Below are 72,089 nucleotides of genomic sequence, written 5' to 3'. Positions count from 1 at the left end.
ACAGCATGGGCTTTCACAGGTTAACAACTATATTGGCATAGCGTTAGCTCTGGATGTGTCCCAAATGGTAACCTATGGCCATGGTCAAACGTAGTGCACTATAAAGGGAATAGGGAGCCATTTGGGATGTAACCATGAGTCTTACTGAAACTCCAGGACCTAATAGCTTTGACATTTTTTCTTTCCTCCGCCCTCTATGTACGCAATGCGTAGGCTCTCTTCCTGGTGTGAGTGTGTGGGTTTGGTTGTTGTCGGTGTCTCATGGTTTGTTTCTCTTTACTTTTGAATGATAGATGTCATCAGAAGGAAGCGACTGAGTCAGATAGAGTTATGCAGCACCAGCCACGCAGTCACTACGGAGGCCCACGAGGAACAAGTGGAGAAGAAGAGGAACACTAAGGATCTAAACTCACCCACTGTAAGGAACTTCCCCAGCACTATTAGGCCTATGTCAAAGGGGTGGTGTTTTGGAGGCAAAATAGACTGCAATAGCATAGTAGCATATAATAGCATTGATTCCTTATGTTGCATGAAATACAGTAAATGTTGCTAGTAAATGTTGCTAGAGGGACGTAAATCAATTATCCTCTGACAGAATAATAGCAGCAATAAGAGAACTGCTAAACTGACAAATCTACAGTACTTCAAATGCCTAGTGGTTGTGTTTCTGTGTAGCACATGAGACGCATTATCATCTGTAATTGCGGCTTCCGTACAATCCCTATACAATTTCACATCTCCAAGAAGCATTATCATTATGAAAGAGTATCTCTGTAATCGGTTGAGGATACAGTGATATTAAAGGGATTTCATCTACTCAGATGAACTCGTGGATACCATTTTTATGTCTCTACTTCCAGTATCAATGAAGTTAGAGGTAGTTTCGCGAGCCAATGCTAACTAGCATTAGCGCAATGACTGGACGTCTATGGGTATCTGATGGCATGCTAGTAGATCTAGGGCCTCATTGCCAAAATCCCAAAGTATCCATTTAAGGCAGCAATTGCTAACTAGCGTTAGCACAATTACTAGACGTCTAACAGCTAGTGTGCCATAGAATGCCAGTCATTGTCCTAATGCTAATTAGCATTTGCTCGCGAAACTACTAACTTCCTTCATACTGGATGCAGGGATTGAGGGATTGATCTATCTTCTTATTTTCTCATTCTGTTCTGATGTCCCTCTCTTTCCTGAACAGGACAGAGCCCCAAGAGTGTGCACATACTCAGGCAGTAGCAGTGACACCGAGACAGAGTCTGAAGGGAACACGCTAGGCTCCACCCAAAGCACCCTTACCAACAGAGCAAAGTCGAGCAACCAAGGTCAGAATCTTGTCTGCATCCCACATCCACAGACACAATATTAATGTTATTTAGGCCTACATCATTTGATTTTAGCCAGTTTATCTTGATTTGGTTGATTGATTGATAGATATATTGATTGAAACATGCTCTCCACAGTCTTCTCCGAAGAGAAGACAATGAGGAGGAACAGTGTGGGAAAGTTCCCGTCAATCATGGACTACTATCAACATGATATGTTCTCTCACATAGAGAAGGACGACCACAGGGGGAGTTTCTCCCAATACCACTTGTTGCACAACCAGTCATCGCTAGAGGGCAAAGCAGGAGGCAGACTAAGCGTAAGTACTTCCTGTTGACCTATGACATACACTGAACAAAAATCTGAACATGCAACAATTTCAAAGGTTTTACTGGGTTACAGTTCATATAAGGAAATCAGTCAATTGAAATAAATTCATTAGCCCCTAATATATGGATTTCACATGACTGGGCAATGGCGCAGCCACGGGTTGGCCTGGGAGGGCATATGCCCACCCATTTGGGAGCCAGGTCCAGCCAATCAGAATGAGTTTTCACCCACAAAAGGGCTTTATTACAGACAGAAATACTCCTCAGCACCCCCTGCCAAATTCTCTAAAACAACGTTGGAGATGGCTTATGGTAGAGAAATAAACATTCAATTCCCTGGCAACAGCTATGGTGGACATTCCTGCAGAGCATTTTCCCTCAAAACTTGAGACATTTGTGGCATTGTGTTGTGTGACAAAACTGCACATTTTAGTGGCCTTTTATTGCCCCCAGCATAAGGTGCAACTGTGTAATTATCATGCTGTTTAATCATCTTATTGATATGCCACACCTGTCAGGTGGATGGATTATCTTGGCAAAGGAGAAATGTTCACTAACAGGGATGTAAACAAATTTGTCTGCAAAATTGGAGAGAAATATGCTTTTCGTGCTTATGGAAAATTTCGGAGATTTTCTATTTCAGCTCATGAAACATGGGACCAACAGTTTACATGTTGCATTTATATTTTTGTTCAGGATATTACCTTTGACATATCCTTTTGTAGCTCGTCAACTAGATGATCATGGTCTGTTGATGTTGCTTCAGGAGGATCATGCATTAGCTCAAAACAAACTGTTTCCATGGTAACCTGCGCTCCAACTCATGTGAAAACAAGTCGCTGTGAAGCAACATTTGTCCTTTTCCAGCTTCTCCAGCTTTCTCAAAGTGCGTCCCGAGTCCACAAAGCTTGATGTCTTTTACCCTCCTACACAGCGCTGTAGTTGGATTGTTCAGACATTTTCATAAAACAAAAAAACTGAAAGTCACCTAATTGCTTTCGATCGGCTTGCCCTCTCGTGTCACGGGGTATTTGCCTACCAGTATTTAACTTCACTGAATGACAAATTAGGAGCAGTGACCATGAAATGGCCCTCACCCCCCTTGGCCCCCACTTCCCCTCAGATCAGTGCAGTAGAATAACCTAACACACACACACACACACACACACACACACACACACACACACACACACACACACACACACACACACACACACACACACACACACATACACATACACATACACACACACACACACACACACACACATACACACACACACACACACACACACACACACACACACACACACACACACACACACACGACCTGACAGAAAAATCCATAATCTGCAAAAGGATCTGACTCAACACAAGTTCAGAGAGGGAAAGAGAGCGAGAGGAAAAATACATGAATATGTTTTATGTTCTTGAACTCTGGTTCTTACTGTTGGCCTATAGAGGCCTTGTACTATGAAAGAGGAGCAGTACTGAAAGTTGCAGCTACTCTGCTGAAGCAAAATACAACTTTGCAGGGCTCAGGGTCTATGCCTTTTTATTAAACTTACAACATCATCCTTGCCCGTCTCTTTTTGTGGTCAAACATTTCTAATAGATTCAATAAGTACAGATTTATTCCATTCTGCATTGACTGAACAATTGACTGCTCAAGATTGAATGTGGAGAAACGAATGTCCTTGGCGTATGCTTTGACCCTGACGAAGGCTCTGCATGCAGAAACACTGGTTCATCTAATCATTGGAATTTTTTTTTGCTTTTTCTCTTCTCAGCCATTAGTCTACAGTTAATAAAATAATTTTGGATATGAGGCTTTCGCTCCCACTCTACAAAGAGTATTAAAATGGCCTGGATTTGACCATTTTTAAAGTGTGGTTGCTGGTTGTGGACGTGGGGGTGTAAACTGAGGTTTTTCTGACAAGGTTTACGTGTGGTTGCTGCAGTGATGAGCTGGGAGTTTGAAAGCATGGCTCTGATTGTGATGAGATTCCCTACAGAAATGCAGCGTGTCGGACAGAGATCATGTGCATCCAACCTGCACAGAGATCACCCAAACAACGACAACAAATACACCCAAAGACAGAGCAACACTATGGATTTAATCCTACCATCTTTTGCTGTCCAATAATTGGTCTTGGAAAGACCTCCACAAGAAAACATCTTCATAAATAAAATAAAGAAACTTTGAAAAAACATCTAACACAATAAAGGCCTATGAGAATTGTTGACATTGTTTGGTTGAATAGCACTTGACTATTCTAAATGAATCCGTGAATAATTAAATGTTCAAGTTAAAGGTATATACTGTAGATATGTGTTGAATTAACAGAAGAGAAAACCTCATTTAATAGCCATGAACCAACCAAGATGATGGTCCCCCTTTCAACCCATTTACTCCTTTTCAACCCATTTACACCTTATTAACATGTATTTTACCTGAAAGGGACAATGTGTCTCTTAAAGAGACACAGTTGCCCTCCTGTCCACCCATGACAATACCCCCATACATACAGTGGGGTCTGAAATGATTGACACCCTTGATAAAAATGAGCAAAAATTACTGTATAAAATAAATAATACAAATACTGAGCTACAGCATATTGTATGCTCCCCCCAAAAATTGAAATTCTATTATTTTATACTAATACAATTGGTCAGAGAATTTGATTTAAAAAAAATAAGTAATATCAATTTTTTTCTCAAAAAGATAGGGGTCACAATACCTCCAATTGCGAGGATAATGGCATTGAGCCTTTTTCTAAATGTTCATCCATAGAGATTTATTTCAGATCCTTGTTATCCTTCGTCTGCGCTTATGGACTGCCCTCTTCAATTCAAACCACAGGTTTTCAATGGGTTTCATGTCCGCGTAGACTGAGATGGCCATTGCAAAATTTTGTTTTTGTGGCCAATGAACCATTTGATTGTGGATTTTGATGTGTACTTGGGGTTATTGTCTTGCTAGAAGTTCCACTTGCGGCCAAGTTTCAGCCTCCTGGCAGAGGCAACCAGGTGTGTGGCATAAGATGTCCCTGTACTGGACATTTTAGTTAATGATGCCATTGACCTTAACAATGGTTCCTGGACCAGTGTAAGCCAAATAGCCCCATAACATCAAAGATCCACCACCATATTTTACAGTAGGAATGGGGTTCTTTTCTGCTCATGCATTCTAATTTCGACTCTAAACCCACTACTGGTGTGCTTGGCTAAAGAGTTCTATTTTCATGTCATCCCAAAAATATAAAAGCCTGGAGTTTGCTTAATGGTATTATTATAAAAAATAAATAAAAATAGGGGGTAGATCAGCTCTAATATTGCAGGTAAATTTGGGCTTTAATCAATTTAATTGTTTGCTTAATTTCCAATCCCCCATATGTATATATATATATATATATATATATATATATATATATATATATATATATTTTTTTTTTTTATATATACAGTACCAGTCAAAAGTTAGGACACACCTACTCATTCAAGGATTTTTCTTTACAACTTTACATTGTAGAATAATAGTGAAGACATCAAAACTATGAAATCACACAAATGGAATCATGTAGTAACCAAAAAAATGTAAGACAAATCTAGACCTTTGCTTTGATGACAGCTTTGCACACTCTTGGCATTCTCCCAGCCAGCTTCACCTGGAATGCTTTTCCAACTGTCTTGAAGGAGTTCCCACATATGCTGAGCACTTGTTGGCTGCTTTTCCTTCACTCTGCGGTCCAACTCATCCCAAACCATCTCAATTAGATTGAGGTCGTGTTGATTGTGAAGGTCATCTGATGTAGCACTCCATCACTCTCCTTCACTCTCCTTTGGTCAAATAGCCCTTACACAGCCTGGAGGTGTGTTGAGTCATTGTCCTGTTGAAAAACAAATGATAGTCCTAATAAGCGCAAGTCCATGCTGGTTAAGTGTGCCTTGAATTCTAAATAAATCACAGACACAGCAAAGCACCCCACACCATCACACCTCCTCCTCCATGCTTCATGGTGGGAACCACACATGCGGAGATCATCCGTTCACCGACTCTGCGTCTCACAAAGACACAGTGGTTGGAACCAGAAATCTCAAATTTGGACTCATCAGACCAAAGGACAGATTTCCACCGGTCTAATGTCCATTGCTCATGTTTCATGGCCCAAGCAAGTCTCTTCTTCTTATTGGTGTCCTTTAGTAGTGGTTTCTTTGCAGCAATTTAACCCCGAAGGCCTGATTCACACAGTCTCCTTCGAACAGTTGATGTTGAGATTTGTCTTTTACTTGAACTCTGTGAAGCATTTATTTGGGCAGCAATTTGAGGTGCAGTTAACTCTAGTGATCTTATCCTCTACAGCAGAGGTAACTCTGGGTCTTCCTTTCCTGTGGCGGTCCTCATGAGAGCCAGTTTCCTCATAGTGCTTGATGGTTTTTGCGACTGCACTTTAAGAGACTTTCAAAGTTCTTGACATTTTCCAGATTGACTGACCTTCATGTCTTAAAGTAATGATGGACTGTCATTTCTCTTTGATTATTTGAGCTGTTCTTGCCATAATATGGACTTGGTCTTTTACAAAGTAGGGCTTTCTTCTGTATACCACCACTACCTTGTCACAACACAACTAACTATCTCAAATGCATTAAGAAGGAAATCAATTCCACAAAGGAACTTTTAACAAGGCACGCCTGTTAATTGAAATGCATTCCAGGTGACTACCTCATGAAGCTAGTAGAGAGAATGCAGAGTGTACAAAGCTGTCAAGGCAAAGGGGGGCTACTGTGAAGAATCTCAAATGAAATATATTTTAATCTGTTTAACACTTTCGGTTACGACATGAATCCATATCTGTTATTTCATAGTTTTGATGTCTTCACTGTTATTCTACGATGTAGAAAATATCTATAAAAGTATAGAAAAAAACATGGATGAGTAGGTGTGTCCAAACTTTTGACTGTTACTGTATGTATATATATCTTGTATATATTTTCCCCTAACCCTACATCCCCTCCCTAATTGGAGTAAACCAATGGACAACAACAACTTCTACTTCCAGCTTATACATACTATATACTGTACATTTTAAGGACACAGTATGTTTTACAATAGTTACCTTTTTGTTTGTTTTTTTGTCCCATCCTTGTTTCTGTTTTGTCCCAGCTACTCTTAACCCACCATGTATCGTTGAAGTCCATCCAGTTTTGATTTCTATTTCTAGATATATTATTTATGTTTCACAAAAGTTCTGAACCTTTCTATTCTCATAGTTTCTACAGATTGTAAAGTAAAGATACATTTTTTTTGCTAAGAGTGTTATTATATTATTGATCGCTTGACTAAGACTTTTCAAATCACCCAGCAGTGCTAAATGGCACTGGCACTTGGATTCGATAGGAACTGGTGCTTTGGTCAGATTACATGAAAATAGAGGTCTTTTGGCCACTCACATCAGTGGTGGGTGTGGCACCAAAATGAGAATGTATGAGCCGAAAAGAAACCCATACCTACTGTAAAATATGGTGGTGTGACCATTCAAATCAAATCAAATCAAATGTATTTATATAGCCCTAGGGCTCAGGTCCTCCGAGAGAGAGAAAGAAAGAGAGAATTAGAGAGAGCACACTTAAATTCCCACAGGACACCGAATAGGACAGGAGAAGTACTCCAGATATAACAAACTGACCCTAGCCCCCCGACACATAAACTACCGCAGCATAAATACTGGAGGTTGAGACAGGAGGGGTCAGGAGACACTGTGGCCCCATACGAGGACACCCCGGACAGGGCCAAACAGGAAGGATATAACCCCACCCACTTTGCCAAAGCACAGCCCCCACACCACTAGAGGGATATCTTCAACCACCAACTTACCATCCTGAGACAAGGCTGGGTATAGCCCACAAAGATCTCCGCCACGGCACAACCCAAGGGGGGGGGGGGGGGGCGCCAACCCAGACAGGATGACCACATCAGTGACTCAACCCACTCAGGTGACGCACCCCTGCCAAGGACGGTATGAGTGAGCCCCAATAAGCCAGTGACTCAGCCCCTGTAATAGGGTTAGAGGCAGAGAATCCCAGTGGAAAGAGGGGAACCGACCAGGCAGAGACAGCAAGGGCGGTTCGTTGCTCCAGAGCCTTTCCGTTCACCTTCCCACTCCTGGGCCAGACTACACTCAATCATATGACCCACTGAAGAGATGAGTCTTCAGTAAAGACTTAAAGGTTGAGACCGAGTTAACGTCTCTGACATGGGTAGGCAGACCGTTCCATAAAAATGGAGCTCTATAGGAGAAATCCCTGCCTCCAGCTGTTTGCTTAGAAATTCTAGGGACAATTAGGAGACCTGCGTCTTGTGACCGTAGCGTACGTGTAAGTATGTACGGCAGGACCAAATCAGAGAGATAGGTAGGAGCAAGCCCATGTAATGCTTTGTAGGTTAGCAGTAAAACCTTGAAATCAGCCCTTGCTTTGACAGGAAGCCAGTGTAGGGAGGCTAGCACTGGAGTAATATGATCAAATTGGTTGGTTCTAGTCAGGATTCTAGCATATATATATATATACTATTCCCTTTAAGTCAGTCAGGTAAGTTCATAATATCGTTAGGGAAGATTCTTTTGGGAAGTGTGCGGAAGGTGCGGACCGGGGGAGCGCGGGTGCGGTGTGAGATTGGGTGATTTAAGTGCCTTTAATAACCTTTCACAAACACTCAGGAGAGTGATGTAAAGCTCAGCAGCTCCCATCAGAGACCTCATGGCCCAGCCTGGCCCCCATTCATCATCCTGACACTGCCTGACAGCCACGCTGCCTGCCTGCCTCTCTGGCTGCCTGGCTACACCCCCTCTTCCCTCTGCCTCCTTCAATCTCCCCCCTTTTTATTTCTATATCTTTCTCAGTTGCTCCCATCCTCTCTTTCTTTCCCTCTCTATCTTTCCTTCTCTCCCTTTTTCTCTTTCTTTCCTTCTCTCCCAGGTTCTCTCTCTCTCGCTCCCTTCTTTCTCTCCCGATGGGTAATAGAGATTGCTGCAGGCCTCTCCGACAGGGGGAAAACAGCATTAGATGCTGTGCTGGGGCCGGGCATGGCATGGCCTAAGGAGCCAGACCAGAGAGGGCCAGGTTACACAGCAATATGCCTCATAACTATGTAATATCTGTGTTCACACTTTCTCCCCCAGCTGTTTGTAACAGCTTGTTACCTGGAGCACTAATGCAATGGGGAGAGAGAGGCATGTTTTTGGTCTTGGACATGCAATTGGAAGTAGAAGTACAGACATGTAAGATGTGCTTCAGATGACAGACTTTCGAATCAAATATTGGGCCGGAATGTTATGAGTAATTTGTCATTTTCTAAATGTCAGAGGTGTATTTTTTTTTAAACATCTGACACCAAGTGTAGAGAAAAAGTATTGTCTCTCAAGGCCCACATGCCTATATATATATATATATATATATTGATTGATTGATTTAAATTGTATACCAGCTGCTACTGCCTATAAGTACATACACAACAGTATACCATTAGTGGTATATGAACAATAAATATTTCAGACACACAACAATTGTCCTGAATCCCATTCAGGGAGAAGAACGGCCGTTCTCTATTTGACCTCCTTATTGACTGACTGACTCTTCTTTAGAAAGGAAGAATGTTTCCAACGTATATATTCTGTCAGAATCCCAGTTACCTAAGACATTCCCATTGAACTGAAATACCTCAGTGTTGCTAGATGATAACCAATTAGCCATTGACAAGCTCTTTTTCCACCTGATGTGCCCCTGAGGCGATGTTTTCCTGTGTGTTCCGTTGTAAAGGATACACTTCAACTGGCTCCTTAGGTGCCTTCGGATGGTCAAGGTCTGCACGGAGGTTGGTTTCGACCCACAGACAAGAGTGGTAATTGTGTTTCACCAAATCAAATTCAATCACAGATAAGAATCCCTCCTACCGAGATAGAGAGCTCAGGGCTGTTAGGAGAAGAACAGGACCATGATTGCTGTTCCTCACTGTCAAAGGCACTGAACGAAAGGCCACCCCAATTCCAATCACTGATCACAATCAAGTCAAACACCCTCTGCTCGGCTCTCATGGTCTCCCACATCCATGCACCTGTAGACTACACTACACCGGCACATACTATATGGTTGGTTTCCTTGACCCAGATTGAGCCTAGTCTTTGACTAAAAAGCATTTTCGATGTAGCACTTTTGACTCTCCAGCAACTTTGCTACAATGGAGATGTGTCCTTTTGCAGATTTGAGTCACATTAGTTTTTATCACCAACCCTTGAATTACCATTATTAGTCACTGTACCTCAAAAGTGATATTTTTCAGAAGTCTAGGGTATTTCCGATTTTCTCTGTGCTGATTTAGTACATGAAGAATATCTAACCCGCGGTGCCTGTGTTTAGAATGCATTACTGTAAACCGCCAGATTGTTAGCAGAGTGGTTCTGGGCTGGAGTTCCTGGGAGGAAAGCCATTTCTAAGAGGCACCTGGCAGAGAACACTTAATGATGAGGAGTTAGTGCAACCCCGAGGGCGGTCTATACCCCTGGTAATACGGTAATACCTCTGTGTACTCTCCACCCAGGAAGTGTGTGGATGAATTGGCCCTTTCGGTAGATTAGCTGGAGGAAAATCCAGTTATCAGGAGAATTGTGTTTACCTTGACCACCGATACAATGTAGCCAGAGAGCACAGGCTCCTTATAACGATCCCTCAAATTATTTCAAGATTCCTTAGTGCATTTCTGCATAAATATTTCCGTTAAGATATTCTAATAGTTATTGACCAAGGTTGAATTACACAACATCTCTTTTTTTCTACTGAAGATGTGTTTTGTATTCACTGTGGTTAGATTTATGACTGTATGTGGAAAAATGCATTATGCATGATTTCTGTGATTATGCTAGATTGGAGATGCAGAGCTTTTTAAAAAAAATATGGAATATATATATATATATATATATATATATATATATATATATATATATGTATGTATGTATGTATCTCAATGGAGACTTCTCCTATTGTTGTGTTGCCAATTTACTCAAGGGTGGTGGAATGGCTTGGAGGCGTTTTCCATGAAAGAAGGCAATGAGTTCAGCCACCACACACGATAAAAGTGTACATGCCAAAAATATTTCTCAAAAGTACATAAACAACAGGACCTAGAGGGATCTAGGGATTCATCCTGAAACTGCAACATTAATGCTGCAATCTGGGATTTATTTCTCTAGACAAATGGCAGCTCCACTCTTGTGGTATAATCTTCAAGAATCTTCATGGAAATCTCCATTGAACAGATACCCAGATACCACATTATACCTTTAAGTTAGAATCTCCGTGCATACCAAAACACCTGTCAATATGCAAAATGATATACAGTAGCTGTTTTCTCTCCAGTATATTTGAGGTTAAGCCATTTGCGTTCATTTATAGCGAGAAGAAGCTGACCGCCGTTTCACTCGTTTCTTTTTTAACAACATGGGCTCCTGACAAAAATATAATACGCTGTGTTAAAACAGCTACGAAGGAGAATCTCTCTCTCTCTCCCTCCCTCCCTCCCTCCCTCCCTCCCTCCCTCCCTCCCTCCCTGTAGAGAGGTTGATATCTCACGGCAGATTCCCCCAGACAGACTCATTGGGCCTTAAGCATGGGAGGAGAATGAACAAAGCTCTCAATAAATCAATGCGATACTCAGGAATGGCAGTAGTCAAATTGCTTTGTAGTGTTGCATTACGCTGAAGTAGATGTACACTGAGTGTACAAAACAGTTCCATGACATAGACTGACCTCGCGAGTCAACATGGACCAGCATCCCTGTGGAACACTTTCGACACTCTGTAGAGTCCATGCCCTGACGAATTGAGGCTGTTCTGAGGGCAAAGGGGGGTGCAACTCAACATTAGCAAGGTGTTCCTAATGTTTTGTACACTCAGTGTAAATTCAGCATGACAGCCTTGTTTTTGTTGTTTCTGGACATTCTTTGTCGAGAGACAGAGTGACAGATTGCTCCTTTCTCCAAATCATTTCATATAAGTAATCTGGGACAGCTTTGTTGTTTGAATACCAGATTGGCCCTTTAAAGTATGATGATAATAATGCGCTGCAGTGTGGGCAGATGACAAAAACACCTCTCGTCTCATTTTCTCCTCTCTTATTTGTCTTGTTGTTGCTGTAGAAAGGGAATCGAGTGGACATGACGACAGGCGGCTGCGGAGGGGGGGTCCAGGTCGGCTCCAGAGACGTGTCCTTGGATTCCCTGAACAAGCTGAACAGCAGTGGGTTGGGGCTGTACCCTGAGACAGAGCTAAGGCCCAGTAGCGGTGACTGCTCCTGTTCCGCAGGGGAGAGAGAAGAGGACTGCTGCAGCAGGGTTGACAACGAGCCCTCGTCGTCCAGCTACTACTCCAACAAGCCCGGGGCGGAGCGTGTGGGTTCTCTCAGCGATTCGCTTTACGACAGCTTCTCCTCATGCACCAGTCAAGGCTCCAACGATGTGTAGAGTAAGAAAGTGGAGGCCGGGGCCGATTCTGTTGGAGTCTTCTGTTGGAGTCCTCTGCTACTCCCACCAACCGAAGCACTTAGGTCATAAGGAAGGAGGGGATGTCATCGGTGATGTCATAAGATAAGGACGTGAACCCAGACTGTACGGTATGCATGACCTCTGAGATGGACAATTAAACTATAGGCTACAACAGTACCACCGTTCAAGGTGTGGAAAGCAATATTAGAAATTGTCTTGCATTATATATTTTTCCCCGAAGGGGGAATGTTTTTTTTTATCATTGCACTGTAAAAATACTGTACAAAGTTAAGGAATTCAACTTGAAGACATAACTAGAGTAAATACCACCAAATCCAAATCAAACCAATCAGCAATATCATCAGGAGCAACTGATGATGCCTAGTAGTGTGAAGCAATACCTTAAGAATGATAATATGTGCAAAAAACTATTACGGTTGTTGGATGTGGATAGATGGTTTTCTCACGGATCATTATTTCTCAAAAGTTTTACTGCCACAGTGTTGTATGCCACAATGGCAGGCCTACACACCACAACTACCATCATGCAATACACTGCAACCCATACCATACAATCATAGCTCCTAAAGCCATTGTGTCAAATGTGTACGATTACTAGACTGCTGTGCTATTTTGAAAGTTGCATGGCGAACTAAAATGTGACACACATTAGACACATTATTTTTGAAGTGGCGGAATTTATACTTTATATTAAGTGACCTAAATACACGCATTTGCACATTTAATTGAACCACCAGTGCTGTGGAATCTTAAAGAATAGCATCCTGCATATTGAATGTACTGGAGTCAATATTGACTTTGAGTTGTAGTACAGATGAGAAATACATGATCAATACATGATCAATCATTTCTACCAGCAAGTCAAAACTGTCAAGCTGATCTTCAACTGCTATGTAGTGGCTTAAAGGGATACTTCGGGATATTTGGCAATGAAGCCCTTTATCTTCTTCCCTAGTCAGATGAACTCATGGATGCTATCATGTCTCTGCATCCAGTATGAAGGAAGTTAGAGTTAGTTGTGTGAGCTAATGCTAACAAGTGTTGGCGCAATGACTGGAAGTATATCTACTAGCATGCTAGCAGTTACCATAGACTTCCAGTCATTATGCTAACACTATTTAGCAATGTCCTTCAAACTGCCCATAAAAATGGTATCCACTAATTAATTTGACTCTGGGGAAGTAGAAAAAATCCTGAATTATCCCTTTAAGCAATCACCGTGCCATCACCATTGTACTTGGGTCACTCAGTATTTCATGTAAACATAGAACTGAACTAGTGTCAGAATGGTACTTATGAATCAGAAACTTCTGTTGGCTTCAATAACACATTTGCGGAGCAAAGTCTATGCTAGTAGCTCAGGGAAAATGCAACGCGTATACCTAGTTACCTTGAATATAAGGTTACAACTCATGGAAAATAAATGTTTCATTTTTTTAAACGGAAAACAGACATTTTTTGAAAAGTAAAACCTTCATGAACTGCAAGATAACATAACCGTTGAAACTGTGTCTCTTGTAGCATCATAAAACACTCATGTTTTGTATATTTTGTTTGTGTGTTAAAAACTGCGATTAAATTAATATCAGAATGGAGCATTGCTGACTGGTATATGCAATTTAAAACATTTAATAATTGTGTAATGTTTGCCAATCATTCAAACTATATGTCTATTGATTGAGAACAGTTAAACTTTTCTTGATCGTTTCCTCGTTTTGTGACTTCCTGTAGTGTTTTGTCGATACAAAATGTTTTATTTTGTCGAATAAAAGCTACTACTGCAACCTTTTATCACTTTATCCTATAACACATTTGACACGTAGTATGAATAAATCATCATGCCAAACGTGCGTAATTTGATTCTGGTGCTAATCAAAAACAGACTCTGTACGTTTCATTGTTCGAACAATTTTCCATGAAACTGTTAATAATATGTAAGGAGAGTCTTGCTAAGACCATAATGTGTATTTTTCTAGCTGACGAGTATTTATATCCCACTTTTTGTACATGGAACTGTATAGTGGTGTTTAATTGTCCTACTTCACATCTTCTCTGCTTGATTGTTCCTTTGTAAGAGAACCTGTTACCAGCAGTGTTAGTTTGGTAATTACGTGTGCAATTTTGGCTGTTACATTAGACTTTTAATGCTATATTTTATGTAATCATTTCCCAGACAAATAATAATAAATGATTTCCTATTTTAAATTTGGTGCAGCTTTCGTAACTGTTGGAGGTTGACGTTTGTGTATGTATGTGTGTGTGCGTGCAGTCATACACGTGTGCGTTCATTATCATATACTGTAGTCAAATGTAAGGTACTATAGTCATAAGGAACAGTGAGATCTTCGCTGATCTTTGCCATTGCGCTCATAAATGTGTAACTGAAATATATGTAAGTAGGCTACAGAAGGGAATTGTTAATAATGGCAAGGGAAGGTTTGAGCCAAGTCCTGCCTTCAAATGCTTGCGGTAAAGCTCATGTCATAGTCTTCAACTACAAAACGTGTTAAACGTATAGCCTGTGTTCACTGAGCTTCACTCTCTTTAACAGTGCTTATAAAGTAGGGGCATTTATAACAATTGGAGTCTCTTGATGGGTAATTATGTGACTATAAATAAAAGTAATTAATTCAGCCACCCAAGAGTGACATCCAAACATTCTCTCTCGCTCTCTCTCCCATCTCTCTCTCTCTCTCTCTAACTGAAACATACAAGACTCATAACAGACACAGACGATCCATAAGATGATCTCAAAAAATGTTTTTAATGAATACTAGCCTTTCTAAATCTGGTTAAATGTGCATGGCTACCAACGGTGCACTCCATGCCCAAAAGCATATCCAAAGGTGACCATTTCATATTTGGACGCAATTAAACAGTCACTGATCTGCGTGTGTAGGATATGAGTGATTGAAGAATTGCTTCCGTACCACGATCTTTCATCACGTGGTACGTTTTACGATTTATCCTCATCCAATTTCACTGGAATTCCGCAGCCTAGTCTCTCGAACCCCAGAGCTCGCCCTCGTTCAGCGCTGCGCATCACATTCCTCGCAGCAGAATGTGCTCTCACACATTGATGCCACGGATCCATCTAAGGGTTTTGCTTTCGTTTTAAGTTCACCTGGTCTGATGTGTTCCTCTATAGTGTCATTCGGGAGAGGATGTTGCTTCTCATTTACGCAACTTTGCTTGGAATTTTCCTCAAAACAGGTATGCTAAACTTTGGAGACTGCGTAATCTTACATGTGTTGGCTTGCTGCGTTGTATTCTGATGCTGAGAGCATTTCCTCAAGTGATGTGTCAACGTTTCCAGGTATTCCAATCTAATTCAAGTTTGGATTATGTTTAAATGATTTTGGGGAGTTTTTTTTTGTCGGATGAAAACAATTAAATCGTTTTCAGAAGTCCAGTAGAGGTCTGGTAATGCCAACAGGGAGGCGCGCAGGAGGTCACCATTGCAGATCAAATCATCTCGTTAAATGCATTTATAACTGTCTTGGAATAAGAAATTGTGACATAGATTCTTGGATTTAACATTTTGCATGACACTTGCGCTCCAGCTAGAGAAAATATGTCACCTTAGGTCGTAATTGCGTCTGTAAAACTATTGCGCCATATGACTTGTGCAAAGGAACATTTTCAAAATGTTACTTAAGCTACTATTTTACATATCTTTGCTTAAATGTAATGATATTGTTTAAAAAGTAAATGTTACATAATACAGCGTGACATGCTGAAACATTGACCATTATTCCATATTTGGAGCGTCTTTCTGATCTTACAATTGCCCCGCGTGGCAGGCTAATTAGGCTATTGAATGTTCCGATTAATTGCTACTAAACATGACTAGACACCATTACAGGTGAAGAATGTATTCACACATTTTATAAAGCAGAGGGACATGTTTAGGCCGCTCATTATCAATAGCTAATTAATAACTCTCTAATTACACAGATGCAATTCAACACTTTTTTTTTTTTACAGGTGTAGGCATTCCATCAAGCTCAAATGATAAGGAACTTGATTGATCAACAGTTGTCAGCTCAGGTGAATGTAATAAACTCAAGCACCATTTTTTAAATGGGTTTTAAAGGAGCTGAACTACCACTCCACGAACACCTGTGTTGAATATTAATATCACTAAATATGCAGAGAATAGCAAAGCTGTCTCTCTTCAGATGACTGTGGAAGGAAAAAAAACACCATTTAATAAGATAGATGATGGCAAACAAACTGATTTCTCAATCCACATGGGTCACCTTATAGCAATGATTTGGGAATAAAGTATACAAACGGTGGTAATGTAGTTTAAAAAAGGTTCAGGTAAAATGACAATGATAATCTATGTCAATGGAATAGTCCGCATTGTCATTCCCACATACATCCAATGATCATATCATCAGAATGATGTAACAATCAGCCGCTCAAGAGTTTTTCCAGTCCATATTTCCAGTTCAACACATTGCACATGGCATATGAACAGTGGTGTGTAAGAACTTGATCTCGCCAAAAATGCCTCTGGTGTAAAATAACATACAAATGTTCTCTCCGTTCTGAGTTGGACGTGCTGCATTTGGTTAACATACTCACTCCTTAAACATAATCTTCGCTGTTAGCAGAAAATGCTTCTAAATAACTTGAGGATGTTTTTACCTCAGTGGAAACTGTATTGAAGAACAATATGAAAAGTATAGACGATATGTACATAACTTTATGCTTGCCTAAATGTTAATTATAGAGAGTATGAATAGCCAGTGGTTTGTAGAGGACAAATACATTACAGTCTAAGGATGTGTTTAGACACTTTAAGAGACTATTGCTCGGTTGATGGATGGGGTTTTGAGGCATTTATCTGGTTTTAACGTAATTACGCTCTGATTTTTGTTTTGGGTCCTTTTCAATTGAATTTGTACTTGATGGCGCTGTCAGACTGGGAGAAGAAGGACTGTCACCATTTCAGTAATTAGAACACAGTACTAACTGTCACGGAGAACAAATGACCTGAAACATTTTGAATTATTGTTTATCATTGCACAGTCATGCATGTTTCTGCGAAACCCTGAATCAGATTGTGCTATCCATCCGGTATCCTCGATTAAATTCTCTCGATTTCTCTTCCCTGCGAAACAACTTTGCATGAATAGCCAACCATCTGTCATTCTTAGTTAATCTCAATTTCCATTTAATTCCAATGAGTCAAGTTAGAATGAATTCATCTCATTTGAAGTCAGTGCTGGAGCAACAGCTTCATTGAGTGTGTGGATAAAGCACTTTGTCTGAAACACTCTGGCTTGGTTGTTTTGACCTGTCGTAGTCAGAATGGCAATTATTATTTTAGTGCGTAAAGTTGAGTCGCCTTTTTCCCTGCACAGATACAGTATGCCCAGCTTACACACACAATTATGTCTGACGGCTCTATATTAAGTTTAGTTGGCAAGTACATGAGAGTATGGATTTATATTGTTGAAACATGTTTGTTCATTATTTTCAGTCAAAATCCCTTTATCCTGACTACAGACCTGTTTGTGCATTAAACAACTCCTCTCTGCTGTGTTTCTTTGTTGTCATGACAAATGTGTATGCAGTCAGAGAAGTGTGTGTTTGTGTGACTCATCAGTGCTTTCTGTGGTGGGGTACAGAAATGTCATCATATTAGCTCAAAGTCCTATTGTCTGATATTTGCAACATGTCCGCATGTGTAAGGATAGCGTCAACATCGTCTCTCCCACATTAACTGCTCTTTGAGATAATCTTCACACTTGTGATTCATCAAGGAGATCGCGTCTTGCAAATAGGGACCAAGTTGACTTTCAAAATGCCAGCAAAGAGACTTTTTTGTTTCAAAGATGGATTTGTCTCTCCTCGAGGATACAGTTCCTGATCTGTGGTAATGGCAATAGATCACGAAAACACATTATTCTTGATTAGCTGGGAGGAAAACATGGGGGGCTGAAAGGCTCCAGATGAACAAGGGATAATGCTAATGGCTGAACTGCAGGCCTGGCATAACATTTTCAAATCTTTCAAACAAGATTTTAGGCCTAGTCTTTCAAATAGTTTCAGCGTTTCGATCGAGCCTGCCTGGAGTGCCAGCTTACACTTTTCTGACAACTCCATTGGTTCCACTGTGCCGGGAAAGCTCAATCAAGCACAGCCAAACGAACTTGAAAGAATTTGCCTGTAGTCTCTCTTGACCAACATTCATAGACTAATGAGATACTATATGCCAGATACTGGTGAACTGTGGACTTAAAAAAAAATTGTTTAACTCCTTGCGGTTCTTCCTGTCTCTCTCTCTTGTACAGGCTATGCTCTCCAGATCCAATGTTACCAGTGTGAGGAGGTGAAAAACAATGAATGCTCCACACCAGAGTTCATTGTCAACTGCACGGTCAACGTGCAGGACATGTGTCAGAAGGAGGTACTGGTGAAGAAGGATGGTAAGAAAACAGCGTCTCCTGAGCAGTCCCATTCCTTTCCTCGTTTGTTCTTCATTGGATAGAGCTAGTGGGAGAAGTAGTCCCTTCTCGCTGACGCTGTATCTCCACCACAGCAGAGCGTGAGCTTCAGTCTGACGAGAGAGACCTGTGAGAGAGAGACAGGAAGGTTGGGGGATCTGTTTTGTGTCAGAAGGGTGGGGCCGGATTCGAACCCACGCCAACACAATATAAATGTATTCTGCAGCTAGACCACCCCAGGCCATGCAAAACCAAGTCACACCGGACTGTGACACTTTTTAACATGTGACCTAAATAAGGTATATTTTCCTCTTTCATGTACTTCCTCTCTATCTCTGAATTCAGTGGAACGATCTATAAGGTCTCCTTGTAACATCAACAAATGAGATCATAAACTAGGCCTACAAGCCCACTACATCAATTGGGACCTATCAACGAATCTCCATAGATGAAGAGGCTATTACCATAGTTAATTCATGGTTTATGGCTCATATTATTTTAATGGGATTATTCCAAAGGGTGGTTAACCCCTTGGTTGCTGGTTGCTGTACTCAGTTGATCCATGCAATTTTTTAAATTATAAACTGGGTGGTTCGAGCCCTGAATGCTGATTGGCTGACAGCCGTGGTAAATCAGACATTTATTTGTACTGCTGTACCAGTTTATAATAGCAACAAGACACCTCAGGGGTTTGTGGTATATGGCCAATATAACACAATTAAAGGCTGTATCCAGGCACTATGAGTTGCGTCGTGCATAAGAACAGCCATTAGTAGTGGTATATTGCCCATACACCACACCCCTTCGTGCCTTATTGCTTAACCCTCCTGCCGTGTTCCGGTCAAATTGGACTGATTTACAAGTTTTCTCTCTGAAAAACGTAGTTAATTTAATCTGATTGTCATAAGGTTCCATGACTTTGTCCACACAGGGCATCTGAACACACAAATTACATTTGGAAGATTTTCATAACATTTTGGGGGTTTTATTGAACTTTTGTACACCTGTGGTGTTCCTGGTCAAAAATGACCAGTAATTAGAAATGAATGGGTGAGAATACAATTAGTGTATAAAATTGAGTTCAGGCACATGCCCATTCATCAGATGGACACACTTCCTCTCCCAGACCCCCACATGCATGTGTGTTTGAGCACACATACACACACATCACTCCCCTTCTTGGCTTCCATGGCAACCCCCACAGGAACCTTTCCCCAATAGAACATTTCCCCCACAGGAACCACACCTGTTAGCATTCTCACAAACAATCGCAACATTGTTTCAATAATATATAGAACTTTTCTCAGGCTTTGGTATATAAATCTTTTTTGAGGCCTTTCTCGCAATTCATTCTGTGGCAGCACAATGACCAAACAATATATTGTATGTGAGGCTCTTGATCATATCTTTGATCATAACCCTGGTGAGGAGGAGAGAGTCCTTGTTAAACTTTGACACAAAGTAGTCCGTGATGAATAGAACAATGTGTTTCATCTGAGTATTTGTTTTTGTCAAAATAATCCATACATGATGCTTTTTTTTCAGCTCAAATACGAGTTGTATGAGCTCAGGTCAATGAGGCCTACAGGCCATAAATAGCAAGTAAAAGTTCAAAACTTGTAATGTTCACAAGAACTATAAGTTGATAAAATTATCTAACACAACATTAGGTGATAATATATGTATTATTATGGATTTATAATCAGCTATAATGGGGGCGGTCATTTTGGACCCGGGAACACAGAATTAATTAACATGAAACGAACACAACAAGAGGGTTAATGGGAGAACGCCCTTCAAACACACTAGGCCTATTGATCTTACCACATCCAATGTTATGTACAGCATGTCACTTGTGTTCAAATGTATGCTTCCAATTACAAGAGCATAAAAAAAGTCATAGCAAGATTGTCTTTAGCGAGTGTTTTATGCCCAAACTGTCTCTGAACGTGATGGTTGACACGATTCATCACTCAAAGGCAATAATCTACGGCAATAATGTCATGAACAAATGTACACTGTGTAATGCTGTGTAATGGTTTGAATAACCTTGAGATAAGGATGCACTTTTGTGTGAAATGCACATGCTTACAGTATATTCACAAATCTTTTCCAGCCTCTGCACTCTTTAGAAAGGTCTTCTGAGTCATTTGATTCAAATGCGATGTTGGCAAAGGGATTCTTATGTGCTCCTGTAAGCAGATAAATAGAAAATTCATGCAAACTTTTATTCTAACATGAAACCTTCCAGCAATGTTGGTAATGAATAAGTTCCTTAATTTAATAATTTCCTATAATGTCAACCTGAGACCAGGAGCCTAACTAATTATCTTTATATGCAGCAACCGCAATTCATCACAAATAATACATTTGTGAATTACCACATCGTTATCGGCGGAAAGAAACACGTGCATAATGTGTGTATGATATGTGAAGACATCTGTAATGTAATCCTCAGGGAAAGTTGGCTTTTGCATGTGAATTGGTGCCAGCTTGGTCTCTACCCATTCTTCCCCCCCAACAAAGGTTTGGGGACTTGGTTTGTTTGACTGTCAGTTCTAAATGTGCAGAGTGATGAAGTATGGAACAAAGCAGAGGGTTGATTAAGTTGAAGTTGCATTGTTAGTTCTGTCAAACTTAATAGCAGTAATCAGGGGCTGATGCAGACCGAAACGCTCTACTTTTGTCTTGAAGGCTTGTCTGACGTCTTTGAGACAAAACAAGAATATTGTATTGCATTTACACATTTACACTTTGCCTGACAGCTCATCAGTTATTATTTCAAGAGAACGACGAGTAAATTCGAGCAGTGGAGTTTTGATGTAACTTTTAACATGACTAGCAGTTCTCTCTCCCCCCCCCCCTTCATCTACCTCTTTCATCTACCTCTTTCATCTACCTCTTTCATCTATCTCTTTCATCTACCCCTTTCATCTACCTCTTTCATCTACCTCTTTCATCTACCTCTTTCATCTACCTCTTTCATCTACCCCTTTCATCTACCCCTTTCATCTACCCCTTTCATCTACCTCTTTCATCTACCTCTTTCATCTACCTCTTTCATCTACTTCCTCTTTACTCTTTCATTTGAACTTTTCTCAACACTTCCCTTAACGTCGACGCGTGTAACGCATTATGCCACAGTTACAATGCAATGTAAGACTTGTCGTACTTATGAACCCCTTCTCATAATAACAGCTCTTTGCAGTCTGCTGACACATTTCAGCAGAGAACACACATGATAGACCTTGCATTAAGACATTATGAGCGCCCATATATGCTTATAACATGTACGGATGCTTATAGATTCAGTTGGAGCTTGAGTCAAATCTCCAGGGTCACCTTGGATTTCTTTGTGTCCAAAAGCGCAGTGTCTATTTCCTAGGAAGGAGTAGGGAGAAATGGGAGTTGAGTCCCTGCAAGGTGTTCATTTATCAGGCAGGGAGACGCAGGCTTTCTTACCACCTCCTATGGTAAGACTTAATGGCACAACAACGTTTCCATGAAATCAAAACACTCTTATTCATGTGCATTCTCTCGCCACCATATAAATCAAAGCATTGTTTTGTGGCAATTGTTCCATCGTTTGAGAGCATTATATTCTGTCGAGGTGACATTCCCAATGTATTATTTCTTATAACGGCTTGACAAAGGTTCTAGGCACTTAGAGGATCACCTCCCAGTAATATGAACCATTCCAGTATTGATCAGGATAAAGTTCTGTTAAATTGCAAATAGCACTGAATTACAATATAGTCTCAAGAATTTCTCACTTGGCTAAGATCCTAAGGCAAATATGTTCAAATCACCACATTTTTTTGATGTGTAATTGTTATTCCTGTTTATTTGTGAAAAAAGGTAGATTAGATATTGCTTTGTCTGATTTTCACAGATATTTGCTTTACATACAAGAACATGCACTGTAAAAGGGTGCGAGACATGGCATAGGCCAGGCATAACGTAAAACAGACACATTCATGAACAAAAAAGACAGTTGACGGACTTTTACCCCTCCCTTCCCCAGTGCTTGTGCTACCTCAGTTTGCTATGAGACTTGGCTCAGTTTCACCAACGGTGTCACTACCACATCTACCTTGACCTGGACATCCTGTATAGCTTTACACTACTCCTGACCACTTCTCTCTCTCCTTCTTCAGGCATATTTTACCGCAAGTCCTGCGCCTCGTCCGGGGCATGCCTCATATCCTCGTCAGGCTACCAGCAGTTCTGCACTGGAAGGATCAACTCTGTGTGCATCTCCTGTTGTAACACACCGCTCTGCAATGGGCCCCGGAAGAAGAACCGCCCGGTCCCGTCGGCCGCCAACTCTTCATTTTCCTCCCTTCTTTTTCTTCTGGTCTCCCTCACGCTGGTCTCCCTCTCTCTGACATAGACCGAGAGGTGTCCATTTGTCCCCTCCTCTACCCAAAGATAACACTAGAGTATTATGAGAGTACATATAGGGTACAGTACATAACCGTACGTAGTGTATTGGCCACATCAGACTCTAGTGTCGTCTTTGGAGAGGAATCCTATACATAAGAGACTATCCCAGGAGGTTGGTGGCAACTTAATTGGGGAGAACGAGCTTGTGGTAATGGCTGGATCAGAATGAGTGGAATGGTATCAAAGACATCAAGCACATGGTTTCCAGGTGTTTGATGGCATTCCATTTGCTCCGTTCCGGCCATTATTATGAGCCGTCCTCCCATCAGCAGCCTCCTGTGGACTCTACAGCGTCATCTTTGGATCGGATACTCAAGAGCTTAAGACTCTTTGGAAGGATCCCCTTTTATAATCCTGGTGTTTTGAGTTTTTGAGAACTGAATGCTTGCCATTGCCTCCTTCTTCTTCGTCCCTCCCTTGCCCTCCAATCCCCCCTTGCTTACTCTGTAGGTTCCCTATTGGGGCCAATGGGCACTGACCTCATCAACGTCGGTGTTCTCCTGTTTATAGGAAGATCGAACACTTCAGATCAATACTCCTGATGATTAGGAGTCAGACGTGATCATAGTCAGTGAGTACTCAGCAGCCGTTTAGCTGTGAGAATTGTGTTAACTCATCATGGATCTGAGTGTAGAGATGGCACTGACAGTTGAGGACATTGAGCAGTGAGTTGTAGGGATTTTGGAGATATACTTAGGTGTCTGCATCATTTACTACTGGTACAAGTTCTTGTTACAGTAAGTACTAACTGCAGGATCTCATGTCTTATATCATTTGTAAGTACAGATGTGTGATCTTAATTTGACCAGTTTCTCACAGCAGGAACATATTCCTACAGCAACAAATCCTACTGAAATGTGAATTATTGTGTGGGTTATAATTAATGGACATTTTCATAGGGGTTGATACATTTTTTGTTTGGGCAAACCAACATTTTAAAGTGGAAAATACCACTTTAGAAGCCTTTAAAAACCTTGAATACACTGCAAGTTTGCTTTTCCTGCTGTACAGAAAATTCCCTGCAAAAACAGGGTGATCAAATTAAGATCCTACATCTGTATATACCCAATTACTTTCTTGGACTTCAAATATTGCTGAAAGACACAAGGGATTTGTTCTTAAACGTTATATAAATTGACATACACTACTGTTCAAAAGTTTGGTTCACTTAGAAATGCCCTTGTTTTTTAAAGAAAAGCACATTTTTTGTCCATTAAAATAACATCAAATTGATCCGAAATACAGTGTAGACATTGTTAATGTTGTAAATGACTATTGTAGCTGGAAATAACAGATTTTTTACGGAATATCTACATAGGCGTGCAGAGGCCCATTATCAGCAACCATCACTCCTGTGTTCCAATGGCACATTGTGTTTGCTAATCCGAGTTTATCATTTTAAAAGGCTAATTGGTCATTAGAAAACCCTTTTGCAGTTATGTTAGCACAGCTGGAAACTGTTGTGCTGATTAAAGAAGCAATTAAACTGGCCTTCTTTAGACTAGTTGAGTATCTGGAGCATCAGCATTTGTGGGTTCGATTACAGGCTTAAAATGGCCAGAAACAAATAACTTTATTCTTAAACTCGTCAGTCTATTTTTGTTCTGAGAAATGAAGGCTATTCCATGCGAGAAATTGCCAAGAAACTGAAGATCACGTACAACGCTGTGTTCTACTCACTTCACAGAACAGAGCAAACTGGCCCTAACCAGAATAGAAAGAGGAGTGGGAGGCCCCTGTGTAAAACTGAGCAAGAGGACAAGTACATTAGAGTGTCTAGTTTGAAAACACAAGTCCTCAACTGGCAGCTTTATTAAATAGTACCCGCAAAACACCAGTCTCAACGTCAACAGTGAAGAGGTGACTCCGGGATGCTGGCCTTCTAGGCAGAGTTGCAAAGAAAAAGCCATATCTCAGACTGGCCAATAAAAAGAAAAGATTAAGACGGGCAAAAGAACACAGACACTGGACAGAGGAACTCTGCCTAGAAGGCCAGCATCCCAGAGTAGCCTTAATTTCTCAGAACAAGAATAGACTGATGAGTTTCAGAAGAAAGTTATTTGTTTCTGGCCATTTTAAGCCTGTAATCAAACCCACAAATGCTGATGCTCCAGACATTCAACTAGTCTAAAGAAGGCCAGTTTAATTGCTTCTTTAATCAGCACAGCCGTTTTCAGCTGTGCAAACATAATTGCAAAAGGGTTTTCTAATGATCAATTAGCCTTTTAAAATGATAAACTTGGATTATCTAACACATTGTGCCATTGGAACACAGGAGTGAAGGTTGCTGATAATGGGCCTCTGTACGCCTATGTAGATAATCCGTAAAAAAAAATCTGCTGTTTCCAGCCACAATAGTCATTTACAACATTAACAATGTCTACACTGTATTTCTGATCAATTTGATGTATATTAATGGTTCAAAAATGTGATTTTCTTTCAAAAAACAAGGACATTTCTACGCGACCCCAAACTTTTGAACGGTAGCGTATTCAATAACCTGTTATTAGCGTAGTCATTGACAGGATGATAATAATAATCTGTATCAACATCCAGTTTCAACTTTCAAAACTTTTTGGGGTGTCGTTCTTCAAATATATTTGAAGTCATTCAACAGTCCTTATAGTATATTTCAGCTTTTTAGTTGTAGAGCTTATGCAGTTCCGTTATTCATAAGTGATTCACAAGTTCACATGAAGGACATTTCAATGCAGGGATGCATATTATACCCTTTTCTGTACAGACATGAGATATGTGGCTGTCATTGCGGGAAGGTCAGATATAAGTATTGGTTATTGTAGCTACCTGCTAAAACTGCTTAGAGGAGCTTTTTAAGTGTAGTTGCTCATCTGGAACTATTGACGATGTTAGTATAATGCTCATTCAGCGCAACACATTGACTCACGGAACGCTCACCACGCGCGGTGTGTTGTGGAATGGATCACTTAGCTATAAGTGGAGAGGCATAGTTGATGGATACATTTACTCAACAATGCATCATGTACAAATATTGCTCATACTTTTATGTCTTACTGAAATCCTATTCTCTCTCTTTCTATTGATGTTTCCTATCTGATGGATTGTCACTTGAAAGTACCAGAGAGCGCACAAACGCAACTACAATATTTTGGATTGTATAAAATGATCCACATGAACCTTTGGAGTGAGTGACTGGTCGAAATGTTTCTATTGACCCCTAAAACTGACGTCACTCACATATATCAGAGTGTATATGACTACTGAATGTTGAAGTGACAATGTGGAGTTAATTTGACAAAAGAGTACAGACAACAGTGCAGTAGGAAATATATGACGGGGTGTTTATTTATGTTGGCTAGTGTTTCTTTCTTGGTTCTTGTGCCATGGGCTTTTGCCAGTCATAGTCAGTATTAGCTTAACAGTAGCTTTACAGTCATCTACTTTGACTTTCTTTTCAGCTGATTCTATTGTCAATTGATGAGTTATTTATTCTGCTGAAAAGGCAGCACAGAGACTGAAGGGAAGACCATTCTTTTTGAAATACAGCATATATGAAATGTAAATAGATTTCAGAAACATATCTAATAACTTACTCTCATTACTCCAAAACAATTGTATTTGATTTGATTTGATTTATTCATTGGCCATTATAATTATTGAAAGGCTTTGTAAAGAGATTAATGTAAGAAGTATGTCATAATTCATCCTTCAAATTAAAAGATAGTGGTTAAATTAAATGATAATGATACAGCTTTTTTTCCTTATTTGATGTTTATCTTGAATGTGTAAGGCATTGAACTAACAGGTAGACATGTTTAACAGAATGGGGGTATTATGGGTAATTTTTTTGATGGTCTCCCTTAATTGGTCTTCTGTGAAGAGTGATTGTATATTCTGCCCATGTGAAATGCAAATAAAGAGTTGTGACCAAAAACAGTGCTTCTGAAACAGCAGACTCGCCATTCTGTTTTCAATATGTAATAAACAAATAACATATTTATAATAACATTTTTGATTTGATTAGTTGCTTTTTTTCCAAAGGGCAGTTTAAGTTGAATGACCTCGGGCATCTTATAATGCCAACCTCCTTTGTTGGGGAGTTAAGGCTTGTCTGTAAATGAGACATGGGCCTAGTTAGGTCAGCCTCACACTGGGAGAGAGAGATGGAGGAAGAGAGCAAGGGAGAGAGGGATGCCCGACACAGCCGTGCACCACGTTTAAATGAGAGACACAGGGTGACGGAGGTTGTGAAATATCCTGTCTCGGAGCCTAGCTTGAAATTTCAGTGACCTCCAGCGGCTAGGGTTTTTCTTATTATTCACCACCAGACACAGTACGCACCATGTGGACCTTGCTCCATTTATTGCACCGTCTGGAAAATGGATATCACAGGGAGATGTCCCTGCATTTCATATTTCTGTAACTTCCACACAGCTAGATGTAGGCTAGGGCAGAATGGAAAACATTGAAGTGGTTTCATCGATTAACGTTGACATCTAAAGTTGAAGTCGGAAGTTTACATGCACCTTAGCCAAATACATTTCAACTCAGTTAATCACAATTCCTGACATTTAATCCTAGTAAAAATGCCCTGTTTTAGGTTAGGATCACCACTTTATTTTAAGAATGTGAAATGTCAGAATAATAGTAGAGAGAATTAATTATTTCAGCTTTTATTTCTTTCATCACATTCCCAGTGAGTCAGAAGTTTACATACACTCAATTAGTATTTGGTAGCATTGCCTTTAAATAGTTTAATTCGGGGCAAACCTTTCAGGTAGCCTTCCACAAGCTTCCCACAATAAGTTGGGTGAATTTTGGCCCATTTCTCCTGACAGAGCTGGTGTAACTGAGTCAGGTTTGTGGGCCTCCTTGCTCGCACACACTTTTTCAGTTCTGCCCACAAATGTTCTATAGGATTGAGGTCAGGGCTTTGTGATGGCCACTCCAATACCTTGACTTTGTTGTCCTTAAGCCATTTTTCCACAAATGTGGAAGTATGCTTGGGGTCATTGTCCATTTGGAAGACCCATTTGCAACCAAGTGTTAACTTCCTGACTGATATCTTGAGATGTTGCTATTATATCTACATAATTTCACCATGATGTCAAGCAAAGAGGCACTGAGATTGAAGGTAATCCTTCACACATCCACAGGTACAACTCCAATTGACTCAAATTATGTCAATTAGCCTATCAGAATTAGCCTATCAGAAGTCATGACATACTTTTCTGGAATTTTCCAAGCTGTTTAAAGGCACAGTCAACTTAGTGTATGTAAACTTCTGACCCACTGGAATTGTGATACAGTGAATTATAAGTGAAATCATCTCTCGGTTAACAATTGTTGGAAAAATTACTTGTGTCACACACAGAGTAGATGTCCTAACCGACTTGCCAAAACTATAGTTTGTTAACAAGAAATTTGTGGAGTGTTTGAAAAACGAGTTTTAATGACTCCAACCTAAGTTGTATGTAAACTTCCAACTTCAACTGTAAATGGACAAAGCATCCACCCACGCACCTGTGTCATTATAATCCTGCCACTCCCAATTTCCAATGACCACCAACTGTTGTAATTCCATTCCATTATACAGACAATAGGCAATAGACCTTCATTTGAGATTTTTTTTCTCAAAGATTACATTATAAGGTTTCTCTAATGACAACTATAATTGTGTTGGAATATGACGACCCATTCGTGACCACTTATTAACCAGGTCTTCAGAACATTGTCACTGTTTCGCTGTTTAGCCTTGAACAAACTAGTGTTACCATTATAATATCTGTCCATTTAACAACAATAATTCATTCAATTTGTAATGCACATTTCTCACACCCAAGATGCTACATTCTCCCCCACAGTAGGTGAGGGACTAAATGAACTGTATCATGCTACTTTCTGCCGTCCACTTTGCGTACCACACGATCATTCACTTTACATTGTCACCACCTTCAATTATCATGCTACGAAAAGCAATAAGGAGTTCGGTGCAGAGGCCAATTATAACCAAGCTGCTTCTTGCCATTCATTCATACACGTGGAAGTACACGTTTCACTGCAGTCAGGCATGAACAAGCAGGTGCTAACAAGCAAAACTATCATTTGCTTCAGGCAGGAAAGAAAGTAGAGGATGGTGCAGTATGTGGGTTTCTCTATGGTATAAGAAACTATCGATTAGACCTTTGACGGTGATACAGCTCAAATCCGTGTGTAAGAGAGATCAGCTGTGTCAGGGTCGTCCTCTGTCTTCCTGGTGTGTGCTGCGACAAACAGCCCAGTGGAGTCATAATGTAGGCAATGGGCAAGTCTTACGCAACACTCCTTCTTTTACATAGCACGGTTTTTCCATTTCGAGGCAACACAGACGGATGTGGCTCGAAGCAATAGAGTGATATTCTATCAGGTGTCTTCAAATATACCTTGATGGTGCATTTCAACACATTGCAAGTGCAACATTTGTTTACAAAATGGAGCCTTTAGCTTTCTCCCACTACGCATCTGTCTGCGGAGAGGGGGCCAGACTGGCTCCTCATACAAAAGAGGAGAATGAAGTATAGTTGACATAAATGTTATAACAAGGCTGGTGGAAAATGTCAGCGAAAAATAAGTATTTTTGGTCAACAGTCAGCAGAAAGTCTGATGTGTCCTCTGCGAGCATGATTGGGCTTCTCCTGGAGTTAGCAATATCTCTGTGTGCGGGTTTCTAATATCATAGACAAAAGCCCAGACTGCCCACTTTAGAGATAGTCACTGCTGGTTTTCATTCTGACTTGATAAAGGCAAAGAAAATAAGAGATCACAATTTAAAACTCATGAATAAAAACACCTAGAGAGCGGTATGAATACAAAGCGGCCATGATTGAAAACCTCCTCTCTAATGCTACTCTACACTGTTTCTCACAATGTCTTGCTGCTTTTTTCAAGTGTCTTGGAGGGGAATACAATTACACTAGAACACATTGAAGATGTGATTGTTATGGCTTCTCAACAAATAAACTTTTAGGAAAATAGTTTTAGGCGTTAAACAAGATAACGTGCATTTCAGAAGGGGCTGCTGCAGGCATAAGGGATTTAGAAACCGATTCTATGCGTCTCTCTAAGGCTGAGTTTAAAATGTTTTTTTTGTAATCAGCCTATTGTCCAATCAGTCAGCTCTGAAAAATATGTTAAATTAATGGGCTAATGTGACTGATCAAAACACCAATTAGTGGAAAAAAATATTAAAATTGGACTGCCTGTGTAAATGCAGCCAAAATGACATTGTCTGTCAGTCGCTCATTGAATGCTGATTCACCAGGCCTAAAAGCCCCTTCAGGGAGACATAAAGCCCCATGGTTCATTTACAAGCTCTGGCAAGGGCAATGGTGCCCCAACGTATAGTCATTCCCGCAGAGATATAAAATCAATGCATGGAAGGCTCCAGGTGTATCGGCAAACACCTGACACGTGTTCCCAACAAAACCTTAGCTTCCTGTGAGTTGTACTGGGCCTTGAGGTCTCTGTTTCTGCCCGGTACATTCGACTAGCATTAATGCCTTATTAAATTCATGAGCTTTTAGATGATGTGCTTGGGGGGGGGGGGGGGTGGGGGGTGGGGGGTGGATGAGGAGACGTCTTTCACCGCCACCATTTTTCTTGTTGTTATCTACTCTCCTTTAGGAATACGATGGTAACAACGAGCGTCCACTCTCATTCACATCAACTGTCATCCATGTCTGAAGTCAGGCTTACATGCTTCCCATTTGATTCCGCAATGATGGACCAACAGCACATTTACAGTGTTAATAAGTCCCGGGAGTAATATTTCGCGTAAACACACACAAACTCATAGGAGGAGGTACATCGGAAAGCAAGTATGTACTCTTCATGCAGTACATGAAGGTTAAGCCTCAGCCGGTGGGATAAAAGCATGCAGTTAGACGAACAAGATCACAGAGAAACCACAGTGCTGAACACAGGCAAAGCGGACGTTCCTGTACCCTCTCGAACAGGATCATTAAAGCAGCGGCAACTGCACCCTGCAGCAGAAAAAGTGTTGGCGACAGACAGCGCTATTAAGCAGAGAGGCTGTGTGGAAAAGGAGAGAGCCAAAGGATTGAGATAGTAGGAGAAGAGGGGGTACTAACTGCAGACTACAGACCTCCTGGGGTTAAGAAACAGCAAAAAGACAGATTATTAGAAATAATAGGGCTACCTCTGCTTCGGCCCTAATGATGTTTGTGCAAACATAGTCATATTAGGGGGTGCTGGTTGAAACACTCTAGTTGATGAGGGACTTAAACTCATGTTTGATTTGTTTACTTTGTAAGTATGTTAGCCAGGATGGCAAAAGTATTCATATTTTGGGAAGGATCGTGCACAAGGTAGTTATTATGTTTTTGGGATGGGGTAGAAGAGGTGGGTCCAAAACCCTAGGGGCATCGTAATCACCCGACTTGATAGGATTATTTTGGAGCCAGAGTTTCAATGTGATTGATCTGAGTTATTATTTCACATGTGGGGGGGGGGGGGGGTACCAGGCTTCAGCAGCAGAATTAAAAAATGAAATGGCATCACAAATACACTGCTCAAAAAAATAAAGGGAACACTTAAACAACACAATGTAACTCCAAGTCAATCACACTTCTGTGAAATCAAACTGTCCACTTAGGAAGCAACACTGATTGACAATACATTTCACATGCTGTTGTGCAAATGGAAAAGACAACAGGTGGAAATTATAGGCAATTAGCAAGACACCCCCAATAAAGTAGTGGTTCTGCAGGTGATAACCACAGACCACTTCTCATTTCCTATGCTTCCTGGCTGATGTTTTGGTCACTTTTGAATTCTGCCGGTGCTTTCACTCTAGTGGTAGCATGAGACAGAGTCTACAACCCACACAAGTGGCTCAGGTAGTGCAGCTCATCCAGGATGGCACATCAATGCGAGCTGTGGCAAGAAGGTTTGCTGTGTCTGTCAGCGTAGTGTCCAGAGCATGGAGGCGCTACCAGGAGACAGGCCAGTACATCAGGAGACGTGGAGGAGGCCGTGTGCATGTGTCTGCTCAAATGGTCAGAAACAGACTCCGTAAGGGTGGTATGAGGGCCCGACGTCCACAGGTGGGGGTTGTGCTTACAGCCCAACATCGTGCAGGACGTTTGGCATTTGCCAGAGAACACTAAGATTGGCAGATGCAGGTTCACACTGAGCACATGTGACAGACGTAACAGAGTCTGGAGATGCCGTGGAGAACGTTCTGCTGTCTGCAACATCCTCCAGCATGACCGGTTTGGCGGTGGGTCAGTCAGGGTGTGGTGTGGCATTTCTTTGGGGGGCCGCACAGCCCTCCATGTGCTCGCCAGAGGTAGCCTGACTGCCATTAGGTACCGAGATGAGATCCTCAGACCCCTTGTGAGACCTTATGCTGGTTGAGTTGGCCCTGGGTTCCTCCTAATGCGAGACAATGCTAGACCTCATGTGGCTGGAGTGTGTCAGCAGTTCCTGCAAGAGGAAGGCATTGATGCTATGGACTGGCCCGCCCATTCCCCAGACATGAATCCAATTGAGCACATCTGGGACATCATGTCTCGCTCCATCCACCAACGCCACGTTGCACCACAGATTGTCCAGGAGTTGGTGGATGCTTTAATCCAGGTCTGGGAGGAGATCCCTCAGGAGACCATCCGCCACCTCATCAGGAGCATGCCCAGGCGTTGTAGGGAGGTCATACAGGCACGCGGAGGCCACACACACTACTGAGCCTCATTTTGACTTGTTTTAAGGACATTACATCAAAGTTGGATCAGCTTGTAGTGTGGTTTTCCACTTTAATTTTGAGTGTGACTCCAAATCCAGACCTCCATGGGTTGATAAATTTGATTTCCATTGATAATTTTTGTGATTTTGTTGTCAGCACATTCAACTATGTAAAGAAAAAAGTATTTAAGAAGAATATTTCATTCATTCAGATCTAGGATGTGTTATTTTAGTGTTCCCTTTATTTTTTTGAGCAGTGTACATTCTGTTGCATACACAGAACTTCTGGGGGGCAGGTGCTCAAAAAAAAAGGACACCTAAAAAGAAAAATTTGTAACGACGGTCACCGACTCGTTGAGCAGTTATGTCTTTGATTACTTAGTTACATAAGAGCAAAGTATGACCACATCTGAATGGCTAATAAAATGCCACATATTTAATGAAAATTTAACGACGGCTTGCGGGCAGTGTGTTCAGAGCCACAACGACTAAGCTGTATATGTATATATATATTTTTTTAAACCCAAAACAAAAGGACACTTTAGAGACTGCAACGTCAATGAAAAGGAGCATGTGCTCTACGCAGGTAGAGACCTATAGGATATAGCATGTGCCTGCATGTGGTGTTCATTTACCACAGAAAAACGGGTGTGCATTATACACGATAGTGTCTTTGCCTCGATTGCTTTGTGCTCTCAGACATCCTGAGTTATGTCTAAACGTTCCAAGTTATGAGGATCAACTATACAGCCAGGCTGATCAAAACCAGCTAATTGACGAAAGTAAATGTTCGTTTTCTCTCCCACTCTAAAGTGAACTGATGGGGGGAAAAAAAAAAAGTGTCTCAACTTATCTTTTTCTCAAGGGAGCTAATAAAGAAAACGAAACTTAATAACAAATCTGTTTTGATTGATTCATCTGTGTTGTTAGGGATGGGAGCAAAAGAGGATCTATATCATTAGGCAATGGGAAAGCATTAACAAGCCTTGGGGCCTACACTAAATACATCAAGCCACCAGAAGAAAGCCAGAAGATAAAAGAGACTGTATTAATCACAATAATATCGGTCGAGAGAACCCTTGGTGCAATGTCCTGTCGTTTTACACTGATTAAAATAGAAGCCGGCACTTGGAATCCAATAGTAATGCTTTATAGATGGAGACATGCAGTGATGGAAATGGATGTCTTGTAAAGTTAATCTAGTGTTCGTCCCAAATGGCACTATATTACCAATCTAGTGCAAAACTTTACACAAGAGCCCATAGAGAATAGGGTGTAATTTGTGGCTCGCGTTAATCTAGTCCAGTCATTTATCTCCTAAAGGAAGATGTGATGTCTCAAAAGTTTTTACAAGTTTGGGATAATCATAAACAGATTCCCACTTTTTCAGAGTAAAACATTTAACTGTCCCAGGATTCAGAATTGATAGACCCCTGACTATAGACTGAAATAACAAATTTGATTAGATAACAATGAAAAAAAATATTTTTACTGATGTAATTTATTGTTTTTCATTAGTGTAACATGTACAGTACCAGTCAAAATATATTTGAGATTCTTCAAAGTAGCAACCCTTTGCCTTGATGACAGCTTTGCACACTCTTGGCATTATCTCAACCAGCTTCACCTGGAATGCTTTTCCAACAGTCTTGAAGGACTTCCCACATATGCGGAGCACTTGTTGGCTGCTTTTCCTTCACTCTGCGGTCCAACTCATCCCAAATCATCTTAATTGGGTTGAGGTTGTGTTGATTGTGATGCACCACTCCATCACTCTCCTACTTAGTCAAATAGCCCTTGCACAGCCTGGAGGTGTGTTGGGTCATTGTCCTGTTGAAAAACAAATGATAGTCCCACTAAGCCCCAACCAGATGAGATGGCATATCGCTGCAGCATGCTGTGGTAGCCATGCTCATTAAGTGTGCCTTGAATTCTAAACAAATCACAGTGTCACCAGCAAAGCACCCCCACACCTCCTCCTCCATGCTTCATGGTGGTTGGAACCACACATGCGGAGATCATCCATTCATCTACTCTGCGTCTCACAAAGACACGGTGGTTGGAACCAAAAATCTCAAATTTGGAGCTGCAGAGGTAACTTTGGGTCTTCCTTTCCTGTGGCAGTCATCATGAGAGCCAGCTTCATCATAGCGCTTGATGTTTTTTGCGACTGCACTTGAAGAAACTTTCAAAGTTCTTGACATCTTCCGTATTGATTGACCTACATGTCTTAAAGTAATGGTGGACTGGCGTTTCTCATTGCTTATTTGAGCTGTTCTTGCCATAACATGGACTTGGTATTTTACCAAATAGGGATATCTTCTGTATACCACCCCATACCTTGTAACAACACAAGTGATTGGCTCTAACACATTAAGAAGGAAAGAAGGCACACCTGTTAATTGAAATGTGTTCTATGTGACAAACCTCATGAAGTTGGTTGAGAGAATGCCAAGAGTGTGCAAAGCTGCCATCAAGGCAAAAGGTGGCTACTTTGAAGAATCTCAAATATAAATATATTTTGATTTGTTTAACACTTTTTTGGTTACTACATGATTCCATGTGTTATTTCATAGTTTTAATGTCCTCACTATTATTCTGCAATGTAGAAAATAGTACAAATATTTTTTTTTTTTGAATGAGTAGGTGTGTCCAAACGTTTGACTGGTACTATATGTATTGTATTTGTGATGCTGTGGATATGAGCACTTACAGTACATACAAAATATGCAATATCACACATATTCCCCCATGTGGTATGGTGAGTATACAGTATTCCCTCAATATTCCATTGTTTAGTTATAACAACCTGCAGTATAACCTCTCTTCCCACAAAATGTATTTTCAGGTTTATGACTTCCATCCGTGTGCCTCTGTTGACCCATTGGAAGGTGATTCATCTTGACCAGGAGTTTGCTCTACAGGTGCTTCGCTCTGTCACTAGTAAGCATTTTCATGAGCGCCTCCAGATTGACTGTCACAGGTTAGTTTGTCACCCACAAATAATGGATGCTGTTGCACTTGATGCAGACAAAACGAGTCACCTAGGTATATTGGTATTGCTATTGTCTTATGTGAATGTTGCTGTTAGGTTTACTTTAGGTATCTCATCCAACTTCCCACACCTGAAGTCCCCTTTGGGTAACGTAAGTTATGATATTTAAATGGAATAAATAACTTTGTTGCATCAGATTCACAACAGTCACTTCAGATTGCATTATGTTATCATCATGGAGTAGTTCATAGTCCCAAAACCTAAAATAAACATAAATATTATAAATCAGGAAACGATGCCTACAGCATTTTGATCTTGTTCCCCTCAAGGACCACATATTTTGACATTATTCATATTCATGCGTTTGTCCTTTGGCCTTGCTATCTTTAAAACAAAAGTGAAACCAACGTTTGACATGTGTTTTTCAAAAGTGTAACGTAGACGCAGGGAGTCAGAAAAGTGCAGTGTGAGTTTAATAACAACGAACAAAAACAAGAGCCGTGTCGAACAAGGAAACATAAACAATACTACCTGAAGACTGATGGAACAGAGTGCTAGATACATGGTAAGTCATCAAGGTAGTAATGAAGTCCGGGTGTGACAGATGATGGGGCGCATGTGTGCGTAATAATGGTTGCCAGGTGACCAAGGTAAAGTTGTTTTTATATACATTCGGACATTCAGACATTCGCCAAAAGCCATTTAAAAATGTAAAAATCAATAACTAATTCACCGTTTTTCATATAAACATCAAACCTGGTATGACTTGTACTATAAATGTCTAGTTTATTTTTATAATCTTTGTTGCGGGTAAAAATTCCAGTTTTGATTTTATAGAAATACATCATCTATAAGATGCCATTTAAAGTGGTACAAATCAATAACTTATTCACCGTTTGTCAAAGAAACATCAAACTAGGTATGATGTAGTCTATAAATGTATAGCATACTTTTACAACCTTTGTTTTGAGGAAATTGATTGATTTGATAGAGGGCAAGTAGTCCATCTAGAGGGCTTGTGGTCAAAGTTCTAATGAGTCTGTTAAACCCTATTAGAAGGGGCCTGGCAGAAAATTCTGCATCTTTAGTCATTTTAAAATAGATTACAGGAAAAAACTACGGGATGAAGGGGTCAGGCCTGACTAACAAAGAGGACATGAGGTGGATGGATCAAGAGGACCAAGATGATCAACATGGACATTCCACGGTGGAGACTGGCCCAAATCAGCTCTCCATAATAATTCAGCAGGGAGGTGTGCAACTACTACCCATTATTTTACTAGGCAAGTCAGTTAAGAACAAATTCTTATTTTCAATGCCTCGGAACAGTGGGTTATCGGCCTTGTTCAGGGGCGGAACGACAGTTTTTAACCTTGTCGGCTCAGGGATTCGATCTTGCAACCTTCCGGTTACTAGTCCAATGCTCTGACCACTAGTCTACCTGCCTAGTACTACCTACATCACCAACATAGGTATTACCATATCCCTTTTAAATTCCCATTACTTGAAGAAAGAACCATTTGAAAACATTTGAAAACATACAGAAAGACAGTGGTCTTAGAAGCGTATATCTACTTTTAAATACATTTTGTGTGAATGGATGTGGATGAAAGGATTCTGCCAGTGTTTTAATGTCCTGGTTTCATATTGTTTTCTTCACCTCCAACTCTATATATCCAAGTGAGCCTATGAGAACCTTGGGGATCAGATTTACCATTATACCCACTGATCAAACGTATAACAGACAGACACTGCTCAAACCGAGTTGTTTGTGATATCTACAATGTATTATTTTAATGCTATATGATTTATATTGCCTGAATACTCAACGATGATTAACACCTCAGTTATGTGTGCTTCTGTCAGGGTTGTGAGCAAATGCATGTCATTTAAAGTCAATTTAGAAATTGAGCAATCCAATTTAAAAAAAATACAGTTAAATTTGAAAATGTTCCTAATTGCAAAAGCATGTAACAGAATTTGGGTATTCCAGAACTGTAATTTACATGTAAATAAACATAACCCTGTTTTCTGTTTTTAATACTGCAGATAGAATGCTCTGTGTGCCAGAGATGGTACCATTCAGCTTGTCTGGGATGACAAAGAAGGACTTCAACAAAACCAAAATAGAAAATGATTGGAAGGGGCCTCTTTGCTGTTAGATTAGAGACGTATAAATAAATTACTGTTGTGCCATGTAACTACTTTAAAATGTGGAACTGTTGCACTAAAAATGCAAACATTGATTTGGCATTCCATTTAAGATTGTAAACATTGTACAAGTGTATGTAAACATGGTCTAACTTCATATAGAACAAATTGCACTTAAAATGAACATTTCTTTAAAGTTATTGCAAATAAATGCATATTTTCACTTTTTTTCTGCGACAGTCACTGAATTAGTTATTGATTTCTTCATCTTTAAATGCAATATTTGAGATTTTATGTATTTCTATCAAGTCAAAACTGGAATTTCTACTCAAAGCAAAGGTTGTAAAAGTATACTAGACATTTATAGAATAAATCATACCTAGTTTGATGATTATGACATAATCAGGGAAAACATAATAGATTTATATAGCTTTAAATGGCATTTTATAGATGGTATGTATATATATCAAATCAAAACTAGAATTTATACTAAAAAAAGGTTGTAAAAGTATGCTAGACATTTATAGAATATATCATACATAGTTTGATGTTTCTGTGACAAAAAGTGAATTAGTTATTGGTTTATACCGCTTCAAATGGCATTTTGTAGATTTTATGTATTTCTTTAAAATCAAAACAGACATCTTTCCTCAAAACAAAGTTGTAAAAGTATGCTAGACATTTATAGAATAAATCATACACAGTTTGATGTTTGTGACAAACAGTGAATTAGTTATTGATTTATACCGCATTAAATGGCATTTTTATAGATTTTATGTATTTCTATCAAGTCAAAACTGGAATTTCTACTCAAAACAAAGTTTGTAAATGTATGCTAGACATTTATAGAATAAATCATATCTATTTCCATGATTCTGTGACAAACAGTGAATTAGTTATAGATTTTTACATTTATAAATGGCTTTTGGCGAATGTCTGTTGGATGTCTGTTGAATGTCCGAATGTGTGAATATAAAACCAACTTTACCTCAGTTGCCAGGTGTGCATAATAATGTGTTGCCAGGACCGTAGGTTAGTAGACCGGTGACGTCGAGCGGGAGTAGACATGACAAAAAGAGCTTGAATCCATCACCTCAAGGGAGTAAAACTGAATAAATAGTTGCATTTATTTTCTCATGCACAGATTTTGACAACAGCAACTAAGTCAACAGCAACTAAACAAACGGGTTTAGTTGCATTGGGGCAGGTAGCATTCTCCTGGCTTCCGCCAAACCCAGATTCCCAAATGTAAACGCGTTCTCTGAAGTGAAGAATCACGCTTCGGACTGCCAGATTGTGAAGCGTGATTCATCACTCCAGAGAACGCGTTTCCACTGCTCCAGAGTCCAATGGCGGGTGAGCTTTACACCACTCCAGGCGACGCTTGGCATTGCGCACGGAGATCTTAAGCTTGGCACGGCTGCTCGGCCATGGAAAACCATTTCATGAAGCTCCCTCCAAACAGTTTTTTTGCTGACGTTACTTCCAGAGGCAGTTTGGAACTAGGTAGTGTGTGTTGCAATCTAAGACAGGTGATTTTTACGAGCTATGCGCTTCAGCACTTGGTGGTCCCGTTCTGTGAGTTTGTGTGGCCTACCACTTCGCGGCTGAGCTGGTGTTGCTCCTAGACATTTCCACTTCACAATAACAGTACTTACAGTTGACCGAGCAGCTCTAGCAGGGCAGACATTTGACGAACTGACTTGTTAGAGAGTTTGCATCCTTTGATGGTGCCACGTTGAAAGTCACTGAGCTCTTCAGCCATTCTACTGCCAATGTTTGTCTATGGAGATTGGATGGCTGTGTGCTAGATTTTATACAACTGCCAGCAACGGGTGTGGCTGAAATAGTCGAATCCACTAATTTGAATGGGGTGTCCACATACTTTTGTATATTTAGTGAATATTTCTGTCCAGGTCCTGTGCAATGATTGGATTGGCATTCATCCTCTCTTTCTATTACTGGGGTCTTCAACCTTTTTCTTGCCCAGGGAACCCCTCCCAAGCAAATCAGAGACCCAGGGACCCCTTTCATACATTAGCAAAAAACGCTCATTTTTTATCACATCTTGTCTTATCAACAGGTGAATGATAATGTCCAGGATAAGTATTTTAACTGTACCTCAATTGAGAATCGATTCACGTTTAGATGGAGTATATGGTAGATAGGAAGGTCCAAATAATGAACAACTATCATGACTCAGGATATGACCCGGATGCAGACACAGGAGGCGGATAGTTTGGTTCTCAGAATATGTATTATAACAATGGGCAGGCAAAGGGCAGGCCAAGGGCAGGCAGAGGTTTGTAATCCAAGGCAGAGTCAATCAGGGACAGAGTGGCAGGCAGGCTCAGGACAGGCAGAAAGGTCAGAACCGGGAAGACTAGAAGACAAGAACTGGAGAAACGGGAAACACACTGAAAAGACCTGACAAAACAAGACGAACTGGCAAGAGACAAACAGACAAACAGACAACGCAGGTATAAACACACAGGGGATAATGGGGAAGAATAGGAGACACTTGGTGGGGGGTGGAGACAAGCACAAGTAAGGTGAAACAGATTAGGGTGTGACAGGACCCCCCTCCCCCCACCCACCCCCTTAGGGGCGCCACCTGGCGTCCCACCCGGGCACATACCTGGTCAGTCAAGATAACATGATTTGTGATTTCTTAAGCCGAATTTACTTCTGAAATAATTTAGGCTTGCCTAAACAAATGGGGCAATGACTATATTTTAGTTATTTAATTGTTATTAATTTGTAAAAAATATATAGAAATATACATGTATATACATATACACATATATACATATACATACATATTTTCACTTTCACATAGAGTATTTTGTGTAGATCAACGCAAAAAAAAAAATAAGGTACAATTTCTATTTCAATCCCACAAAAACGTATGTGAAAACAGGGGGGGTACTTTCTATTGTCACTGACCGTGCATTGTACTGTCAAATGCATATTGCCACCTACTGGTGAAATAGCAATATACCCCAAGTATAATAACAATGTACTGTATGCATCCTCTTTCTTATAGCAGCCCTTCAAATACAGTAACTCTGGCACTATACATTTAATATTAAATGAGGACTGTAATCGAATGTACCTTTGAAAGATTTCTCAGCTAAACTGTATTTATTTGTCAGCTTTTCCTTATCCCATCCTAATGTCAACACAGTAAAGGAATGGTTTCTCCCACTGACTGGAGACTGGAGAGGACCGTTTGAACAAGAAGAGAAAGCTGAGGGCTTTGGGAAGGATACAGGGAGTGAGGGACCACCGACGTGAGCGATGGATGACTCTTCCTGGAGAGAAATAAGGCAATGTTCTATAAAGCTCAAGGATTGGTTCTAGTGGAGCCGCAAGATGGTCCTCCATGATGGATCCAGCTCTAAGCCCCAGAGCTCTCTCGGCTAATATATCTTCTTTATCAGTGGCCTTCCATTCCATGTGGTCATGGTGGAAGGGAATACAATCCTCATTGGCTGGTTGATGGGAGGTAAATCAATGATATCATCTTTAAACAGAGCAGATCGTTGGAGATGGTTTTTGTGGGGGCTGCAGTAGCCTATAGCTTCGAGGGACACATAGCTCTGAAAAACCGAAGTAAAGAAAGATTCAGGTTGGATAGTCGACGGCTATTCGCCTGTAGTTTTCCTTACGTCCACCAAGAGCAGTTAGTGACCGTAAGCATAGTGACAAATCAAACATTTTAAATTTCAATAACTTTTTAACTACTATTCCTAAAACTTTCAAACTGATTCTAGCTAACCTGATGGCATAGACACACATTTTTTTTGTCGATTTAAATTTCACACAATTATTTATTAACATTTTTGAATTTCAAAAGCTCCTTGGTCATGTGACCTACTGACTTCAAACAAAGTTCAGAATGTACAGTCATGGCCAAAAGTTTTGAGAATGACACAAATATTAATTTCCACAAAGTTTGCTGTTTCAGTGTCTTCAGATATTTTTTCAGATGTTACTATAGAATACTGAAGTATAATTACAAGCATTTCACAAGTGTCAAAGGCTTTTATTGACAATTACATGAAGTTGATGCAGAGTCAATATTTGTAGTGTTGACCCTTCTTTTTCAAGACCACTGCAATCCACCCTGGCATGCTGTCAATTAACTTCTGGGCCACATCCTGACTGATGGCAGCCCATGCTTGCATAATCAATGCTTGGAGTTTGTCAGAATTTGTGGGTTTTTGTTTGTCCACCCGCCTCTTGAGGATTGACCACAAGTTCTCAATGGGATTAAGGTCTGGGGAGTTTCCTGGCCATGGACCAAAAATATCGATGTTTTTCCCCCTAGCCACTTAGTTAGCACTTTTGCCTTATGGCAAGGTACTCCATCGTGCTGGAAAAGGCATTGTCTGTCACCAAACTGTTCCTGGATGGTTGGGAGAAGTTGCTCTCGGAGGATGTGTTGGTACCATTCTGTATTCATGGCTGTGTTCTTAGGCAAAATTGTGAGTGAGTCCACTCCCTTGGCTGAGAAGCAACCCCACACAAGATGCTTTACTGTTGGCATGACACAGGACTGATGGTGGCGCTCACCTTGTCTTCTCCGGACAAGCTTCTTTTCCAGATTCCCCAATCAATCGGAAAGGATTCATCAGAGAAAATGACTTTACCCTAGTCCTCAGCAGTCCAATCCCTGTACCTTTTTCAGAATATCAGTCTGTCCCTGATGTTTTTCCTGGAGAGAAGTGGCTTCTTTGCTGCCCTTCTTGACACCAGGCCATCCTCCAAAAGTCTTCGCCTCACTGTGCGTGCAGATGCACTCACACCTGCCTGCTGCCATTCCTGAGCAAGCTCTGTACTGGTGATGTCCCGATCCCGCAGCTGAATCAACTTTAGGAGACGTCCTGGAGCTTGCTGGACTTTCTTGGGCGTCCTGAAGCTTTCTTCACAACAATTGAACCGCTCTCCTTGAAGTTCTTGATGACCCGATAAATGGTTGATTTAGGTGAAATCTTACTGGCAGCAATATCCTTGTCTGTGAAGCCCTTTTTGTGCAAAGCAATGATGACGGCACGTGTTTCCTTGCAGGTAACCATGGCTGACAGATGAAGAACAATGATTCCAAGCACCACCCGCCTTTTGAAGCTTCCAGTCTGTTATTTGAACTCAATCAGCATGACAGAGTGATATCCAGCCTTGTCCCCGTCAACACTCACACCTGTGTTAACGAGAGAATCACTGACATGATGTCAGCTGGTCCTTTTATGGCAGGGCTGAAATGCAGTGGAAATGTTTTTTGGGGATTCAGTTCTTTTGCCTGGCAAAGAGGGACTTTGCAATTAATTGCAATTCATCTGATCACTCTTCATAACATTCTGGAGTATTTGCAAATTGCCATCATACAAACTGAGGCAGCAGACTTGTGAAAATGTATATTTGTGTCATTCTCAAAACTTTTGGCCACGACTGTGCACTCAGTGGCCCTACACATTGCACATCCTTGTTTGTCCATTTTCATCTCACAATTTTACATGAATATTTCAAAATATTAAATTTCAATAGCTCCTTGGTCATGTGACCTACTGAATTCAAACAAGGTTGAGAATGTCCAATGACTACCCTACTATATTGCACACCCTTCAGTTTGTCCATTTTCATCTCACACATTTTTACATAAAATGTTTAAAATTTCTCATTTCAATTGCTCCTTGGTCATGTGACCTACTGGACTCAAACAAGGTTCAGAATGTACAATTGTGGGCCTACATATTGCATACCCTTTTGTTTGTCCATTTTCATCTCACACGATTTTACATTAATTTTTCAAAATTTCAATAGCTCCTTGGTCATGTGACCTACTGACTTCAAACAAGGTTCAGAATGTCTACCCTTCTATATTACACACCCTTTAGTTTGTCAATTTTCATCTCACATGATTTTGCATACATTTTTCAAACATTTTTCAAACGTAATGTGACCTACTGACCTCAAACTACTTTCAGAATGTCCACGGACTGGCGGGGATGGGTGCCATGAGACATCCAGTGCAGTAACTCAACCGATTCCGGAGAAGCTGGCGGGAACCCCAGGGAGAGTTCTCTTTTCTTTGTAAAGGGCAGTGAGCCCTGGAATGGGTTCGCCCCAAGAGAGGGGCCCAAGCCCTGGAAAGCATTGCGGTTTCAGCGGCATCTGGTGAGCTCTCCCTGGCCCTTAAAAATCCGGGAGAGAGGGTGTAAATCTCACTCCAGGCGGTACCCATATCTGCAGCAGGTCTCCAAGGTGAACAGCCTCTGGCATGTTATAACGCTCGCCGGAAAGTTGGAAAAAAAGAAGGATTGGCTCTAAGGGCTGGGGTGCGAGCCGCGGTTGGGGGAGCAGTCGCTCCGCCGCCCTCCTCTCGCCACCATTGGAAGGTCATCGTGTGGCCCATCTCGTAGTCTCTCGTGCGTGGTCTCGCAAGAGGCTGCATGCGGGGTTCATCCGGGTGCTGTCTGTCAGCGGGCTGAAGGCGGAATGGTTGGGGGTTGGGTCCGGCAACTCTGGACACGCGCCGGGCCCTTCTCGTAGATCTCCCCAGCTACGGTGCTTGCCGACCCACACATTGTAGGTGCGGAGGTCTCCTCTACGCTCACTAGACACTAAACCCATTGGCATTGCATGGATCTGGCTCATTCCCTATGAGGTGGGAATAGGTATCTCCAGGTTGTCTGGGGAGGGAGGCCTATATCTGTTGTGGGTAGTACCATCCACGCCCATTGTTTTGCTGCGGAACCATAAAATGGACAGAAGAAGCCTAGGTTCCCACTGGGCACGGATCACTGAATGTCAACTTGATAAAATTCAAAGGAACATACCAACATGTAACAGTCACAATGTTTCCAACATCATGACACTTATTTGGAGTCTGTGGCTCAAGTGGTTTGAAAGCTATTGTCAAATATCCAACTTGAAACTGATTTTATCTCGGTCTCTGAAAATGATGGAAACTTTTGAGATGGTCTTGGGTGAAACTGATCACTAATGCAGTTTACTTCTAGGATAGAGAGAAGAGCGCTTGGTTTTCATGTTCACCCAAAAGGTCAATCTAACGCATTGATACAATGCATTTTAATGTCATTGATGTCTATAGCGTCATGCAATGTTCAAAGAAGATATTATATTCAGATAGTCTACTGCCCTCATATCAGTCGTCACAGAATCCTGTCCGTGAATTGACTGAACACAGTTATTCTGCTGCTACTATACAAACTATCGGTACATTATAGAGAATAATTGTTTAATATGTTTACATTCCAATTAGAACGTGTACATTCGCTTACCCTTCTGATAAGGTGCGATATGAGAAATGCTTTAACAAACGTTATGATCAGCGTCGCGTCAACCGCTTTCAACTTCCGCGTCAGGTGATTGCGGAGGTAACTTCACTCTGCGGGTTCAGGGTTCCGCCTCTAAACTAGCTAGCTAAATAAATGGTTATCCCTCTACCCAAAACAAACGAATTTCCTTTTTATAAGACCCATTGGAATAAAGCAGCAATTCACGATTGCACTCTGCAGTAGATATTTAAGAAAACATGGCTGGACGTCTACCGGCTTGTGTAGTTGACTGTGGCACAGGGTAAGTAGCATGTGTTAATGCTAATAGCTAACTAACTGATTCACTGGCTTTTGCTAGATGCACCCAGACAGGGCAGAAATGTAGGGCGTGCAAAGTAAACCAATCAAGATAGCTTGGTAGTCAGCAACAACCTTAATTTGCTTAATTTCGTTTAATTCAGCCAGCAAGATCGCTAGTTAACCATTTTAGGCATTACAAGATAGTTTGCTAGTAGCTAATTTCAACCAGGGTTCCCCACTCGTTAGACGTTACATTAGTAACTTTAGTATGCATTGACTTTAATCTTTTACCAGAGTCTACGTGACTGTTTCAATTTATGGAAGCGTATAACTGGCCTAGTCCACAGACAGTCATGCCACCTTTTAGATTAGTGGTTTCCAACCTTTTTCGGTTACTGTACCACCAACTGAAATTTCACTGCTCGGACTGAGTACCCCTATGTGCATTTTACCAGTAGGCCTATGGTCTCACGAACATATATATATACCACCCCATATAAACCCCCTGTGGATGGCTAAGTACCACCAGGTTGTGAACCACTGCTTTAGATCATGCATCATTAGGATCTATATAACCCACTGAACTTTCTCATGCAATGCTTTTGTTGTAGGTACACAAAGATTGGATATGCTGGAAACACAGAGCCACAGTTTATTGTTCCTTCATGTAAGTATTTCTGTATCATACAGCAGCGGTTCCCCAAACTCTGTGCACATTTTGTTTTTTTGCCCGAGCACTAAACAGCTGATTCAAATAATCAACTAATCATCAAGCTTTGATAATTTGAATCACCTGTGTAGGGTTAGGGCAAAAACCACCCCTCTTCTAAGGATAATGTACCATGTTTATTCATATGTAGCCCTTGATCATGAGAATCAGTTCCTTTCCATTACACGTGAGTCATTGGACTGTACTGAGGAGTTTTGTTAAGAGACACGACGCTCGGTCTGAACATTAACACGCATCGCTTGCAGTATGATTTTGGAAGCATAAGGACCTTTTATCTTTCATATCAGCGAGAAATAATAAAAATGGGGTTAGCGTTTCCACATGGCGATATGTCCGTGTTAAGGCGCTTGTTTATGGAAAACAGGCAGAATAAGTGCTAAATAGCTATCTGCGTCTCCAAACACCTGCATCCTTACGTTCAATATGACACTCTGGTATGGGAATCTGAGAGTGAGGAGAAAAAGCAAACTAACCAGAATAGTCAACACAGCCAGCAATTGGTCGACCACAGGCACATTTGAGCATTCTGTTCTATAAGGCAACCATAAAGAAGGCACTGGCTTTTGTTGGCGACCCCCTCCCACCCTCTACACGCTCAGTTCGAGAGGCTTCCCTCTGTCCGGCACTTCAGAATGCCCATGGCCAAGAAGAACGTGTTCAAACATTAATTCGTTCCTTGTGCTGTTGGACTACTAATTGCAAAGTAAATTGTATCGGTTTATGTACTTATCTATCTAGTGCAGTTGAGAAAGTGGTCGTTTGTGAATCTATTAATGTCCTCTGTTAGTGTATGCAACATGGACTGACTCGTTTAAATGTGTATGATGTGAGAATGTACAGTTTAAGTTGGAAGTTTACATTCACCTTAGCCAAATACATTTAAACTCAGTTTCACAATTCCTGACATTTAATCCTAGTAAAAAGTCACTGTCTTAGGTCAGTTAGGATCACCACTTTATTTTAAGAATATGAAATGTCAGAATAATAGTGAATTATTTCAGCTTTTATTTATTTCATTACATTACCAGTGGGTCAGAAGTTTACATACACTCAATTAGTATTTGGTAGCATTGCCTTTAAATTGTTTAACTTGGGGCAAACGTTTCATGTAGCCTTCCACAAGCTTCCCACAATAAGTTGGGTGAATTTTGGCCTATTCCTCCTGACAGAGCTGGTGTAGTCAGTTTTGTAGGCCTTGCTTTTTCAGTTCTGCCCACAAATGTTCTATAGGATTGAGGTCAGGGCTTTGTGATGGCCACTCCAATACCTTGACTTTGTTGTCCTTAAGCCATTTTGCCACAACTTGGAAGTATGCTTGGGGTCATCGTCCATTTGGAAGACCTATTTGCGACCAAGCTTTAACTTCCTGACTGATGTTGTGATATGTTTATTCAATATATCCTAAATCGTTTTCCTCTCTCATGATGCCATCTATTTTGTGAAGTACACCAGTCCCTCCTGCAGCAAAGCACCCCCACAACATGATGCTGCCACCCCTGTGCTTCATGGTTGGGATGGTCTTCTTCGGCTTGCAAGCCTCCCCCTTTTTCCTCCAAACATAACGATGGTCATTATGGCCAAACAGTTTGGTTATTGTTTCATCAGACGAGAAGACATTTCTCAAAAAAGTGTGATCTTTGTCCCCATGTGCAGTTGCAAACCGTAGTCTGGCTTTTTCTATGGCGGTTTTGGAGCAGTGGCTTCTTCCTTGCTAAGCGGCCTTTCAGGTTATGTTGATATAGGACTCGTTTTACTGTGCATATAGATACCTTTGTACCTGTTTCCTCCAGCATCTTCACAAGGTCCGTTGCTGTTCTGGGATTGATTTGCACTTTTCGCACCAAAGTACGTTCATCTCCAGGAGACAGAATGCGTCTCCTTCCTGGGCAGTATGATGGCTGCGTGGTCGCATGGTGGTTATACTTGCGTACTATTGTTTGTACATATGAACGTGGTACCTTCAGGCATTTGGAAATTGCTCTCAAGGATGAACCAGACTTGTGGAGGTCTACAATTTTATATCTGAGGTCTTGACTGATTTTCCCATGATGTCAAGCAAAGAGGCACTGAGTTTGAAGGTAGGCCTTGAAATACATCCACAGGTACACCTCCAATTGACTCAAATGATGTCAATTAGCCTATCAGATGCTTCTAAAGCCATGGCATAATTTTCTGGAATTTTCCAAGCTGTTTAACGGCACAGGCAACTTAGTGTATGTAAACTTCTAAACCGCTGGAACAGTGAAATAATCTGTCTGTAAACAATTGGTGGAAAAATGACTTGTGTCATGCACAAAGTAGATGTCCTAACCGACTTGCCAAGACTATAGTTTGTTAACAAGAAATTTGTGGAGTGGTCGAAAAACTAGTTTCAATGTCTCCAACCTACGTGTATGTAAACTTCCGACTTCGACTGTATGTGATTATTTTAATGGAAGGTGATGCCAAAGAAAAATGTCCATCCTGGATGGACAGTGTTATTCTGTTCTAAATGGAAGATGGATGCCGCAAATCTGTTTTCACTGGAAATGTCTGTCTGCTGCAACTGTGTTAATACAGGGAGTGTGCATCTTACATTTGTGAAATTATATGAGAGTAGGGTGATTTATGTTTTTAGAACCATACCGCAATTGAGATTCGATTCAAGTTTAGATGGAGTATTTGTCTGTTTTGGCTTTCAGAGCCAATTTACCCTTAAAATAGAAAATCCTTGGTCTATTAGGATTAACTTTAGGCTCCTTTAGTCCATTATTTGGCTAACTCATAAGGCGGACATACTGTGTGGACATTAGTTAAATGAATCTGCTGAAAGCATTTTGGTATAAGTCCTTCCTGTTTTTCTTATCTGATTGGAGTGCTCAAAGGAAGTAGGCGAGCACGCCTAATTCAACAAATGTAAAACCACAAAGTTTGAAGTTGGCCGCCTTCCTCTAGCATTGAGTCATCCAGTGGACGCTAAATGGCAATGCTAGCTTGTTAGAGGACCGTAAACTAGTTACTCGGCGACCAATCCAAACCATTTTTGGCTATTTTCAATAATCTTAGCCTATTCACTTGTTTTCAGTGCTTGAAAGCTGTCCAGACACAGCTTGAAAGGAAGCTAGTCCAGCCTATATTCAGTGATATGGCTCCATAGCAGAAGTCCCCTTGTGCCCCTGCTGACTAGAATAACGGACAAGCTTGCCAAGGCCACCTGACTGTGGACTTGAAGTAGCCGGTAGATTGATGATGTGCACTTTTAGAAGCATGGATGGATGACAAGTAGGCCTAAACATTTAGAGGCTACAAGGAAGTAGTTGAACGAGCAATGTTCATCGTCCGACATTATAATAATATATAATGTATGCCATTTTAGCACACTTATCAAAATTGACTTAGTCATGCGTGCATACATTTTAATGTACGTGTGGGCCCAGGAATCTCAACTTTGTCAATGAAGTTACATTATGCAGTTAGTTAAAGGCCCAATGCAGCTGTTTTTGTATATCAACATCAAATCATTTCTGGGTACAATTTAAGTACCTTACTGCAATAGCTTTCCATTAAAATGGTTAAAAAGAAACAAATGGCTTTTAAGCAAAATATTATAATTCTCAAGCAGTAATGTTGCTAGGACTGTTTGGGAGGAGTCTGAGTGGGGATGGAAAAACAATAGCAGTTATTGGCAAAGCGGTTTGGAACTCTCTTTTGTTATTGGTGTAACTTATTTACCGTCTTGTGATGTCACCAGGCAAGCCATAACTCCACCCATGTAAAAACCTGCTGATTAGAAGGTCCTGTATCGAATGTATTTTCAAATCAAAAGAGAGTGATGGCGCTCTCCCAGAAGCTTAGCTGGTGGGTAAAACACGTAAATTCAGACAAAACAAAGGGGTGTAATGGGTTGGCACTCAAAGTTGTTGGATAAAGCTTACCTCATTTATTCAATGTTGTGAAAATAATTAAAAACATAAAATAACGTATCTGGTTAAAAATGGCATATGTGACATTGATATTAGTCAAACATTTATTCCAGTGATAAAATTGTCTAAAAAGCACAAGTAGGTTAAATTTGGTCATAAAGTCAGTATCGTCCAAAACACTTACCCTCATGGGTTTGGTTTTGATTTCAACCATGCCCATTACCGCGGGATACATATCTAGTCGTATAGCAGAACACAGACAGCGAGACAGACTTGCCCAGCAGCACAGAAGATCGCACTTTGTTTACAAAAAACAACTCGTCACAAAAATGTTTTACTTGAGAAATACTGCACCAAACACCTTAGCTAGATGTAAAACCGTGTGACCTTAAAGCACCTCAGCAAAAACATTTTTAAAAAATTACAGAATTATTGAGTTACTATGAATTCCAAACCACTCCCATATTTGTTTATTTATTTTCCCTTCTGTACTTGAATTATTTGCACATCGATATAACACTGTACATAGCCATATTATGACATTTGAAATGTCTGTATTCCTTTCAAACTTTTGTGCGTGTAATGTTCACTGTTAATTTAATTGTTTATCCATTTCACTTGCTTTGGCAATGTAAACGTGTTTCCCATGCCAAGAAAGCCCTTTGAATTGATTTGAATTTAATTTAATTCATTCGGACTATTTTGAGAAAGTGATACTGACTTTGTTCCTACGGTGTCTCATGAGGGACAAACATCAGTAACCGCCACATCGAACCACACCCCCATGACTGAAATCTTGTTTTTCGTAATGAGCAACCGAAAAACCCATGCAAAGTCAGTGCGTTCAGTATCTCTTTAATAAAAATGTGGCTATTTGTTTACTGATTTTTACAAGACAAATCGAAGTAATAGGCCTGCTGCTCATTGAGTTTCCTCTCTTATGTTTAGCATAGGCAGTTTGCTTTCCCTATGCTTGATTTTAATCAGTTCACCTGTGTAACGTTGCCTATCAGCACCCTCAAGTCATCAACAATGTCCTAATCATATGTAGGCTGGTACTAAGGATTAATGGAGTTGAATCTTCCTAAACTTCAGGTATTGCCATCAAAGAGTCGGCCAAGGTTGGAGACCAAGCCCAGCGCAGGATGACGAAGGGGGTGGACGATCTGGACTTTTACATCGGTGACGAGGCAATAGACAAACCAAATTATGCAACAAAGGTAGATTGCATTTTCCAGTGATGGAGGTTTACTTAAAGGGGAAGTCTGCAGTTGCTACATACGTTTTTGGACTTTAATGATATTAGTTCTTGAAGAATATAACTTCAAAATGCCTCATGGGCTTAGTTCAACTGGCATATCCCATCAGAACTGAAAATATAATCTTGTTTTACTCCAATGTTTGTAAACAAAACATGGTGAAAACTACGATGTTGGATGGTCAGTCTTTGCAACCATATCTCTATCTATGGATTTTAGAGCGGTTAAATTTCTGCAGCCCAATTAGTCAGCTTTTTCCTCTAAACAACAGTGTCGGGGAGTTCGCTTTGTTATTGCCCCTTTTTAAAGTTGAAATGTAAAGTCATGCTGAAGGCCTGTTAGAACTGAGTAGCCTAATGGAGAAATGTTGGGTGTGGTTGTTCCCCTTGTTACAGTGGCCCATTCGTCATGGGATCGTGGATGACTGGGATCTCATGGAGAGGTTCATGGAACAGGTCATCTTCAAGTATCTGAGGGCAGAGCCCGAAGACCACTACTTCCTCTTGGTACGTTCATAACATGCACGTTAGTGTGGAAAGTACGCTATTTAGTAGCAGGAACCTATGGGATTTGTACTTTTCTTTTCCACAGACAGAGCCTCCTCTGAATACCCCTGAAAACCGAGAGTACACAGCAGAGATAATGTTTGAGTCCTTCAACGTTCCAGGTCTTTACATCGCTGTACAGGTAAATCCTCTCTGTTCTTGGTTGGTTCTATATAATCTCTCTCTCTCTGCACCTCGTCATGTTCAAGGGTCAAGTCAAACTTGATTTTGAGTGCATTATCACAACTCTCAACACATTTCACAGAGAAAATGAGGGTGTCCGTCAAACTCCTGGGTGGATCTCAATTCTGGGTCCCTTTTCAAAAAAGGAGTAGGAGTGCTGATCTAGGTTCAGAACTCCCCTGACTATATAATTGTATTGATTTGTTATCTAAAAGTCTAAACTGATCCTAGATTTAGCACTCCTTTCGAATACGGGTTGTCGTCATTAGTGGAAAGTGACACGGTCTGTGTTTTCCTCCTCAGGCGGTCCTGGCGCTGGCAGCCTCATGGACCTCCAGACAATTGGGCGAGAGGACCCTGACGGGGACGGTGATTGACAGCGGTGACGGGGTCACCCACGTCATCCCAGTGGTGGGTGCATTCGTTCGATCATCCTTCCATACAGTCTTTACTAGAACTGGGTCATGTTTAGTAGGTAGCAAACGTTTTGAAACAAAGTGGAACGTGGAGGTACTTCCTGAACTTGTCCAACAAGAGTACATTTTCTTAATCTGCTGTAAATGTTTGGAACAGTGTGCCCTACTGAACACTACTCGGATGTATTCTAACTATATACTATTGCTAACACATACATGGTAACGTTACATTACTGTACGAGTGATAATAGATTGTGTTGTTTTCTTCCAGGCAGAAGGCTACGTCATCGGTAGCTGTATAAAGCACATCCCCATCGCTGGTCGAGACATCACCTACTTCACCCAGCAGCTGCTGAGAGAGCGGGAGGTGGGCATCCCACCAGAGCAGTCATTGGAAACAGCCAAAGCCATCAAGGTACCAGCACATTTCTAACTTTTTTTGTTCCCTTCACAAACCAAAGGAATTATTACTTGTATTATTTTGAGCATTTCTCAGGTTAAACAGCAGAGGTCAGTAGTGCTGCACCATTGACCAGAGATGTACAGTCACAGATCATGACTCCTTGTTAACTCTTTGGCATCTACCCAGTGTCTTATGTACACTCGGTTAGGACTTACAATTGATAATGATTTCATATTGTGTTCCAGGAAAGGTTCAGTTATGTCTGCCCTGACCTGGTGAAAGAGTTCAACAAGTACGATACGGACGGCTCTAAGTGGATCAAGCAGTACACGGGCATCAACTCCATCAGCAAGAAGGAGTTCACCATCGACGTGGGCTACGAGCGCTTCCTTGGCCCTGAGATCTTCTTCCACCCAGAGGTATGATCACCTTGATTTTCAATAAATATTGTTGTGCTTGTGTTATGTATCTAGTTATTGTATCTAGTGCTGAGAGATTTAATGCTTTTTGATTCGATTATTAAAACATAATCACAGATTTCGGTTTCAATATTATTTTGAAAACATGAAATGCGTTGTTCATTATGTGGGCTGAATACTGTAACAACACAGAATAAAATAATTAATAAAAGTCTCGTGATGGTAGTGAGTGCCCATTACTGCTTATCACTTAATAACCATTTATTCAGTGACTTTAATAAAATATTTCAGTTGTGTATATTACATTTGTTTTATTTGATGACTTTATTTCATTCTAAGTCATCGTCTCATCTCTATAGAGCTGCTGCCTATGCTGTCTGACAAAATCACTATTTTGTAGTTTTTCAAAGTAAATAAGGCATACTTTTATGACTGGGGGCGGCAGGGTAGCCTAGTGGTTAGAGCGTTGGACCAGTAACCGGAAGGTTGCGAGTTCAAACCCCCGAGCTGACAAGGTACAAATCTGTCGTTCTGCCCCTGAACAGGCAGTTAACCCACTGTTCCCAGGCCGTCATTGAAAATAAGAATTTGTTCTTAACTGACTTGCCTGGTTAAATAAAGGTAAAATAAAAAATAAATAAAAATACTTTTATGACTGCTGAATACCAACTGTCAAAACACTTAGATCATGTATATTCAGGTAGATACCTTTGTATAGTGTATGTGGACACCCCTTCAAATTAGTGGATTTGGCTATTTCAGCCACACCCCTTGCTGACGTGTATAAAATTGAGCACACAGCCATGCAATCTCCATAGACAAACATTGGCAGTAGAATGTCCTCACTGCAGAGCTCAGGGACTTTCAACGTGGCACCCTCATAGGATGCCACCTTTCCAACTAGTCAGTTTGTCAAATTTCTGCCCTGCTAGAGCTGTGCCGGTCAACTGTAAGTGCTGTTATTTAGAAGTGGAAACATCTAAGAGCAACAATGGCACAGCCGTGAAGTGGTAGGCCACACAAGCTCACAGAACGGGACCGCCAAGTGCTGAAGCGCATAGCGTGTAAAATTAATCTGTTCTTGGTTGCAACACTCACTACCGAGTTCCAAACTGCCTCTGGAAGCAACGTCAGCACAATAACTGTGTCGGGAGCTTCATGAAATGGGTTTTGATGGCTGAGCAGCCGCACACAAGCCTAAGATCACCATGCGCAATGCCAAGCGTCGGCTGGAGTAGTGTCTAGCTCGCCGCCCTTGGACTCTGGAGCAGTGTAAATTTGTTCTCTGTAGTGATGAATCAGGCTTCACTATCTGGCAGTCCGACAGACAAATCTGTGTTTGGCGGATGCCAGGAGAGCGCTACGTGCCCAAAAGCAAAGGTCTGGGGCTGTTTTTCATGGTTCGGGCTAGGCCCCATAGGTCCAGTGAAGGGAAATCGTAACGCTACAGCATACAATGACATTCTAGACAATTCTGTGCTTCCAACTTTGTGGCAACAGTTTGGGGAAGGCCCTTTCCTGTTTCAGCACGACAATAGCCCTGTGCACAAAGCGATGTGCATACAGAAATGTTTTTTTGAGATCAGTGTGGAAGAACTTGACTGGCCTGCACAGAGCCCTGACCTCAACCCCATCGAACACCTTTGGGATGAATTGAAACGGTGACTACGAGCCAGGCCTAATCACCCAACATTAGTGCCCAACCTCACGAACGCTCGTGGCTGAATGGAAGCAAGACCCTGCAGCAATGTTCCAACATCTAGTGGAAAGCCTTGAAGAGTAGAGACTGTTATAGCAGCAAAGGGGGGACCAATTCCATATTAATGCCTATGATTTTGGAATGCGATGTTCGACGGGCAGGTGTCATATAATGTACCTCACAAAGTAACAGCTGCTCTCTGTCACCTCACGACCACTCTTTCTTCTCTGTTCAGTAGCAGGCTTAAATTATAGACTGGACTAGTAGATGCACAATTGATTATGGTCATTGTAGCTAATTACCACGTTTTAATGCGCTAAACTATATAGAATATTGGCCTGTTGGAAACTACAACTACATTGCACAGTTCAGGCTGGATCTGATTTATCTCTAGAGAAACTGTGAGACGTGCGGCATTGAGCTCACAGGGAAAAAACGGAACGAATTGGAATTCAAATAATTGAACTGACATTTCTGTTAATCACTCTGCTCCAATTGTATCATAATAACATTGGTTGTACTGCATGTGTTGTACTTTCCTCCACCCCCAGTTTGCCAACCCCGACTTCACCCAACCCATCTCCGAGGTTGTTGATGAAGTCATTCAGAACTGCCCTATCGACGTCAGACGTCCCCTCTATAAGGTACGCCTGGGGAGTTCAAGTTTTGCTTTATTTCTTTCACATGACAGGCAACAAGAACATTGCGTTTGACAATAGAAAAGCAGTCCTCGTGATTTACTGAAACGATATACTTATGCCAGATACTGAGACTTGTCTCCATCCAGAAGTTATGAGATTAAGTAGGAGGATGACATGTTTCATTTTCTAAGTGATCTATTCAGCAGTATGTTGAGGTTCCAAGTGTCTATTTACCTTGTCTGTTGCTATGCAGAACATCGTGCTCTCTGGAGGCTCCACTATGTTCAGAGACTTTGGCCGACGTCTGCAGAGGGACCTGAAAAGGACAGTGGATGGCAGACTGAAACTCAGTGAGGAACTGAGCGGTGGCAAGCTGAAGGTGAGAACCGATTTGACGTTTGACCTAGTCAGCTGATGTACTCTATACGGATGCTACAGCTTTATGGGTGTTGTGGCTCCTAAAATGTTCAAAATGATGTCATATTTTTGCATTTCCAGCATAATCATAGGTGTTATTGGCTCAATAATGACATGTTTCATGTTTTCTTGCCAGCCCAAACCCGTCGACGTGCAAGTCATCACTCACCACATGCAGAGATATGCTGTTTGGTTCGGCGGGTCTATGTTGGCATCAACTGTGAGTTCTAAAACTTAGTAACATGAGTTAACAAAGATCCCTCGTGAGTGAGAGTGAGAGTGAGAATAAAGGGAACACTTAAACAACACAATGTAACTCCAAGTCAATCACACGTCTGTGAAATCAAACTGTCCACTTAGGAAGCAACACTGATTGACAATAAATGTCACATGCTGTTGTGCAAATGGAATAGACAACAGGTGGAAATTATAGGCAATTAGCAAGACACCCCCAATAAAGGAGTGGTTCTGCAGGTGGTGACCACAGACCACTTCTCAGTTCCTATGCTTCCTGGCTGATGTTTTGGTCACTTTTGAATGCTGGCTGTGCTTTCACTCTAGTGGTAGCATGAGACGGAGTCTACAACCCACACATGTGGCTCAGGTAGTGCAGCTCATCCAGGATGGAACATTAATGCGAGCTGTGGCAAGAAGGTTTGCTGTGTCTGTCAGCGTAGTGTCCGGAGCATGGAGGCGCTACCAGGAGACAGGCCAGTACATCAGGAGATGTGGAGGAGGCCGTGTGCATGTGTCTGATCAAATGGTCAGAAACCGACTCCGTGAGGGTGGTATGAGGGAGGGCCCGACGTCCACAGGTGGGGGTTGTGCTTACAGTCCAACACCGTGCAGGACATTTGGCATTTGCCAGAGAACACCACGATTGGCAAATTCGCCACTGGCGCCCTGTGTTCTTCACAGATGAAAGCAGGTTCACATTGAGCACGTGACAGAGTCTGGAGATGCCGTGGAGAATGTTCTGCTGCCTGCAACATCCTCCAGCATGACCGGTTTGGCGGTGGGTCAGTCATGGTGTGGGGTGGCATTTCTTTGGGGGGCCGCACAGCCCTCCATGTGCTCGCCAGAGGTAGCCTGACTGCCATTAGGTACCGAGATGAGATCCTCAGACCCCTTGTGAAACCATATGCTGGTGCGGTTGGCCCTGGGTTCCTCCTAATGCGAGACAATGCTAGACCTCATGTGGCTGGAGTGTGTCAGCAGTTCCTGCAAGAGGAAGGCATTGATGCTATGGACTGGCCCGCCCGTTCCCCAGACCTGAATCCAATTGAGCACATCTGGGACATCATGTCTCGCTCCATCTACCAACGCCACGTTGCACCACAGACTTCCAGTCGTTGGCCGATGCTTTAGTCCAGGTCTGGGAGGAGATCCCTCAGGAGACCATCCGCCACCTCATCAGGAGCATGCCCAGGCGTTGTAGGGAGGTCATACAGGCATGTGGAGGCCACACACACTACTGAGCCTCATTTTGACTTGTTTTAAGGACATTAAATCAAAGTTGGATCAGTCTGTAGTGTGGTTTTCCACTTTAATTTTGAGTGTGACTCCAAATCCAGACCTCCATGAGTTAATACATTTGATTTCCATTGATCATTTTTGTGTGATTTTTGTTGTCAGCACATTCAACTATGTAAAGAAAAAAGTATTTAAGAAGAATATTTCATTCATTCAGATCTAGGATGTGTTATTTTAGTGTTTATTTTTTTTTGAGCAGTATATATATATATATATATATATATATATATATATATATATATATATATATATATATATATATATATATATATATATATATATATATATATATATATATATATATATATATTCTACTGATGTAAAAGCTAAAGACAGACACGTGGAGGCTTTGTTAGCCTTGGCTAGAATATAAAATAGGAAACTTGAAAGAAAGTGTACACCAACAAATAATAACGGTCATATCTACTCTTTCCTCAGCCGGAGTTTTACCAAGTGTGCCACACCAAAAAAGACTATGAGGAAATCGGACCGAGCATCTGCCGCCATAACCCTGTCTTCGGGGTCATGTCTTAAAAAAGACTTCCCTCAGTTATCACTGGAGCTTGCATTTTGGAGCAGAATGGAGTGGACGGACAGAGGCAGAGTGGCATTACTGCACTACGGTCGCTGCTTAATCCAGCCTATTTCCAGGGCTACGGTTAAAGACAAAATACAGGAAGAGAATGACAGAAATGGAATGACTAGATTCTATTCCTATGGAGAATGACTCATTTATCAACTGCAGACCAACTATCAGGCTGACAAACGGGGGGTGAATATCTATGTAAAAGAGAAGGAAATGGTGTCTTAGAAGCATTTTCAGAGCAATTGTGTGGACACAAAATAATGTGCAAGATAATAAAGGCAACTCATGTATGGTTAAGTATGTGACCGACGTATGTTATTATTATGGTATCCACACGTACAGCAATTAAGTACAGTTGGATTATATTTAGTCAATAGCTCTTTTTTTCAGATGCACTTCTGAGTGTTCAAGGGTAGATCTTGTTGATATTTCATATTATTGAGTCTTTTTTTTATATAATATACGCACACACAGTCATGGCCAAAAGTTTTGAGAATGACACAATATTCATTTTCACAAAGTTCACAATTTGCATATACTCCAGAATGTTATGAAGAGTGATCAGATGAATTGCAATTAATTGCAAAGTCCCTCTTTGCCATGCAAATGAACTGAATCCCCCCAAAACATTTCCACTGTACAGGGATTGGACTGCTGAGTACTGGGGTAAAGTCATTTTCTCTGATGAATCCCCTTTCCGATTGTTTGGGGTATCCGGAAAAAAGCTTGTCCTGAGAAGACAAGGTGAGCGCTACCATCAGTCCTGTTGTCATGCCAACAGTAAAGCATCCTGAGACCATTCATGTGTAGGGTTGCTTCTCAGCCAAGGAAGTGGGCTCACTCACAATATTGCCTAAGAACACAGCCATGAATAAAGAATGGTACGAACACATCCACCGAGAGCAACCATCCAGGAACAATTTGGTGATGAACCATGCCTTTTCCAGCATGATGGAGTACCTTGCCATAAGGCAAAAGTGCTAACTAAGTGTCTCGGGGAACAAATCATCGATATTTTGGGTCCATGGCCAGGAAACTCCCCAGACCTTAATCCCATTGAACTTGTGGTCAATCCTCAAGAGGCGGGTGCACAAACAAAAACCCACAAATTCTGACAAACTCCAAGCATTGATTATGCAAGAATGGGCTGCCATCAGTCAGGATGTGGCCCAGAAGCTAAATGACAGCATGCCAGGGCGGATTGCAGAGGTCTTGAAAAAGAAGGATCAACACTGCAAATATTGACTCTTTGCATCAACTTCATGTAATTGTCAATAAAAGCCTTTGACACTTATGAAATGCTTGTAATTATACTTCAGTACTCTATAGTAACATCTGACAAAAATATCTAAAGACACTGAAGCAGCAAACTTTGAAAATTAATATTTGTGTCATTCTCAAAACTTTTGTCCACAACTGTACACATGCATACACACACTACCGTTCAAAGGTTTGGGGTCACTTAGAAATGTTATTGTTTTGAAAGAAAAGCACGTTTTGTTTGTCCATTAAAATAACATCAAATTTATCATAAATACAGTGTAGACATTGTTAATGTTGTAAATGGCTATTGTAGCTGGAAACGGCAGATTTTGAATGGAATATCTACATAGGCATAGAGGCCCATTATCAGCATCCATCACACCTGTGTTTCAATGGCAAGTTGTGTTAGATAATCCAAGTTTATCATTTTAAAAGGCTAATTGATAATTTAGCAGCTACATAAAATAGTGCCCTCAAAACACCAGTCTCAACGTCAACAGTGAAGAGGCGACTCCGGGATGCTGGCCTTCTAGGCAGAGTTCCTCTGTCCAGTGTCTGCGTTGCCCATCTTAATCTTTTTATTGGCCAGTCTGAGATATGGCTTTTTTTTTGCAACCCCCATCTCGGTGTCGCCTCTTCACTGTTGACGTTGAGACTGGTGTTTGTTTCTCAAACTAGACACTAATGTACTTGTCCTCTTGCTCAGCTGTGCACCGGGGCCTCCCACTCCTCTCTGGTTAGGGCCAGTTTGCGCTGTTCTGTGAAAGATGGCCAGTTTTGTTGTTTCTTTAATCAGAACAACAGTTTTCAGCAGTGTTAACATAATTGCAAAAGGGTTTTCTAATGATCAATTATCCTTTTTAAAATTATAAACTTGGATTAGCTAACACAACTTGCCATTGGAACACAGGAGTGATGGTTGCTGATAATGGGCCTCTGTATGCCTATGTAGATATCCATTCAAAATCAACCGTTTCCAGCTACACTAGTCATTTACAACATTAACCATGTCTACACTGTATTTCTGATCAATTTGATGCTATTTTAATGGACAAAAAATGTGCTTTTCTTTAAAAAACAAGGACATTTCTACGTGTGTGTGTGTGTGTGTGTATAAATATTTTTTTGGGGGCCAGAACCCATAACTACCCATGTAATATTGACAGAGATTTATTCTCTCAAACTAATACAGTCTTACCATCCACAGTTTTTTTGTTTTGTTGTGTGGTTGCTTCGTGGATTGGGTTGGAATGATCCATGAATCCCTGAATCATACAATATCTTTACAAAGTATCTTTACATTTACAATATCTTTACATTTATCAGTTCAATTGAAATGACGGTTAGACCATCATTGCTGTCGAGGGTCTCGTGTATTTGACCATGTACCAAATCTGTGGATTTCAACGCCCACCCACATTCCAATAAAGGCAGACAGATATTTCTATAAATGTGTCTCGATGGTTATAACCTGAAAGGACTATTTTTAACGGTACAGTAAGTGTATTAAGTCTAGAAGCTGCTTTCGCTACAGTACTTTCAAACCAAGGTGAATGAACAATGCAGTGAATATGAAAAGTAAAGGATATTCAGCAATCTTAGTAGGACAATGGAATATTTCTTCAGAATCTCTCCCCCAACACATTTCAGGAAGTGTATAAGTTGGTGGAAGATGGTGGATAAATAGAGATGTTTAATATGGCTGTTAACCATTTAAAATAAAGGTTCCTGTCTGTAGGTGGGTGTTCCCTCTCATGCGGGAAAGCATGCTCACACGAGCTCACGGTTCCTCCATATAGGTTGTGTTCCCCTGCTCAGACATTGCATGCGTCAACCAATGGTTGTGGGCCGCTCATAGACTGTGTCATCGACAAACAGATTGCGATAACATATGTGTTTAGCTCTTAGTTGATATTTGAAATGAACTATCCAGTTGTTTTTAGATCTGGTATGTGTCAGCAACACCTGGGCAGAGGAATGCCCAATCTCTGGCATGCTCATGCAAGAGCATGCCGGTTACACAGGCAGGGCTTTTTTCAATGGAAAACTTCCCAATAACATTCAAATCACTGCAATATTACTGTCTGATCACCGCATTTCAAAAAGAGGGCTTGCGATTTTAAACAATCGCCGCACTTTTACAGCCCGAAAATGGTTCAATCAAGCCATACTTTTCCCTCACCAGTGCATTTTTGTGACACATTGGACAGGAATCACTGCAAAATGTTGAGTTGCCAGAGCAAATCAATTATTTTTGCCTGCAACCATCACAAAAAGCACCAATAATGCTGCATTCATAACCAACTGGAGATGGTAATTAGCCGTAAATACCAGTTGGATGCATTCACATGCTTGAACTAGTTGAGAAACGTTGATTGGCTAATGGCCAACAAGGTGCGTTCACCATAAACTAAAAGTACAGCTACAGTGTCGTGCTTGTAAAGAAATTGTAGTGTTCAAAAACCATATTAATAGGTTGCTTTTTATAAATAATGTTTTGTTACATTTAACTGCCGAAAATGCTGTTATCGAGGTCATTTTCTCAGTAGTAGATGTCTGAGGTCAGCATGTGGGTGAAGTTGGTGCTCAGGAATGATGGTGGTTTCAAGACAACTGGAAACTCCCCCCCCCCCCAAAATGATGGTCAAATCATGACATCAGTGATCTTCCGGTTGTAAAGTCAGAGCTCTAGCAAGATACCCGAGTTTCCGACTTGGAATTTCCCGAGTTGACCACTCGATAAAGGAGCTTGAATTCCGTTGATGACCGCTCAAAACTATTTTTCCCAAGTTCCCAGTTGTCTTGAACGTACTGAAGTCGGAAGTCAGAGGTGTCCGAGTTCCTAGATGCGAGTAGCCAGTTGTTTTGAACGTGGCATCATAGATGTGTTTCATACTTGTAATTACGAAATGGAGAGGTGTTCAAGTGGATTCTTCCCAGTCGTATGTGGTAATACCATCTTCACACTTGGTTAAGACCGCAGCATACAGTGGGGCAAAAAAGTATTTAGTCAGCCACCAATTGTGCAAGTTCTCCCACTTAAAAAGATGAGAGGCCTGTAATTTTCATCATAGGTACACTTCAACTATGACAGACAAAATGAGAAAAAAAATCCAGAAAATCACATTGTAGGATTTTTAATGAATGTATTTGTCAAATGTTTTCTGTAAGTCTTCACAAGGTTTTCACACACTGTTGCTGGTATTTTGGCCCATTCCTCCATGCAGATCTCCTCTAGAGCAGTGATGTTTTGGAGCTGTTGCTGGGCAATACAGACTTTCAACTCCCTCCAAAGATTTTCTATGGGGTTGAGATCTGGAGACTGGTTAGGCCACTCCAGGACCTTGAAATACTTCTTACGAAGCCACTCCTTCGTTGCCCGGGCGATGTGTTTGGGATCATTGTCATGCTGAAAGACCCAGCCACATTTCATCTTCAATGCCCTTACTGATGGAAGAAGGTTTTCACTCAAAATCTCACGATACATGGCCCCATTCATTCTTTCATTTACACGGATCAGTCGTCCTGGTCCCTTTGCAGAAAAACAGCCCCAAAGCATGATGTTTCCACCCCCATGCTTCACAGTAGGTATGGTGTTCTTTGGATGCAACTCAGCATTCTTTGTCCTCCAAACACGACGAGTTGAGTTTTTACCAAAAAGTTATATTTTGGTTTCATCTGACCATATGACATCCTCCCAATCTTCTTCTGGATCATCCAAATGCTCTCTAGCAAACTTCAGACGGGCCTGGACATGTACTGGCTTAAGCAGAGGGACACGTCTGGCACTGCAGGATTTGAGTCCCTGGCGGCGTAGTGTGTTACTGATGGTAGACTTTGTTACTTTGGTCCCAGCTCTCTGCAGGTCATTCACTAGGTCCCCCGTGTGGTTCTGGGATTTTTGTGATCATTTTGACCCCACGGGGTGAGATCTTGCGTGGAGCCCCAGATCGAGGGAGATTATCAGTGGTCTTGTATGTATTCCATTTCCTAATAATTGCTCCCACAGTTGATTTCTTCAAACCAAGCTGCTTACCTATTGCAGATGCGGTCTTCCCAGCCTGGTGCAGGTCTACAATTTTGTTTCTGGTGTCCTTTGACAGCTCTTTGGTCTTGGTCATAGTGGAGTTTGGAGTGTGACTGTTTGAGGTTGTGGACAGGTGTCTTTTATACTGATAACAAGTTCAAACAGGTGCCATTAACACAGGTAACGAGTGGAGGACAGAGGAGCCTCTTAAAGAAGAAGTTACAGGTCTGTGAGAGCCAGAAATCTTGCTTGTTTGTAGGTGACCAAATACTTATTTTCCACCATAATTTGCAAATAAATTCATTAAAAATCCTACAATGTGATTTTCTGGATTTTTGTTTCTAATTTTGTCTGTCATAGTTGAAGTCTACCTAGGATGAATATTACAGGCCTCTCTCATATTTTTAAGTTGGAGAACTTGCACAATTGGTGGCTGACTAAATACTTTTTTGCCCCACTGTAAGTCTAAAAAAAACTTGACCATTGAGTCAATTTTAAGCTTGTCTTAGAATGATTGTTGATTAGCCTAGGTGGGAGTCATAGGTAAATGCAATTCAACATGGCTCCCGGAACATGAGTATGCCAACATAAATGGACGGGCTGGACAGGTCTCTTCTTTTCTGAAACACGGTTCTCAGACAAGATACCCCCCATGGCTATCCAACTCGATGGATTCTCCATTCATCAGACGGACTGGACAGTGGAGTCAGGGACATCTAGGGGGGAGACATCAACACCAACTGGTATGCTAACTCGAACGCGGTAGAAGTGTTGACCCACTGTTCACCTGTCTTGGAATACCTGATGGTCAAATGCCGACCCTTTTACCTCCCGAGGGAGATTTCAGCTTTCATCGTGACTGTTGTATACATTCCACCTCAGTACAAGAAAAATAACAACCTGGCACTTAACGAGCTGTACAAGGCTATAAACAAGCAAGAAACGCTACATCCAGAGGTTGCTTTTCTGGTTGCCGGCGCGTTTAATTCTGCGTCACTAATACACGGGATGCCCAACTTCCATCAATACGTCTCCAATGCCACTAGGGGCGATAAAGTCATCCCACTGTTATTCTACCCACAAGTCAGCATACAAGGCCTTCACTCGTCCGCCATTCGGCAAATTAGATCATGACTCCACATGTCTGCTTCCTGTTTACAAGCAGAACTCAAACAGGAAGTACTGTGACTCGCTCTGTTGAAAATGGTCACCAGAATCAGAGATTATGCTACAGGACTGCTTTGCTAGCACTGATTTGAATATGTTTTGAGACTCTGTCGCCGGCATTATTAGAAAATATATCGCCGCTGTTGTCCCCATGGTGAGGGTTCGCTTCTTCCCCAATTAAAAGCTCTGGAGTAACACAGAGGTTGGCGCTAAACTAAAGGACAGTGCTACAACACACAGAGCTATTGTAGACAACTCTGAGGCCATGGCAGAGGACAGGAATAAGTACAAGAAGTCCCGCTATGACCTCCGCGTAGTCATCATGAGAAAAAGGACAGTATAGGAATAAGGTGTAATCATACTACCCAGGCTCCGACGCCCACCACGTATGGCAGACTACAGTCCATTACGGATGACAAAGACCCAACCGTGATCTGCCCAACGATGCCTCTTTACCAGACGAACTCCATGTTTTTTATGCATGTTTTGACACCAACAACATCGTGCCAGGTGTGAGGGCCCTCACCGACCGTGTGGATTGGGTGATCTCGCTACCTGAGGCCGACGTGCGAAAGGTCTTTAATCAGGTCAACACCCGCAAGGCCGCGGGGCCGACGGTATTCCAGGGTGCATTCTCGGAGCATGCGCAAAATAGCTGGCAGGCATATTCACGGTCAGTTTCAACCTCTTCTTGTCCCAGTCTGTAATCCCCACCTGTTTTAAGATGAACACCATTATTCCTGTCCCCAAGAACTCTAAGGCTTCATGCCACAAGGACTACCGCCCTGTAGCACTCACTTCTGTAATCATGAAGTGCTTTGAGAAAGTGGTTATGGCACAGATTAACGCCACCATCCCAGACACCCTAGACCCACTCCAATTTGCATACCGCCCCCAACAGATCCATAAATGATGCAATCTCAATTGCACTCCACACTGCCCTCACCCACCTAGATAAGAGCGATGCCTACAGTGCATTCCAGACCCCTTGACTTTTTCAATATTTTGTTATCTTACAGCCGTATTCTAAAATGGATTAAATTGTTTCTTTTTTCAAACTACACACACTTTTTTGGGATTGTCTTATTTACAAGAATATTGACCACAATAATGAAAATGTTTCGATTCACTATAATGGGAGATCCTTTTTTGTGTTAAAAATGCCTGCAGTAGCTCGGTTGGCCTTGAACTTCTGTGGATTCAATGAGAACCGGCTGTCGTTCTCCCCTGTATTCACCTGATGATAAGACCCCGGTACAAGACTGAGCAGGAGGACAAGTACATTAGTGTCTAGTTTTAAGAACAGACGCCTCACAAGTCCTCAACTGGCAGCTACATTAAATAGTACCCGCAAAACACCAGTCTCAATGTCAACAGTGAAGAGGCGACTCCGGGATGCTGGCCTTCTAGGCAGAGTTCCTCTGTCCAGTGTCTGCGTAGCCCATCTTAATCTTTTTATTGGCCAGTCTGAGATATGGCTTTTTTTTTGCAACCACCATCTCGGTGTCGCCTCTTCACTGTTGACGTTGAGACTGGTGTTTGTTTCTCAAACTAGACACTCTAATGTACTTGTCCTCTTGCTCAGCTGTGCACCTGGGCCTCCCACTCCTCTTTCTATTCTGGTTAGGGCCAGTTTGCGCTGTTCTGTGAAAGATGGCCAGTTTTGTTGTTTCTTTAATCAGAACAACAGTTTTCAGCAGTGTTAACATAATTGCAAAAGGGTTTTCTAATGATCAATTATCCTTTTTAAAATGATAAACTTGGATTTGCTGACACAACATGCCATTGGAACACAGGAGTGATGGTTGCTGATAATGGGCCTCTGTAGATATACCATTCAAAATCAGCCGTTTCCAGCTACGATAGTCATTTACAACATTAACTATGTCTACACTGTATTTCTGATCAATTTGATGCTATTTTAATGGACAAAAAATGTGCTTGTCTTTCAAAAACAAGGACATTTCTACATGTGTGTGTGTGTGTGTGTATAAATCATTTTTTGGGGGCCAGAACCCATAACTACCCATGTAATATTGACAGTAGATTTATTCTCTCAAACTAATACAGTCTTACCATCCACAGTTTTTTTGTTTTGTTGTGTGGTCGCTTCGTGGATTGGTTTGGAATGATCCATGAATCCCTGAATCATACAATATCTTTACAAAGTAAGTTACATTTATCAGTTCAATTGAAATGACGGTTAGACCATCATTGCTGTCGAGGGTCTCGTGTATTTGACCATGTACCAAATCTGTGGATTTCAACGTCCACCCACATTCCAATAAAGGCAGACAGATATTTCTATAAATGTGTCTCGATGGTTATAACCTGAAAGGACTATTTTTAACGGTACAGTAAGTGTATTAAGTCTAGAAGCTGCTTTCGCTACAGTACTTTCAAACCAAGGTGAATGAACAATGCAGTGAATATGAAAAGTAAAGGATATTCAGAGGTTGGCGCTAAACTAAAGGACAGTGCTACAACACACAGAGCTATTGTCGACAACTCTGAGACCATGGCAGAGGACAGGAATAAGTACAAGAATGGCAGACTACAGTCCATTACGGATGACAAAGACCCAACCGTGATCTGCCCAACGATGCCTCTTTACCAGACGAACTCCATGTTTTTTATGCATGTTTTGACAACAACAACATCGTGCCAGGTGTGAGGGCCCTCACCGACCGTGTGGATTGGGTGATCTCGCTACCTGAGGCCGACGTGAGAAAGGTCTTTAATCAGGTCAACATCCGCAAGGCCGCGGGGCCGACGGTATTCCAGGGTGCATTCTCGGAGCATGCGCAAAATAGCTGGCAGGCATATTCACGGTCAGTTTCAACCTCTTCTTGTCCCAGTCTGTAATCCCCACCTGTTTTAAGATGAACACCATTATTCCTGTCCCCAAGAACTCTAAGGCTTCATGCCACAAGGACTACCGCCCTGTAGCACTCACTTCTGTAATCATGAAGTGCTTTGAGAGGCTGGTTATGGCAGAGATTAACTCTACCATCCCAGACACCCCCAACAGATCCATAAATGATGCAATCTCAATTGCACTCCACACTGCCCTCACCCACCTAGATAAGAGCGATGCCTGCAGTGCATTCGGAAAGTATTCAGACCCCTTGACTTTTTCAATATTTTGTTATCTTACAGCCAGCCGTATTCTAAAATGGATTAAATTGTTTCTTTTTTCAAACTACACACAATTTTCTTTGATTGTCTTATTTACAAGAATATTGACCACAATAATGAACATTTTTCAATTCACTATAACGGGAGATCCTTTTTTCTGTTAACAATGACTGCAGTAGCTCGGTTGGCCTTGAACTTCTGTGGATTCAATGAGAACCGGCTGTCGTTCTCCCCTGCATTCACCTGATGATGAGACAAGACGTGATTAGATATTTATTTGCTAACAGACAACGGTGTCTCTGGGTCGCCAGTTTGCCTGGGCAGGGGTCCCGGGCAAGACAAGTTGGAAAACCCCTGCTCTATGGCACGGTGTAGAGGCAGGCAGCAAAGTTTAGACAAACTTTTGCAAATCAAATGCTAGGCTAGTAGCATGGGGAAATAATATCGAGATGCTTTTTTTCCAGGGGAGATTGAGTTCATGAATTGTCTTGCTGGGCTGTGGAACAGTAGACGCACATTGATAATTCAAATGGAACTGTTAACAGGCATTACCCGGAGATAGGGTGGCAGGTAGCCTAGAAGATAAGAGCATTTGGCCAGTAACAAAAATGTCTCTGGTTTGAATCCCTGAGCTGTCTAGGTAAAAACATCTATCGATGTGCCCGTGAGCAAGGCAATTAACCTTAATTTATCCTGTAAATCGCTTTGGATAAGAGCATCTGCTAAATAATGTAATTGTTGTGAATAACTCCGTGCTATCAACCAATCAGGATCCAAACAACCTGTTCTATAAAAAATCAATAAGACCCTCGAACCGGGTAATTATCGTGAATTACACCCTCCTAAAGGCTGTCACATGGTAATCCCTGGGTTCTCATGAATTATTGCTTAAATATGACACAATGAGTGCGTGTTATGTCAGTGTATCCAAATTACGCCAAGGACATTGGCCACATGAACTAATTGTAACTCATGCTTGTGTTTTATTACTGGTCCTGGGTTTAGCTGAGGACACCAGAGGGGATGATGCCACTCCCTAAGCATGACTGACACATCTGACTACCATGATTTAACATACCTTTAGGTTTGTCAATGTTTTTTTACTTTGTTAGCATGCACGGGTAAAGTTATCATTTTGGTATTAATGGGATTTATCAAAAAGTATCTTATTCCCTTTTGGTAGAATAGGTTGTACTAATATTGCCAATGTCAAATGTTTAGGTCTTCAAGTAATGGTGAACTGAGTAGGACTCAAATCCACGTAGGGCCCGGGTTATACTTATTTATGCTGGAATGAAGAAGTTTTGCGCCCGTTAGATATTGGGCGAAGTTGGTAGGCAGCACATGTCTCATTTAACAGTTCTTCATAACGTTAGTATGGCTCAGGCAGGTGAACAATTGCTTTGCGTTTCACTTGTGCCGAAGTGGCATCGTGAAATTTTGCTCCTTGCAATTGCCAACTGAAGACTAAGTAAGTGGTAAGTGCGTTTTTAACTCATTAAAAAAAAAAAACGATTTGAATTCTGTGCTGTCATTAAACGTTCCACAAAGCTAAATTAGATGTGTATTTAACATTTTCCCCTTCAAAGGCCCATGACCAGACGTCTGACATAATTCCCGAAGCAAGGTCACTGGAGCAACCCACTGAAAGATTAGTCCACGATCAGACTGTTCGGCACGTCCTGAAGTCATCAGGTGAGAATCACAACTTGACCTGTTGGTTAAATGTTTGGAGACACATTTTCTTTTGAACATTACTGAAGGGTTCATTGGTCTTTGTTTTAATACTGTATCCTGATCTGTGATAAAGTTAATCAATGTACTTAACATTGACTGTCTTGAGTGAATTACAGTGCCTTGCGAAAGTATTCGGCCCCCTTGAACTTTGCGACCTTTTGCCACATTTCAGGCTTCAAACATAAAGATATAAAACTGTATTTTTTTGTGAAGAATCAACAACAAGTGGGACACAATCATGAAGTGGAACGACATTTATTGGATATTTCAAACTTTTTTAACAAATCAAAAACTGAAAAATTGGGCGTGCAAAATTATTCATCCCCTTTACTTTCAGAGCAGCAAACTCTCTCCAGAAGTTCAGTGAGGATCTCTGAATGATCCAATGTTGACCTAAATGACTAATGATGATAAATACAATCCACCTGTGTGTAATCAAGTCTCTGTATAAATGCACCTGCACTGTGATAGTCTCAGAGGTCCGTTAAAAGCGCAGAGAGCATCATGAAGAACAAGGAACACACCAGGCAGGTCCGAGATACTGTTGTGAAGAAGTTTAAAGCCGGATTTGGATACAAAAAGATTTCCCAAGCTTTAAACATCCCAAGGAGCACTGTGCAAGCGATAATATTGAAATGGAAGGAGTATCAGACCACTGCAAATCTACCAAGACCTGGCCGTCCCTCTAAACTTTCAGCTCATACAAGGAGAAGACTGATCAGAGATGCAGCCAAGAGGCCCATGATCACTCTGGATGAACTGCAGAGATCTACAGCTGAGGTGGGAGACTCTGTCCATAGGACAACAAAAGTATATTGCACAAATCTGGCATTTATGGAAGAGTGGCAAGAAGAAAGCCATTTCTTAAAGATATTATAAAAAGTGTCGTTTAAAGTTTGCCACAAGCCACCTGGGAGACACACCAAACATGTGGAAGAAGGTGCTCTGGTCAGATAAAACCAAAATTGAACTTTTTGGCAACAATGCAAAACGTTATGTTTGGCGTAAAAGCAACACAGCTCATCACCCTGAACACACCATCCCCACTGTCAAACATGGTGGTGGCAGCATCATGGGTTGGGCCTGCTTTTCTTCAGCAGGGACAGGGAAGATGGTTAAAATTGATGGGAAGATGGATGGAGCCAAATACAGGACCATTCTGGAAGAAAACCTGATGGAGTCTGCAAAAGACCTGAGACTGGGACGGAGATTTGTCTTCCAACAAGACAATGATCCAAAACATAAAGCAAAATCTACAATGGAATGGTTCAAAAATAAACATATCCAGGTGTTAGAATGGCCAAGTCAAAGTCCAGACCTGAATCCAATTTGAGAATCTGTGGAAAGAACTGAAAACTGCTGTTCACAAATGCTCTCCATCCATCCAACCTCACTGAGCTCGAGCTGTTTTGCAAGGAGGAATGGGAAAAAAATGTCAGTCTCTCGATGTGAAAAACTGGTAGAGACATACCCCAAGCGACTTACAGCTGTAATCGCAGCAAAAGGTGGCGCTACAAAGTATTAACTTAAGGGGGCTGAATCATTTTGCACGCCCAATTTTTCAGTTTTTGATTTGTTAAAAAAGTTTGAAATATCCAATAAATGTCGTTCCACTTCATGATTGTGTCCCACTTGTTGTTGATTCTTCACAAAGAAATACAGTTTTATATCTTTATGTTTGAAGCCTGAAATGTGGCAAAAGGTCGCAAAGTTCAAGGGGGCCGAATACTTTCGCAAGGCACTGTATATATATATATACAGGTTTTATTTGAATAGTTTCACATTTGGAGCTGAAAGCTGAATTGCAGTATAGAGTAAATACTGCAGGCCTACATGCAACCGATTAAACAACATAGAAGGTACATGGTCCTATATTCATCTGAAAGCAGACTGAAATGTATTTATCAAACACCTACGGACATTCTGTGTACTTTGTCATTTCAACTGAAATGTATCATTCAAATCACAAAACCTGTGAAGAATTGATGCCACTAATTTGTCTTAGTTACCAGTCCTTTCCAATTGGATGGACTTGTGATTTCCCACCCACCCACACAGACACCCATATCTTCTTGAGCAGCCTCCTAAAGGAAAAAGGGTGTAGTGTGTATGCCTCTATACATTGAAAAAGCGTATTTTCCCTGTGATAGATGCATGCAAAATGTATTTCCTGAAACCTTTTCATGTAATGTCAACTCCCATAGTGTACTTGTCAAAAACTCTGCCTTCTCAAATATTATTATAACCGTACCATGTCATCTAAGATTTAGGTGCTGGGATTTAGAGTGTTAGACTACTATGAGTAGCCCTTTCCTGAATTCAATGACCAAAAGTGCACTCTTTGGCCTCATGGGTGGAATGTTATTAATATATTTCATAACTAATAAGGATTATACATAAAATAAAACAACGAAAATCCAATGTTTCTATGTCAAACAGTTTTGTT

The 72,089-nt window shown here is 41.2% G+C and overlaps 3 protein-coding genes across 7 annotated transcripts in view; all 3 read left to right on the top strand.

Annotated features, from left to right (window-relative positions):
* LOC110495841 (nck-associated protein 5-like) overlaps positions 1–14,409 on the top strand; it is a 159,898-nt gene extending 145,489 nt beyond the window's left edge. For 4 of the 5 annotated variants that reach the window (XM_036952282.1, XM_036952279.1, XM_036952281.1 and 1 more), the window contains 4 exons: positions 294–418; positions 1,199–1,322; positions 1,461–1,642; positions 11,839–14,409. In XM_036952282.1, coding sequence (XP_036808177.1) covers positions 294–418; positions 1,199–1,322; positions 1,461–1,642; positions 11,839–12,162 — 755 coding nt within the window. In that variant the 3' untranslated portion in view covers positions 12,163–14,409. The remainder of the gene's footprint in view (positions 1–293; positions 419–1,198; positions 1,323–1,460; positions 1,643–11,838) is intronic. The other variant, XM_036952280.1, reaches the window with a different exon arrangement.
* Positions 14,410–15,103: 694 nt separating this feature from the next.
* LOC110495839 (ly6/PLAUR domain-containing protein 1-like) lies at positions 15,104–24,366 on the top strand. Its single transcript, XM_021571309.2, has 3 exons — positions 15,104–15,417; positions 18,513–18,647; positions 22,823–24,366. Exons 1-3 carry the CDS (start codon positions 15,369–15,371, stop codon positions 23,056–23,058), a joined length of 420 nt encoding a protein of 139 aa, XP_021426984.2. The 5' UTR covers positions 15,104–15,368; the 3' UTR covers positions 23,059–24,366.
* A 20,980-nt stretch (positions 24,367–45,346) lies between these two features.
* LOC110495838 (actin-related protein 3) lies at positions 45,347–58,608 on the top strand. Its single transcript, XM_021571308.2, has 12 exons — positions 45,347–45,579; positions 46,190–46,245; positions 51,306–51,430; positions 51,865–51,975; positions 52,061–52,156; positions 52,501–52,608; positions 52,885–53,028; positions 53,262–53,435; positions 55,686–55,778; positions 56,029–56,154; positions 56,329–56,412; positions 58,164–58,608. The coding sequence occupies exons 1-12, from the start codon at positions 45,536–45,538 to the stop codon at positions 58,257–58,259; spliced, it is 1,257 nt and encodes a 418-aa protein (XP_021426983.1). The 5' UTR covers positions 45,347–45,535; the 3' UTR covers positions 58,260–58,608.
* The last annotated feature ends 13,481 nt before the right edge of the window (positions 58,609–72,089 follow it).

The sequence above is a fragment of the Oncorhynchus mykiss genome, chromosome 18 (assembly GCF_013265735.2).
Source record: "Oncorhynchus mykiss isolate Arlee chromosome 18, USDA_OmykA_1.1, whole genome shotgun sequence".
In the NCBI taxonomy this organism is placed as follows: domain Eukaryota; kingdom Metazoa; phylum Chordata; class Actinopteri; order Salmoniformes; family Salmonidae; genus Oncorhynchus; species Oncorhynchus mykiss.
This window is presented reverse-complemented; position numbering and strand designations above follow the sequence as displayed.

Bases quoted from the DNA above. Each gene is read 5' to 3' on its own strand.
- LOC110495839 (XM_021571309.2), top strand. From the start codon at position 15,369: ATGTTGCTTCTCATTTACGCAACTTTGCTTGGAATTTTCCTCAAAACA. The intron at 15,418-18,512 runs GTATGCTAAACT...TCTCTTGTACAG, and splicing joins TGGAATTTTCCTCAAAACAG to GCTATGCTCTCCAGATCCAA. The intron at 18,648-22,822 runs GTAAGAAAACAG...CTCCTTCTTCAG, and splicing joins GGTACTGGTGAAGAAGGATG to GCATATTTTACCGCAAGTCC.
- LOC110495838 (XM_021571308.2), top strand. From the start codon at position 45,536: ATGGCTGGACGTCTACCGGCTTGTGTAGTTGACTGTGGCACAGG. The intron at 52,157-52,500 runs GTAAATCCTCTC...TTTCCTCCTCAG, and splicing joins GTCTTTACATCGCTGTACAG to GCGGTCCTGGCGCTGGCAGC. The intron at 55,779-56,028 runs GTACGCCTGGGG...GTTGCTATGCAG, and splicing joins TCAGACGTCCCCTCTATAAG to AACATCGTGCTCTCTGGAGG.